Source organism: Eulemur rufifrons, chromosome 18 (assembly GCF_041146395.1).
Source record: "Eulemur rufifrons isolate Redbay chromosome 18, OSU_ERuf_1, whole genome shotgun sequence".
In the NCBI taxonomy this organism is placed as follows: Eukaryota; Metazoa; Chordata; class Mammalia; order Primates; family Lemuridae; genus Eulemur; species Eulemur rufifrons.
The window spans coordinates 63,750,642-63,822,730 of NC_091000.1; the positions used below are offsets into that span (position 1 = coordinate 63,750,642).

At 37.5% G+C, this 72,089-nt stretch overlaps 1 protein-coding gene across 3 annotated transcripts; it reads left to right on the plus strand.

Annotated features, from left to right (window-relative positions):
- The first annotated feature begins 8,141 nt into the window (after nt 1–8,141).
- On the plus strand, nt 8,142–48,409 carry BLOC1S5 (biogenesis of lysosomal organelles complex 1 subunit 5). 3 transcript variants are annotated; one of them, XR_011236046.1, is made up of 6 exons: nt 8,142–8,273; nt 11,126–11,208; nt 26,605–26,734; nt 38,255–38,313; nt 46,503–46,982; nt 48,106–48,149. XR_011236046.1 is itself a non-coding variant. In XM_069493193.1 (6 exons), the coding sequence occupies exons 1-6, from the start codon at nt 8,162–8,164 to the stop codon at nt 48,263–48,265; spliced, it is 678 nt and encodes a 225-aa protein (XP_069349294.1). In that variant the 5' UTR covers nt 8,142–8,161; the 3' UTR covers nt 48,266–48,409. The 3 variants fall into 3 exon arrangements, 2 of the variants coding, with proteins under 2 accessions (XP_069349294.1, XP_069349295.1); XM_069493193.1 differs by having other exon boundaries at nt 46,503–46,636; nt 48,106–48,409; XM_069493194.1 differs by having other exon boundaries at nt 46,503–48,164.
- The last annotated feature ends 23,680 nt before the right edge of the window (nt 48,410–72,089 follow it).

Consider the following 72,089-nt stretch of genomic DNA (forward strand, 5'->3'; position numbering starts at 1 on the left):
TCTTTCTTTCCATAATTAGATAATCTGCTACTACCTATTACCAGGGCACTAAATTTCAAATTCTCCACACACCTGAATATATCTGGCCATCTTAATTTTAGTCTTGATTTATTGGAGCTGAATTACATTCCTAACTCTTCCTGGAGCACTGGGTGAATTTTATTGCAAAAGCGATGGGGAGAAAGTTACCGTCATATATCTCTCTTGCTGGGCAGAGCATTTAGATACACAAGGGACCCCACACCCCACTGCTCCATGTCTTGTATGCTGGATTTATAACACTGAAGCTCAGCTCTAGGGTTACATACAGGCATATCAGAGATGAGATGGGGAATTTGATTTTGCCATAATGATTACTTGTTGCTGGAGACCACATTCCTGCAGGCTCTGCCTTTATTCCCAACACTGCTGGCGAATAAAACTAATTCCAACTGCTGCCTAATCTAGCAAAACTCATCTTTCACTTAAGGGAGAGAGGCCAAAAGAAGGTAGACAGGAAGTCAGGAGGATTTGAGATGTTGGCCATTTTCGCTATCATGTCTCAAGGATTTCTGCTTCCATTATTGTGATTCCTTTGGGAATATTTTAATCTTTTAAACTCATGTTTCTTTGTGGGGGGAATGAAAGCATTGCATCTTTTCCAGCCCGGCGAGTTAATTTGATGGCTCATTCGTACTGTCTCGAATCTTCCACTTCAAAGAGGCCAGGTCCCTAGGGCTAGCCAATTGTATTATGAATCCTGCAGATTTGGCTTGCTGTTCCTGGTGAGTGTCATCTGTCCTCACAGTCTTGCAGTGGATAATTTTTGTCCTCCTTAACATCATCTGCTTGAGAAATTTGTGCCTGGCAGGCCTGTCTGTCCAAGTTAAGCTTGAAATACAATAGCCATACAACTAATTTGACAAGGCATAGCTCTAAACAATAAGGCCGCAGGCTTGCTTTGACCAAGATGAGAAACTTCCAACCACCTGATTACAAATTCCAAAGCTGCTTTGGTGCTGTCCATGAAATAGCCTGTTCACGTAATGTAAGTTATCTTTCCTCCACAGTCCCATTTTTCTTGACCCTCTGCAACACACACACACACCTTGTCTTAAATGCTCTCAGAGATTTTTAACTCTTAGACCAGCCTCATGAGGTTTCCAGTTCCTCACTGTTTTCACCACTCGACTTGAGCCCTGACTTGGATAAAAGAACTTTATGGTCAACTCTCTTTCCAGATGCTTAGGGTATGAGTAACAGATGTTTGCACCAAAGCAGTGGTTCTCAGACTTTAGCATGCATAGGAATGACCTGGGGCTTCTTCAAACACAGATTTCTGGGCTCCGACTTGAGTTTCTGATTCAGGAGGTCTGGGGTGAGGCTTTAGAATTTTTATTCCTAAGAAATCCCCAAGTAATTCTAATGCTGCTGATGTGGTAACCATGCTATAAGAACCACTATACTACACAGGTCCAAAGCTTAGGTACCAGTCAGACATAAAGCTAGCTGCATGCATACAAGAACTCATGCTTTTGTCTATTTGCATAGCTGAGTCCAATTTTCTGAAGGTGTGATCAGTGTGGCGCCGGAGGCTTTCCGCGTTCTGATGGGTCGGCTCTGTCACAGGAGCAGTTTCTCCCATAGAAGCTCTTGCGGTAAAGCCCTGCGTGTTCTCCGATGATGTAGGTGCTCCAGAAGCAGCTCTAAGGAGAAGTAGCAGGATTTGGTACAGGAAGATTCAGTAATGGACTGGAAAGTTGCTACCACCTAGAAGACCACTGATGCTAACACACAGCGTGCTACTTCACACCAAACTGACTCCCATGCCATAAACATATCTAGAACTTTATGAGATTAATATGCAGTAATAGTATCTTATCCAAAAAGACCACGTCATGTTTTCTCCTCTCTTGCCCTCATCAGTTTTTGCATTTTTAATATTTTAACCCTCTTTGAAAATAGTTTAGACAGAAAGGGATAAGAAATAATGCCAACAGAATGTGTTTTAGAGGAAATGTCATGAAGTGGATTTGATGGAAAGTAAAATAAATTTAGGATTCTCCCCAAACCCCACCTGTGCCAATTATGCTTATCCTTGATAGGCATATACTAAGGAATGAATTTTAATTTTGTTCTTAATATGCACATAATTAAGTACCCATTTTATTTTCTAATTTTCACAAGATTCAATATGGGATTACAGCAAATAATTTCGCCTGAAGTCATAACTTTACTTCTACCAAATTGACAATATCTCCATGATTTAGATTCTTGACTCTCAAAAAGCATAATAATTGGAAAAATCCCTTTATAATTCCATGAATATATTTGTATATGATACTGATTCTCTGAAAGATGGTCTTGTATAGAATGTTATGATGTGAGAACGGATATTCTTAAAAACATGAAAGTACTTACTGTATGATTCCATTTCTATAATATTTTTGAAGTGACAAAATTTTAGAAATGGAGGACAGATTATAGTTGCCAGGAGCAGGGCAGAAGGTAGGTGTGGTTGTAAACAGGCACCTTAACAAGATCCTTATGGCATCAGAACTGTTCAGTGTCTTAACTGTGGTGATGGAAGCATACATGTGTGATAAAATTGTATAAGACTGGCTGGGTGTGGTGGCTCACGCCTGTAACCCTAGCACTCACTCTGGGAGGCCGAGGCAGGAGTATCACTTGAGGTCAGGAGTTAAAGACCAGCCTGAGCAAGAGCAAGACCCCATCTCTACTAAAAATAAAAAGAAATTAGCTGGACAACTAAAAATAGAAAAAAAATTAGCTGGGCATGGTGGCACAGGCCTATACTCCCAGTGAGGCAGGAGGATCACTTGAGCCCAGGAGTTTGAGGTTACTGTGAGCTAGGCTGATGCCACAGCACTGTAGCCCGGGCAACAGAGCGAGGCTCTGTCTAAAAAAAAAAAAAAAAAAAAAAAAGAAAGAAAGAAAATTGTATAAAACTAAACACACACACAATGAGTACAAGGAAATGGGGCAAAATCTGAATAAGACTGGTGGATTGTGTCAATGTCAATATCCTGGTTGTGATATTAACATTTCCAAAATGTGACCATTGGGGGAAAGAAAGTAGGCAAAGTGTACAAGAAAACTGCATTATTTCTTATAACTGCATGAGAATCAACAATTATCTCAATAAAAATTTCATTTAAAAAATATTCAAAAAATCTCATTAATCCAGAGGCAATAGGAGATAATACAAGACCTTTAGGGAGATAATATAGAGTCCTACGGGTTAAAGACCAAGGACACACTCACAACAGCTGAATGTACCAGGCAGGATAGACAGCACGGCTGATGTTCCTTCTTGGACTTTCTCCTACCTGTCTAAGGTGCAGTTTAGAGATTTCTGCAAAGGGGAAGAAGGAAACAGAGGCATACCCTGGACCCGACTATCCCAGAGAATAAATACAACTCAATAGTGTACAGAACAATATAATCAAATGACTTGAACACATATTCACAGGCTACCTGCAACAGATTGCAGAAAAGTGGCTGTGTACTTATTTAATGTTATCTACTCTGGTGGACTGTGTGCTCCATGAGGGAAGGAAAAGACTGGATCAGTCTTGTTCACTATTGTATCTCAGCTCCTAGCACTGTGCTGGAAACATAGCAGCTGCTCAATATGTATTTGTCAATTTTTTTTTTTTTAAGATAGGATCTCACTCTGTCTCCTGGGCTAGAGTACAGTGGCATCATCATAGCTCACTGTAGCCTTAAACTCCTGGGTTCGAGCAATTCTCCTGCCTCAGCCTCCTGAGTAGTTGGGACTACAGGCATGCACCACCACATCCAGCTAATTTTTCCTATTTTTAGTAGAGATGGGGTCTTACTCTTGCTCAGGCTGGTCTCAAACTCCTGGCCTCAAACGATCTTCCCACCTCAGCCTTCCAAAGTTCTGGGATTACAGGCATAAGCCACCATGCCTGGCTAATTTTTTCTATTTTTGGTAGAGATGGGTCTTGCTCTGGCTCAGGCTGATCTCAAACTCCTGACCTCAAGTGATCCTCCCACCTTGGCCTCCCAGAGTGCTAGGATTACAGGTGTGAGCCACCACACCCAGTCTGAATAATTTTTTTTTTAATGAAAATACTGAAAAGCCCATATCGCCTGTTAAAGTTAATGTGTCTTCTCTCTTCCTTCTTTCCAAATTTCTCTTCCCTACTCTCTCCTCATCCACCACCTACATATAAACATGTAAACAGAGACATACATGGAAACAGTTGGTTCTGCCATATGCAAGTCAGACATTTAACCTCTTCGTGCCTCAGCCTCCTTATCTGTAAAACGAGGACAGTAAAAATACCTACTTCAAAGGATTGCCAAGAGGATTAAATGAATTCATATCTGTAGAGCACTTACAACCTTACCTGGCATGCAGCAAGTGCAGTTCTGACACTGACTATTGGGAGTTAGAACAGACTTCAGAGGTTAAAGGCATGGTCCTCTACAAGACTTATCTTCAGACACCAGCCACAAGCTCTGGGGTTCCCAGGCCAACTGCTCTTCTGACTGTCTAAAAATTCAGAGGTTCCCACTTTTTCTCTCAGGTTTGATAATTCACTAGAATGACTCATAGAACTCAGAAAGGTCCTATACTTATAATCACAGTTTTATTATAAAACATACACATCAGGCCCAGCCAAATGAGATGCATAGGGTGAAGTCTAGGAAGATTTCAAATTCGGAGTTTACATGTCCTTGGGAATGTGTCACTCTCCTGGCACTTTGATGTATGATTACCAACCAGGAAGCTCACCTGAGCTTCAGTGTCCAGAGTTTTTACTGGGGTTCCATTTTGTGGGCATGGCTGACTAAATCATTGGCCATGTGGTTGAGCTCAATCTCCAGTCCCCTCTTCTCCCCACAGCTTGGGCCAATTCTGTGGCTGAAAGCCTAAGCCCTCTAATCACATGGTTGGTCTTTCTAGCCTGGCCAGCTCCCATCCTGAAAACATCTAGGGATCCTCTGTGAGTCCCCTCGTCAGCATTAACTCAGGCATATTCCCAGAGGCCCACCATGAATGACAAAGACACTCCTATCACATGGGAAATTCCTAGGATTTAGAGGCTAGCTCCCAGGAACCGGGGACAAAGGCCAAATTCTTTGCTATACAGCATGATATTTACTGAATTGAACAGGCAGAGGGAGCAAGAAAAGAATTCTAGGAAAGAGGGTGTTTAAAAAGAAAGAGGCAGGAATATGTCCAGCACATCATGGCACAGTAGGGAGACCCGCCCTCTGCAGATAATTACCTTTGCTATCCAGTAGTCCCCTCTTAGGTGGGTTTTGCTTTCTGTGGTTTCAGTCACATGCAGTACAGTACAATAAGATATTTTGAGAGAGAGAACACATTCACATAACTTTTATTACAGTAAATTGTTATAATTATTCTGTTTTATTATAGTTACTGTTAATCTCTTACCATGCCTTATTTATAAATTAAACTTTATCATAGGAACGTATACATAGGAAAAGACATAGTACATGCAGGGTTCAGTACTATCTGTGGTTTCAAGTATCCACTGGGGGCCTTGGAATGTATCCGTTGCGGATGAGGGACAGCTATAATGGAATGCACAGAGTTGAGTCAAATAACCAGGGCTCTTACCACGGTACTGCTATTCACTAATTGTGGTTCCATCTTGTTGGAACATATGAATCATTATAAACCATCTGAAATACTTTCTATGAGAGGTGGGCATGATTTAAACACACACATATAGGGATCAAAACAGCAAAGATTTGTATTATTTCTCACAATACTGTGGGTTGATTTGGCAGTTTCTGGCTCCATGTAGTGGTGTTGGCTCTACATGCAATTCACATGACTACATGCAGCTGGCCAATGGCTGGGCTGAAAGATCCAGGACGGTCTCCCTCATATGTCTGGGGGCCTGGGTGCTGATTGCTAGGGTGGCTCAGTTCTTACCCATGAAGCCTCTCTCTACACATGATGTCTCATCTTTCAGTGCTTCTCTGTGCAATGGCCTCTCTCTAGGAGGACAGCCTGGGTTTCCTGACAAGAGAGCAAAGCTGAAGCTGCCAGGTCTCTTAAAGCCCAGAACAGGCACAGCATTTTTTCCACCAGGTTGGTCAAAGCAAGTCACAACACCAGCACAGTTTCAAGCAGAGGGGAACTACTCTAGCACTTGATGGGTAGACCAGCATGTTGCATGTGTGTACAGGGAGGAGAGGAATCATTGCAGCCATCTTTGGAGACCCTACCATATTCTCTGACCCTCAGTTTCCTCAACTGAAAATGGGACTTTATCTACCTCAACTACATTAATGAGAAGATTAAGCGACATATACTATGTGATGTGTGATAGCATTTTATAAATTTTAAAGTACTAAACAAGTGGAAGATAGTTTAGTGGCGGGTGATGAAGGTAGATTAGAAGAATGGGAGCTGAATATATGGTGCTTTTTGGAAGTTTACCAGAGGGAGGGGAAACAAAGAAAGAAAGAATATACAGTGCTTTAAAAGCAGATAGAGGAGCTTATTGTAATAAAATTTTTTTGAGCATTTTTTATGTGCCAGGCACTGAAGTAATTGCATTGCAACTCTATAAGATGGATATTTTATTGCCATTTTACAGAAAAGTAATGGCAGATAAGTGGCAGGGCCAGAATTAGAATTCAGTTCTGTTTCCAAAGTCTTAACTACTGCAGCCAGAGTTTCTTTTATCACTTATATCACAATCAACTGGCAAATATTGAGGCAGAACTCAGAATCTGCATTTTTAAAACAGCCACGTTAACGTAGGAGAACCATTGAACCTCATTGTTCTATAGTGAACCTTCCCAGATTTTCCATAGTTCAAGGACACTAAGACAGGCTTAGAGGAAATTTTTTCTTCCAGGGGCAGAAGAAAGGCTTTAGTAAGGAAAATGCCTAGAAGTGGGGGGAATAACAATGAGCTTTAAAAAGACGCTTTCTAGAGATTGATGCTAAAATTAGGGAAATGAAAGTAAAACCAGAAACTTTAGAAGCCAGACCCAACTATTTGCCATTAACCAAGTTTACAGTTTGTTAATTAATTCATTTTATGCTGCTTTGCCTTTGGGCTTATTTCCTCTGCTAGGAAATGATTTCCAAATTCCTTCTTCGCCCCCACCCACTGGACATTTCCAGTCTGAGGATAAACATTTGCCTCCTCTGGGAAGCCTTCCCTGACCCCCTCACTCCTAGGAGTCTCACGTGTGGGTTGCACCTTTCTCCATCCTATCATTCATCGGCCTTTACGGTAAAGGTTGGTTTCTATTCCTTCTTCAGCATTAGACTGTGAGACCCTCGAGGGTAAAGACTGTTACGGAACAGAGGAAGGAGAAAGGGAGAGATTAGACATGATTCTTAAAAAGAATCACTGGGTGAACATAGGAGGTGAAGGAGCCACTACAAAGTTGCACATTGTTCTCTGAAAAGCAGGAAGGCTTGTAGAAAATACAAGATGAAGATTATGGAGTTTATCAAACGGCAGCAGTTAGATACATAACACCCTTTGGTTGTCTCTTCATGACTACACCAATTCAAAACGGCCTAGCAAACCCGTCCCTTCCATAATTACATATATGTTATCTTAGTCCATATAACAAATAGTTGAAATTTTGTAAATACAAACACCAGAACAGATATTTTTTCTTCCCATGGGCACGAGTAGGTCTCATAAGTAATTTGGGCAAGTTATTTAACCCTGTTACTTCATTCGTTAGAAAGAGATGATAAAACTGTCGCGGCAAGTTGCTATGATGACCAAATTTGACAATGCATGTCAAAATGCTTTATAAAATACTGGTGGCAGGTAGCAATATATTTATATTTATTCTCTTAATATTACTCCTCGACTGCACCCCAGCCCTCCCCCCGACTTCTCTAAACCACAAATTAGGGAGGAATAACGGAGTTCAGTTCTAACTTGCAGACCCCTTCCTAGTCCAGTAGCATCTGCCCTAATCCAGCATGGCATCATTAGCTTCGTGCAGTTCACACCCCTGGTTACACTACAGGCGTCTTTCCGGAACTGCCTGCTCGGTAGATTCCACTTCTCCGACGCCCTATGATGACGCAAAACACCAGGCGCGCGTTGAAAGCGGGCAGCCCAGGTTTGCGCAGGCGCAACGCGGCCGCGGGTGGGCGGAACTGGTCGGGATGAGTGGCGGAGGGACAGAGACCCCTGTGGGTTGTGAGACCGCTCAGGGCGGCGGCAGCAAGAAGAGAGACTCGCTGGGGACAGCGGGCTCAGCGCACCTCATTATCAAGGGTACGGAGTGGCAGGGCTGTGGTCCTTGGTGGCTCCCAGCGTAGCCCCACCTCCCAGGCTGCGCCCTCTGACCCGGGCCGCGCCCCAGGCCGACATCCAGCTCTGGGCCGGCGCGCGCGCGTTTGTGCGGGGTGGGGGAGTCGTGTGGGTCCTCGCCTATTTACCCGGCTGAAAGCTTCACAGTAACAAGCAGCCAACCCAACTCCTCTTGCTCCCCCGCTTTCCTCTGTCGCAGTCCTGAGCCATCAGGTCCGCCTCCTGGCCCCTCCCCAAGCCCTCGACCCCGGGCGCAGAGCTGCTTTGGACAGCCTCACGACCGACTTGTAATGCAAAGGGCAAGGGAGTTTGGAGTCGTGAAAGTAGTCGCTTAGGTGCTGTGTGACTTCGGGTCATCCGCTTTACCCACTTTCCGACCCTGTCTGCTCCTGGATTATGCGAGGAGTAAAGGAGAGAACACTTGGGAAAGCGCCCTAAAACACTGTAGAGCGACTTACACGTGTAGAGGTGTCCATTCGCCCTGTGAGCTTTGAGGTGGGAGAAGGTTACAACCTGGATTCTCACAGAACCTGCATTATGTTTGATTCCCAAAGCTCATAACTACCCCGTTTCCTGCGGGAAGAACTTTGCCAGTTAGATGCTGCACTTTCTCGTTGGCCGTCCTCCGGTAACCCTGAACTTAACCTGTCAGTTCCACCATTCTCAGTGTGGAAGCCCTTTTATGACTCCAGAGTCCTTCAACACTTCCCAGGGAATGGCATCCTTTGGCTGCTGCTTGTTTCATTTTAATCTTATCTGTCAGATTTATAGGCAGCCCCAGCATAGCTGCCTGTGGCTATTTTAAAGTTTATATTTCAGGTTGTCTCTTAAGTCTAATTAAGAGTGCGGGAGTGTTGCATGAGTATTCGTGCTAAATTAGAATTATTTATGTGTGCAATCTTAGTGAAGTGCTACGTTAATTTTTTAAATTGTGGTAAAATAAACGTTACAAAATTTGTTTCCATATGAAGGGTACAGTTCAGTGGCTTTAAGTACATTCACATTCTTGTGCTACCATCACCACCATCCAGTTATAGAAGTCTTCATCTTGCAAAACTGAAAATTCTGTGTCCATTAAACATTAACTCCCCATTCCCTCTCCCCTAAACTCTAGCAACCACCATTCTACTTTGGTCTCTCTGAATTTGACTAGTCTAGGCATTTCATATAAGTGGAATCATACATTATTTGTCCTTTTGTGACTGGCTTTTTTCACTTAGCAAAATATCCTCAGTGTGTATGCATGTTGTAGCATGTGACAGAATTTTCATCCTTTTTAAGACAATAATATTCCATTGTATGTATTTACCACATTTTGTTTATATGTTCATCTGTCAATGGGCACTGGAGTTACTTTCAAGTTTTAGCTATTGTGAATAATGCTGCTGTGAACTTGGGTGTACAAATATCTTTTCAAGTACCTGCTTTCAGTCTTTTTGGGTATATACCCAGAAGTGGGATTGCTGGATCATATGATAATTCTGTTTTTAATTTTTTTAGAAATTGCCATACTGTTTTCCATATTGGCTACACCAGTTTACATTCCCACTAACAGTGAACATGGGTTCAAAATTCTCCACATCCTCACCAACACTTATTTTCTTTCTTTGGTAGTAGCCATCCTAATGGGTGTGAGATGGTGTCTCACTGTGGTTTTATTTGCATTTTCCTAATGGTTAGTGATGTTATGCATCTTTCTGTATGCTTATTGGCCATTTCTGTATCTTCTTTAGAGAAATGTCTTTTCAAGTCCTTTGTTCATTTCTTAACCCAGTTTTTTTGTTGTGGAGTTGTAGTTCTTTATATATACCAGACATATAAAGTGCTTATATATAGTGCTTACATTTTTTTCTACTCAGCATACTTTGCAAGACATGTCCTAATAAAATTCAATAAAATAGAGAATTGGAATCTGCCCCATTGTATGTCTGCAAAAATTAAAAATTTGGGGAACAGATTACCAATGAATGAACATGAATAATATACATTCTTACTTGGAAATTTAGTTTCTCCAAGAATTTTGAGGTTTACATCTTAAACTATGTAGTTGTTACTGAGAAGAGTTAATAGGCTGACTCACCAAAACAGTTAAAATTCAGAACTTTTTTTCCTAATTATGACTTTTTCAGACCTATGAAAAAATGAAGACTTACAATGAACACTCAACACCCTCCTTAATACATAAATCATTAAAAGCCCCACTGTGTACCTTGCTTTGATTGCATTCAGTACCCTCCCTCCTCTCTAAAGGTAATCACTATCCTGAATTTGATGTTTATCATGCTTATGCATTTCTTTTTAGTTTTATTTTTTTCTGTATGTGTCCCAAAAGGAAGTATCATTTTGCGTATTTTTAAAGTTCATATAAATGGCTTTAATCCTAAAACTTGCTTCTTTGTTCAACATTTGTGGGATTTATCCATCTTAATAAGTGTAACTCTGGTATATTCATTTTTACTTGCTGACTTATATCACTGTATAAGTATGTTTAAATTGTTTACTTTTTTTCTTTTGATATATCTATGCTGTAGTAAACATTTATAAATGCAATATTCATTTGTACAAGGGTTTTTCTAGCTTACATACCTAGGCATGACATTACTAGGTATACGTCTTCAACTTTATTGAATATTTCCAAATTGCTCTCAAAAGTAGTAATTTACACACCCACTGGCAATGGATGAGACTTCCTCTTAATCCATAGTCTAAACTGGATTTTAACCTTCATGTATTTGTGGGGAAGCGGAAGAATAAAACAAGCTAGAGATTATGCCATTTAGCATGGATTAATCCTGAATTTCATTTTATTTTTATAGACCTTGGAGAAATTCATTCAAGGCTTTTGGATCACAGACCAGTTATTCAAGGTGAAACTCGTTATTTTGTAAAAGAATTTGAAGTGAGTATTTAAAACTTATTTTGTAAAAATAGTTCCCCATTTGTTAACGTATTAATATGGAGAAGGGAAATTCCCTTGTTTTAAAATCTGATTTCAGTTCATGTGACAAAGTAAAAATTATGACGATATAAAAATGCTTAGTTCTTTTCCTTCCTTTTTTTTTTTTTTTTTTGAGACAGGGTCTTGCTATGTTGCCCAGGCTAATCTTGAACTCTTGGGCTCATGCGATCCTCCTGCATAGCTAGGACTACATGTGTGCATGCCCAGCTTAAAAGTGCTTGTTTTTAATTTGATGAGTACAAGACTAGACAGCAGAAGACTTGGGTTCATGTTCTGGTGCCTACTCTGGGGTATTTAATGTCAATTGCAGTTTCTTTAAATCTATAAAATGAGATACAGTGAAAAAAAGAGATTGTAGAGATTGATGGATCTGAGCGTTCCAGACCCATTTTCTGTATTTTTTTCTCAATTGAGGCATCAGCGTTCACTCAAGCACTCAAGTTAAAGCTTGAGAATGGTCCTTGGCTATTCTTTCCCCCTAGGGCCCACATTCAGTGGCCAAATCTTCTAGATGTTACCTCATAAATTTCCATTACTTCTGATAGGTATGCCTGCTTTATCAACCCACTCAAATCCAGTTTTCCGCCTGCTGCCAGAGTGATCTAACATTATTTCACTTTTTAAAACCCTTTGATAATATTTACTTTGTACAGGATAAGTCCAACACCCTCTATGACCTGGCCCCTACCTTTCTAGTCGTACCACCCACCACTCTTCAGCAGCAGTACTGATGCACCAACAGGCCATCCTATTTCATATTACTGTAGTTTTGCCCGTGTATAATTGGTTCATTGTACATTAAATAGTAACTTTGCAAGCTACTGTTGGGTAGATGGTAAATGGTGTTACACAATTTCATGGTTCTGTGTAAGTTGGAGTTCTATTTTCAAATGAGGCTCTGACCAAGGAGGATGTCTAAACCTGCCCAAAGGCGGGAACCTTTTAATAAACGCTTTAAACTACCGAAAGCCTGTGGTACAGAGCACTCAGGATAGAGGGACAGAGCTGTAGCATTAGACAACTATTTCTGGGTTCAACAGACTCTATAATTCAAAAACTATATAGTACTTCATGGGGTCGTTGTGAAGATTAAAGATGTGTATCTTAGGATATTGTCTGGTACCCAGGAATTAGCTATTTAGTTAGCTATTTTCACCATCATCATCATGATCATCATTATTTATTGTTTCTATTGTGGAATAAGAATTTTGTGGAACACACAGAAAATTACCCACAGACTATCCCTAATCATTCTGTGTAAAGATTATTACCAATTCCACAGGGAGAATAAAGTGGATATTTCTATACAAACTTGCTTTGAGGTCCTTTACAGTGTGTTGCATAAATATGTTTTAAAAATTGTATTGAATGTTCCATATTTAGAGTGTGGATTTAATTATTCTCAAATATGGGAGTTATATTTGATTCTTCTTTTTTCCTTCACTCCAGCAACCAGACTATCAGCAAGTCTACCTGCGAAACATATCTTAAATCTTTCTGCTATGCTTCTTGCCACTACCCTGACCCTAACGCAGCCCACCATCATGCCTCCGCTGGACACCCGCGGTGGGCTCCTACCTGGTCTCCTTACTTTCAGTCTTATCTCCATGAAATAATTTTTCCCATACAGTAGCCAACTGACCTGTACATCTGATCACGCCCTTGCTCAACCCCCTTCCCCACTGCTTCTCTTCACACCTGCAGTACACTCCAGCTCCTTAGCTGTACTTAAAAATCCTTTGTGATCTCTGACTCCTACTTTCAGACTTTATTGTACACAACTCTATTTACTGTGCTTCAGTCATACTTTCTTTTCTTTAACACAGCGTGATTGTTCTACATCAGCAATTCTGTCTTCCTAAAATGCTCCTTTTCCCATTTTTTTACATAGCTTGATCTTTTTTGTTTGCATTGCAGGTTAAATATCATCTCTGGCCCTTTAATCCAAAGCAGTCACTGAGGCACCCTATCATGTCACCCTAATTTACTTCTCTATATAGCATTATATTTGTTTTCTAATGCTATGTAACAAATTACCACAAATTTAACAATGTAAAGCAGCTTTAACAGCTGAAAATGTAACAGTTTAAAACAGCTCAGAGTCCTGTAGGTCAGAAGTCTGGGTACAGCAGGGCTGGGATCTCAGCACGGGGTCTCACAAGGTTAACATCAAGGCGTTGGCCAGACTGCATTCTCATTTGGGGCCCAGGGTCCTCTTCCTCACTCATGTGATGATGGCAGGACTCCTTGCTGTAGGGGCCACTCTCAGCTCCTGGAGGCCACCCACATTCCTTGCCACTTGGCTACTTTCATCTTCAAAGCCAGGAATGAAGAGGCTCCCTCACCTCGAATTCCTTTCACACTTCAAATCTCCCTTGCTGAGAGGAGCCCAGTCTCTGTTCAGGACTTACCTGATAAGGATAATCGCCCTTTCTTAAAGTCACCTGGTTTGAGACCTTAATTACATCCATCGAATTTCTTCACAGCAGCACCTAGACTAGGGTTGGATTAACTGGGAGAAGGTGTGTGTACACTAGGAGTGGGGGACACTGGGGGCTATTTAGAATTCTGTCTGCCGTAGCACTTATAATTACCTGCTATTTTTCCTGTTATTTATTACCTTCCTTCCTTCTTTAGAATATCTTATTAGCTTGTTTTACAAGGCTTAGTTTTATCTTTAAAATGGGAACAATATATACTCTAGAGTTTTTTAAGTATTAATGAGGATTAAATGATACATCATTTTTTAAATCCCTGGTATATAGGTGTTAGACAAATTTTGGTGACTGTTATTGTTAAGAGAAAGATGTTAGCAAGTACAATCAACTAAAAATGTATTAATTAGGAATTTCTAATAATTTGAGTTTGGGTTCAATTTTTGTTATCTTTAGGGAAAATAGGGATTAGCTAATCAAATAGCATAAACATTATCTTAGGAAAATATTTACTAAAGAATAAAATTTCACACTGGATAGGATAGATATAAGCTTGTTATATAAAGTCAAACAAAATGTGTTGAGCACTTATTTTGTGTAAGGCATAATAATGCTGGGAACTAATGACATCCTGGTGAATAAGACAGACGTAGCTGCACCCTTCAGGAAGCAAGGCGTTCTTATATTGCCTTGAGGAGTGGTCTCTGAAGGACTCAAGGATATTTTGTCAGCTAAGTTAGAGATGTTTTCCAGAAAAGTACTTGATTCAGTCTCTTCGCACGATGCCCTCCCCAACTGGTCTTCCCGAGGATTTAGTGTAGCACAGAAACTTTCCTGTACATCAGGTTCAACTACCTTTTTTCTTACAGTAGATTCTAACATTTTCACTCAAATTAGACGGAAAAAGCTGAAAGCACTTTAGAGACTTTAGAGCCCAGACAATAATGTCCTATATTTAAAAACAGTCATCTTTGCCCACCCAGCGTGGCATGGCTATACAGGAAGGAGCAGGGAAGCAGAGCTTCTTGGAAATTTCATCTTTTGTGTACCATTTAAATGTAGTTCACTTTCAGAAAAACTGGCTAGCATTTAAAACTAAAGTTGTTCATATATTTAAAAGATTTAATGTATGTGGCAACAATGATCTTTATATAAAATTTTATTTGGAAAAGAAGGGAATAAGTGCCACATGGTGGCAGCATTACTTAAATTATTAGAGTACTGTTAGGTTATTTTAAGCTTTCTTTTTGTTTTCATGAGTGTTTAAGGCGAGTTGACTTTCTCCAACTTTATAAAAATTTTCCTCCCTTGATTCCAATGAACATTATGAACAGAGATTCACAAGGATCTCACTTTTCAGCTGGAGTACCTCGAGTGAATATTAATGTAGTATCAGTGGGTAAAGGCCTTGTCCTCTGTGCCATTATCTTTCCTACAGAGGAGATGTCGTGGCCTTTCTCTTGCGGAGCAGAGCGGAGACCCACATTAGTCACTAAGTGTTTATGAAGTGCTTGTAGAGTGTATGTCCTATATAAGTTCTTACTTAGTTTTTAGCAAACTTCTTTCAGTGCTTTATTGCATAGTCATTTAACTGTGGTATATCAGTAAGGAGTGTGTTCAGTGACTGGCGATAAATCTGAAAATTAGTGGCTTTAACAAGTACTTATTTTTCTATCACTATACCCAGAGTCCAGATTAGACAGCCCAGGGTTGGTATGGTGGCTCCACGATGACAGCTTTCTCTTCCAACTCTACCTTCTGTCTCTCTGGGATGTTGCCCTTATCCTTCTGCTTACAAGGTAGCTTTTGGCACTTCAGCTATTTCCTCTGCATTTTACGTAGCAAAGGGGAAGGCAGGTGGGAAAGAGCTAGCAGTCTCTGCTGTGGGCACATTACCACTCCAGATAAAATTTGGGTGTTGATAGCAAGAAAGAAGAGAATGGATACAGAAGTATCCCTCACACCAGATATGTAAAAATAAATAAGAAACAGTCCCTACCTCCAGAAAGTTTACAGTCTAGGAAGAAGAAAGACACCTAAGCAAAGACTTATAATGGTGTAATTATTATGTTAAAATAAGCACAAAGTACCTCAGGGCTCAGGGGAGGAAATAGAAACAACTCCCAACGGAGCCCTGAGGAAAATTTTCATAGAAGGGATGATGTTTGGGCTGAGAAAGAAAAATAGATGTTACAAAAATTGGAGGAAATGTGGGTTATAATTAGAGGCAAAAAAAAAAAAGCGTTCAATAAGTACAGTAATTACAGGAGTTGGGAGGGATTGTGTTAAGGAATTCCAATGTGGGTTAAACTGACAAAGCGAAAATTCCTTAAAAGGCAGCACTAACTAGAATATTCACCTCACATCCTGATCTTGTGTTTTTAAACTGTCAGATTATTAAATATCAGGATAAAACATCATATTATTAGAGTATCTGTCACATATAGCATGTGATGAATGTGTGTGTATACAGTATGATTTTAAATCTTGTGGGACTGGCCAGTTTTGTGATTAAAAGAAAATTTAAATTATTATATCTCTCATTTCCTCTCTAATACTGTTACTGCCCAACCAGGTTCATTACCCACTGCTCAAGAGGAAGCCAATACACTGAGACAGCAGGGGTTACAGTGGAGGAAGAGTTTTTAATATCGCAGGGAGTCATGTGAGAAGATGGGGCCAGGGTTTGTAAAGATAGTTTGGCAGGCAAAGGGCCAGAAAATTGGGTCTGCTGATTGGCTAGGTATGAACTCACAGGGTTGGGAAGCAGAAATCATCTTCTTGCTGAGTCAGTTCCTAGGTAGAGGATCCCAAGACCAGTTGAGTCAGTTCCATGGTGTGGGCCACTGGTCTGGTTGGGTCAGTTGGTCCACTGAAATGCAGTGTCTGGAAGATATCTCAAAGATCAGCCTTAGGTTTCACAAGGGTGATGTTATCTATGGGAGCAATGAAGAAAGCTGAGAATCTTTATGACCATCATTATGTGACTACTGAATAGTAAGCAATTATAAGAAAGCAAGCTAGGGAACAATAGCTGGTTATATGTATATTGTAACTATGTCTATACGTTTGCAGAGTTGAAACCCTTACCACAGTTCCCACTGTATGGTCTATTATTAATTTTATAGAGGGCAGTTTCAATACTATTAAATTACATCTTTAGTGTAAATATTACAGTAACTAGAGTAATAATATTATTAATAGTTGCTGGCACTTTAAGTGCTTAGTGCCAGGCACCGTTTTAGCATAGTACATGAACATTTGTTATTAATTTCAAATCAAGAGAAATTAACCATATACGTAATTTCATTTAGTGTTACACGTCAGAAACCAAGCTTTATTAATGCTGAGCTTTGTTACGAAATTTTTCACCCCAGAAACAATATACATATATAACAAATGTTAGTTTATATTCTTCCTTTTGTAAGAGTTGTTAACAGTACCCCTCAGTTAAAAATATCAGCATAAGGCCAGTGGTGGTGGCTCACACTTGTGATCCTAGCACTTTGGGAGGCCAAGGTGGGAGGATTGCTTGAGGCCAGGAGTTCAAGATCAGCCTGGGCAATAGCAAGACCTGTCTCTACAAAAAATAAAAAGTTAGCTGGTCATGGTGGTGCATGCCTATAGTACCAGCTACTCAGGAAGCTGAGGCAAGAGGCTTTAGCCCAGAAGTTTGAGGTTGCAGTGAGCTATGATGATGCCACTGTACTCTAGCCTGGGCAACAGAGCGAGACCCTGTCTCAAAAAGGAAAATATATCAATGTAAAAACTAGTACATACCAAATGCCAAGTTTAAGGGAAGAGACTATTTATAACACTCTATCGGCCGGGCGCGGTGGCTCACGCCTGTAATCCTAGCACTCTGGGAGGCCGAGGCGGGTGGATCGCTCGAGGTCAGGAGTTCGAGACCAGCCTGAGCAAGAGCGAGACCCCGTCTCTACTAAAAATAGAAAGACATTATATGGACAACTAAAAATCTATACAGAAAAAATTAGCCGGGCATAGTGGCGCATGCCTGTGGTCCCAGCTACTCGGGAGGCTGAGGCAGTAGGATCGCTTAAGCCCAGGAGTTTGAGGTTGCTGTGAGCTAAGCTGACGCCACGGCACTCACTCTAGCCTGGGCAACAAAGTGAGACTCTGTCTCAACAAAAAAAAAAAAAAAAAAAAAAAAAAAACACTCTATCTTGTGTAACACTATCACAGTGTCTATTTGTTTTTTGAAGTAATTGTAATTCATGGGCTTTTATAGAGACGTGGCAATTAATTCACTTACTACAATGTCTGACTTCCAGTTTGCCTGCTACAATGAAAAAGCCCTTTAAATAAGTGGTTCTTCGCTTTGGTAGATCATGGACTCTTTTGAGAATTTTTTCACCCAAAAAAATGTATAAAGGACAAATGTATTCAATTTGCCTACAATTTCAAGAGGATCCTGGAACCCCAAACCCTATCTGTGAACCCCAGAGTGAGAACCTGTCCTCTGAATGGAGCTGCAGAGCTTCTCTCTCTGTTCTTGGTTGTCTTTGTCATTGAACCGAAAGACCATTCTTTTGCATGTTAATAAGTTAGTCTGTCATAAAGAATGAAATATTTTCCCCTACTCTTGGTTCTTCCAAATTCCAATGCCGTCTAGAGAAGATGGCAGCAGATGTAGCATAGTTTTTTTGTGTGTTTGTTTTTCACTCCTTGAATCTGTCTAAAAACAGAGCAATTAGGATAGCAAAACCAAGCAACATCTATAATAAAACCAGGTGACAGGGTATCCCCAAAATACCAAATGACCAACAGCTAAAAGGGTTCTGTGGTATCAGAACTGCCAGAGGAAGTGGCAGGAGGTAGAGGGACTTACAAAGGCCTTGAGTGCTAGAAAACTTCAAAATTCCTGTTCAGTATATTTGGGAAGCTTGATGGGTGTCTCAGTCTTGTTTTGCGATGCTGTGACACAATACTTGAAACTGAATAATTTATAATAAACAGAAATTTATTTGGCTTACAGTTCTGGAGACTGGGACATCCAAGATTGAGGGGCTGCATCTGGCGAGGTCCTTCTTGCTGCATTATTCCGTGGTAGAAGATGGAAGGCAAGGGGTAGGGGGCCAAAGCTCTGAGATAACTGCAATAATCCGTTTGTGAGGACAGAGCCCTTGTGGCCTAATCACTTCTCATTAGGCCCCACCTCCCAACACTGTTACATTGGGGATTATGTTTCCAACATGTGAGTTTTGTAAGATGCATTTAAACCATAGCAATGGGCCGTTCTGGGAACAGTAGTAGAAGCTGGGAGGGAACTTCACAGGCTCCAATTTACAAGTGAGTGCTCAGGGGGCATAGGAAAGTCTGATGGTGCTAAAGCAGTCTGGGAGTTTGAAACTCACAAACTGAAAGGCTCTTCCAGGATAATGCTGTGCACTGTGGTGAAACTATGGGAAACTGAATATTTTGTGAAACAGCAAAAAGAGAGTTCTACAACTTCAAAGGTAGTAAGGCTATCTTGACTACCCCACCCCTTCCTTCTAAAAATAGTGGAAAACTAAACATAAAATTGAGCAAGAGTCAATTCTCATACAAATTTATTAGAGGATAAAGAGCAGAATAATGTCCCTTAAAGAAATAAAGTAAGAAGGATATGACCACAAAAATAAAAATAAAAGCTATCACCTAATAATTTAAACTGAACTTAAGAAGCATAAGAAAATTATAGAAACAATCAAGGAACAATATAAGTCAGAATTAGAAAAACTCAGAAATGATTGGATAAAATGGAAATAGAAAAAATAAAAGGTGAATATGAAAGAATTCAGGAAAAAATTTTTAAAATTATTTCAGAGATTAAACTAGAAGAACCACAAGTGAATGAACAAATGGATAGTCTTTAGGTGTAATTAAAAATGAAAATTGAAATGAAAAGTTGAAATATGTGTGAAAATGAGCCCCTAGGGAAGAAAACCAAAGCAATGTAATGAACATAGAATATAAATATAAAAACTAGAATTCAAGAAAACACTTCTGAAATAAAAATACTACTGAAATTTTATTGAAGGGCTCACTATATTTAGGGAAAATTAACCCAGAAGACAACATAGAGAGAGTTTCCAATAAATCTATTTTATAGGAAAAAAAAATTCTTCAGACAACCAGACAAAATGGCTAAGTCTTTATAAGGGGAAGAAAATATGATTGTTAACAGATTTATCTGTCTCCTGCCAGAAGAGTAACAACGAAGTAACAGCCAGGGATTTTATATCTAGCCAAACTGACCCTCCCACTATTAGGGTCATGCAAGGACGGTAGGAATATTGTTCAAATGAGCCTTTCCTGATGAATCTATTACACAATACTTTGGAGATATCATGAGTTTGATTCCAGACCATTGCAATATAGCAAATACCACAATGAAGTAAGTCACACAAGTTTTTTGGTTTCCCAGTGCATATCAAAGTTATGTTTATACTATACTGTAGTCTATTAAGTGCACAATAGCATTATGTCTAAAAACAGAACGTACATGCCTTAATTAAAAAGTACTTTTTTTGCTAAAAATGCTAACAATTATCTGAGCCTTCAGCAAGTTTTAATCTTTTTGCTGATGGAGGGTCTTACCTTGCTGTTGGTGACTGCTGACTGATCAGGGTGGTGGTTGCTAAAGGCTGAGGTGGCTGTGGCAATTTCTTAAAATAAGACAGCAATGAAGGCTGTCACATTGATTGACTCTTCCTTTCATGAACGATTTCTCTGTAGCATGGGATGCTGTTTGTTGGCATTTTACCCACAGTGGAACTTCTTTCAAAACTGGAGCCAATCCTCTCAGACCCTGCCACTGCTTTAGCAACTCAGTTTATGTAGTATTCTAAATCCTTTGTTGTCATTTTAACAGTGTTCACTGCATCTTCACCAGGAGCAGATTCCATCTCAAGGAACTGCTTTCTTTGTTCTGTAAGAAGTAACTCCTCATTCATTCAAGTTTTATCACGAGATTGCAGCAATTCAGTCACATCTTCAGGCTCCACTTCTAATTCAGGTTCTCTTGCTATTTCCACCTCGTCTGCATTGGCTTCCTCCTCTGAAGTCTTGAACCCCTGGAGTTATCCATGAGGGTAGGAATCAGCTTCTTCCAAACTCCTGTTAATGTTGATATTTTGACCTTCTCTCATGAATCATGAATGTTCTTAGTGTCATCTAGAGTGGTGAATCCTTTCCAGAAGATTTTCAATCTACTTTGCCCAGATCCATCAGAGGAATCACTGTGGCAGCTAAAGCCCTACAAAATGTATTTCTTAATAAGACTTGAAAGTCAAAATTATTCCTTGATCAATGGGCTACACAATGGATGTTGTGTTAACAGGCATGAAAACAACATGAATCTCTTTGTACGTTTCTGTCAGAGCTCTTGGGTGGCCAGGCACATTGTCAAAAGAGCAGTAATATTTTGAAAGGAATCTTTTTTTCTGAGCAGTAGGTCTTAACACTGGGCTTAAAGTATTCCATAAACCATGCTGTAAACAGATGTGCTGTCATCAGGCTTTGTTCCATCTCTAGTGCACAGGCATAGTATATTTAGCATAATTCTTAATGACCCTAGGATTTTTTGAATGGCAAATAAGCATTGGTTTCAACTTCAAGTTACCGGATGCATTAGCCCCTAACCAGGAAATCAGCCTGCCCTTTGAAGCTTTGAAGTCAGGCATTGACTTCTCTTTTCTAGCTTTCAAAGTCCTAGATGGCATCTTCTTCCAATAAAAGGCTGTTACACCTACATTGAAAATCTGTTGTTTAGTGTAGCCACCTTCATTAATGATCTTAGTTAGATATTCTGGATAACTTGCTGCAGCTTCTTCATTAGCACTTGCTGCTTCACCTTGCACTTTGATGTTATGGAGACAGCTTCTTTCCTAAATATGAACCAACCTCTGCTAGCTTCCAGTTTTTCTTCTGCAGCTTCCTCACCTTTCTCAGGCTTCATAGAATGAAAGAAAGTTAGGTCCTTGCTCTGTGTTGGGCTTTGGCTTAAGGCTGGTTATAGCAGTTTGGATCTTCTAGCCAGACCACTCGAACTTTTTCTATATCAGCAATAAGGCTGTTTTGCATTCTTATAATTTATGTGTTCACTGGAGTAGCACTTTTAAGTTCCTTCAAGAACTTTTGCTTTGCATGCTCAACCTGGTTAACTGGTACAAGAGGCCTAGCTTTTTGCCTATCTCAACTTTTGACACACCTTCCTCACTAAGCTTACTCATTTCTAGCTTTTGATTTAAAATGAGAGATAGGTGACTCATCCTTTCACTTTAACACTTAGACACCATTGTAGGGTTACTAATGGGCCTAATTTTAGTACTGTTATATCTCAGGGAATAGAGGAGTCCCAAGCAGAGGGAGAGAGATGGGGGAATGGCTGGTCAGTATAGCAGTCAGAACACATATCACATTTATTAAGTTTGCTGTCTTATATAGGCATGGTTGGTGGCACCCCACAAACAATATTTTCATTTGATGTTACTATTTGTAACACCAAAGGTGACTGATCTCAGATCACTATAAGAGATATAATAACGAAAAAGATTGAGATATTTGTGAGAATTATCAAAATGTGACATAGAGACACAAAGTGTACACATGTTCATAAAAAAATGGTATTGATAGACTTGCTCGACAAAGGGCTTCAACAAAGCTTCAATTTGTTAAAAACACAGTATCCGTGGACTGTAATATAATGAGATATGCTTGTATTCACTTACACATATATATGTGTGTCTGTAGTTGTACACATATACATTTATATATGCATATGTATGTATATCCTTATGCTCAAAACAATGGTTGGAAAAATTGTTAAAAATAATTACCTAAAGGGAAAGCAATTGAGGCAAAAGCACAAAGGATAGGAACAAAACCTAGACTTCTTTGAATATATTTTGTTTTACATATGTAGCTTTGGAGCCATGTAAGTATTTTACATAATTTAAAACAATTTAATTTTACTCCTAAACATCAAGTAAAAGCTAAGGAAGCAAACCTGTGTTTCTGGATGATGACATTGCTACTCAGAAATTGTTCCAAGTGACTTTAAAACATAGTAATTTGATTGAACATTCCTAGTGGAATATATATTCAAAATTAAAAATAACACTTTAATTTGTTTTCAGTAATCATTTTGTTGATGCTAGTATTGGTATTGTTATTTGATTGAATCAGTGATTTATAAAATAAGTGATTATGTTGGTGTTTTAAGAACTGGAAAGAAACAGATAAAACAGAGGATGGTAATTAAAAATTCCATAGTCCTGAGTTTGAATTTGGCTATCAGTGTGAACTCAAGATGTATCTTTTCTCTTTAAAAAATACATATTTCCTAGCCTTGTCCACTGAAAGGTTAGAAATAATGACCAGCCCAATAGCGGTGAGCAGCCCTAGTGCTCAGTCTCTGAATTCCATTTCTAAATCCTAGTAGTGGTTAGATACCTTCTGATTCCACGTCTAGAGCAGGAAGTGTAAAGGATGAATCTGGAACATCAGGTCATGCTGGAAAACGAAGAAGCGGCTAAAAATTACTGGAGTTTTATCTGAAGCATTCCAGAACCAGCTTGAATAGGCACCCACTGGACAAAGCTAGGACAATCTGAGTACCAATGAAAAGAAATACTGTAATGGACTGAAAATTTTTAAATATGTTTGAATCTAGGAGTCATAGGGATGTGTACAAACAAACAAGAAAAAACTTTCTAATCACCTTTAGAGAATGAATACTAGGCAACCAACTCATTTTTGAAACTGGGAAATAAGTGTTTTATTTTGCCTTTCGTACGTGAACGTTCCTCAGAGAAACCAAATAGCTGACGAGGAGCAGTTTCTCTTCATAGAAGTATTCCTGCTAATTGATGAAGACAGAACACTACCAACATCCTGTTAAAGAGTATACAACCCACCTCCAAAAAATTCTTGCAAACGAAAACAAAACTCTTAATCTGATCAAGCCTTTAGTTCTAAGGACTAATTTACAGGAAAAAGAAGAGACAGAGGAGTATGTTAAATTACACCATAGGGATTCATTCAGCAAAAATCAGACTGGGAAACTCTACAGAACAAATGACTCACTTTTTTCAACAAATTGCAAGGAAAAAAATAGAGGGGAAATCTATTGATTAAAAAGGACTTAAACATATTGACCAATTGCAATGTATAAATCTTATTTAGATTTTGGTTCAAATATGTTGGGGGATAAAAGGGCATTTGTAAGACATTTGAGAGAATGTGAACACTACCTTTATATTTAACGTCATTAAAAAATTATTGTTGACTGTGTGTGTGAATGTGTGAGAGAACAGTTGGTCTTATTGGTTTTTTTTAATGAGAACTATTGTCTTGTAAAGATATTAATATATGTTGAAATATTTATAGTTGAAATGATATACTATCTAGGATTTGCTTCAAAATAATCTAGGAGGAATATATGGGGCATTATAGAGGGAACAAAGTCAGTCATCAGTTGAGAATTGTTGATGCTTGGTGATTAGTACATGAGGGCTCATTATATTATTCTCTCTCAACTTTTACATTTTTAATTTGTTACAGTGGAAAAATTAGAAAAAGTAAGAAAGTCACTACAGCTGCTACATTAGAATGACTCAAAACATAACAAAAACCCCAGTAATATAACTAACTTATTATTTTCTTACAATCAAGTTTACTACCCTTTTTTAAGTAAGCTTTTTGTTTTGTGTTAATTTTAGAGTTGCAGAAAAATTGCTAAGAGAGTTCCCATATACCCTTCACCCAATTTCTCCCATTATTAATGTCTTAGATTATCATGTTACATTTGTAAAATCTAAGAAACTGACATTGGTACATTACTGTTAATGAAACACCAGACTTTATTTGATTTCACCAGTTTTTCCACTAAAGTCCTCTTGCTGTTCCAAGATCTCATCCAGGGTACGACATTGCATTTAATTATCATGTCACCCTAGTTTTCTTGGATCTGTGACAGGTTCTCAGTCTTTGTTTTTCATGGCCTTTATAGTCTCGAGTAGTAGTCAGGTATCCTATAGAACTGCTGTCCCCAACCCCTGGGCTAGGGCCTGTTAAGAACCAAGCTGGGCATCACTGCCTGAGCTGCGCCCCACCCTGTCTGTTCATAGAAAAATTGTCTTTAATGAAACTTAGCAACTGCGCTGCACAGCAGGAGGTGAGTGGCCAGCAAGCAAAGCTTCTATATTTACGGCCAACCCCCCTGCTGCCCTCCACCTCTCTGTGGAAAAATTGTCTTCCATGAAACCAGTCCCTGGTACCAAAAAGGTTGAGGACCTCTGCTATAGAATGTCTCCCAATCTGGATTTGTTTTTTGTTTTTCTTGTGATTAGACTGGAGTTAATGGGTATTGGGGAAGAATACACACAGAGGTAAAGTACCTTCTCATCACATTACTTCAAGGCATACATATTATAACATGACACCACTAACAACATGAACCTTCATGGCTTAGTTGAAGTAGCGTTTGCTAGGATTCTCCCCTATAATGTTAATATTTTTCCCTTTGCCTGTTCTATTTTTTAGAAGCGAGTCACTAAGTCTAGCCCACCTTCAAGTTGGGCAGGGAGGGTGGTTAAGCTCTACTTTCTGGAAGGGAGATATGTAGGGGGTTTCTAAGACCACCTGCAGGTTCAGTGATTCACTAGAGAAACTCACAGAACTCCACATAGGGTCATACTCACGGCTAAGCTTTATTATGGTAAAAGGATACAGAACAAAATCAGCAAAGGGAAAAGGTGCCGGGGGAGAGTCTGGAGGAAACCAGGCAGAAGCTTCCAAGAGTCCTCTCCCAGTGGAGTCACACAGGATGCCCTTAACTCCCCAGCAACCAGTTGTGTCAATACATATAAAATGTAATCTATCAGGGAAGCTTGCCTGAGCCTAGGAGTCCACGGTTTTTACTGGGGACTGGTCAAGCAGGCATCCTCTGCCTAGCATGTACCAAACTTCCAGACTTCCAGAAGGAAAGAGGTGTTTAGCATTAACCACACTATTTGTACAAACCATTTAGCACAGTGAGCTACTTTTATAATTTACAGAAAGTTTTATACCATTGTAGGGAACTATTTACTAGTCAAGTTTCTAGCCTCTAGCCAGGGCCAACCTTGCAAGCAGGCCTCTCTGAAGATAGCAATCACAGGCCTTTGATGGTAATTCTTTTCTGCATAGGGAAATATCTACATATCATTACTTTTACCAGCCATTTTTATTTTGAGGAAAAAAAAAAGAATCAGATAAAAATAGTGCATAGGCAGGGTATGTTAGCTCACGTCTATAATCCTAGCACTTTGGGAGGCCAAGGCAGGAGGATCATTTGAGGTCAGGAGTTCAAGACCATCCTGAGCAAGAGCTAGACTCATCTCTACAAAAAAATAGAAAAATTAGCCGGGCATGGTGGCACGTGCCTATAGTCCCAGGAGTTTGAGATTGGAGTGAGCTATGGTGACACCACTGTACTCTAGCCTGGGTGACAGAGTGAGACCCTGTCTCAAAAAAAAAAAAAAGCACATAATAATAGAAGCTATATGATAGTAAGAATGACAAAATGAAACTTAAAATCAGATCCAGGGTATCTAATTTCTTTATAATGGAATGTGTGGCAATCTAGACCATTTTTCTTATTCTTTTAGTATTTCTCTTGCCCATTTTTAAACATTGCTATAAAAATATTACACATATTGCAACTTTTGGAGTGTTTCATAATTTTAAAAAATGCCTCCAGGTTGTAAGGCATTTATTGCCAAATAATTAGAAGAAGGCTGTGTAAATTTCAGTAGTAAGTAATAACATAACAACCAAAACCTAGGTGGAGATCCGAGAAAGTAATTACTAAGATTTAAGACGCAATATGTATTAGTCATTTACTTTCTTTTAATAGGAAAAACGTGGCCTTCGAGAAATGCGAGTTCTTGAAAATTTGAAGAATATGGTCCATGAAACAAATGAACATACTCTTCCCAAATGTAGAGAAACAATGCAGGACAACTTAAGCCAAGTTCTCCAGAGATGTAAGCCAGCGATCTTTTTATTATTGCTTTTCATTTCAAATGAGTGCTACGTCAAAATGTATTTTCTTGAGTATTATGGTGGGAGCTGGAGAAGGAGAGTTAACCTGTATATATGAGAGGGAAGCCCAGTCACAGAGAAAGTGGTTGTCTAGTGATTAATGTATGTTGCCATTGTTGTTAAGAGCATTAATCTCCAAAGCAAGATGTGTGCTTCTGCAGTACACAAAACAATCCTTTTAGTATGTGAGAAATTTTTTAAATGTTTTACCTTTTTTCAGAAAAAATTTATCTGTAAGAAAAAAATTTGATGGCCAGGAATTTGGAGGATATGAAATGAACTTCTTTTTTAAATAGACTACTAGAAGTTTTAGCTTTTTTAAAAAAAAAAATCTTTTCATAAATGTATTTTATCATTTTTCATTAAGGAAAATATTTTAATGGGGAGAGATCATTGATCAAAAGGAATATATATTAATATTCTTTAATATCAAACTATAACATAAAAGTTTGATTAGTAACTGCTTTTAAAATTAGAAGTATATAAGAAACTCAAGGCTTCTTCTTATCTGTATTGACAAGAATCAGCTTGTCCAAGGAAGGTTAATGATGAATTAACTAGAGTGCACAATGGAAGCATATCTTTTGGGGTGTAAAAAACCAAAACTGACCTGTAATGAATGGCCAGTGAAGGAAAGCAGCAGAGAGACCTTGGTAAATAAATGACCTTGGTAAACAAGCCTTTGTGTCCAAGTCCAAGTTGTGCACTCTTGTGTACTCTAATTCTAAAAGGAAGTTGGAAAGGATAGCTCTCCCAAGATCACATTTGGTTTCTTTGAGTGGAACAGCAGAAAGTCTAAAATTGACTTTAGACTTTTTCATTTTACTACAAACATGCCCTTGTTTGTTCATGTTGTCACGTCCTTAACCCTGACAAATGTTCTAGGTATTATGCTAAAGGGAAAACTCCAGTTATTATCAATAAGAATGTTTATGTATGTGTTTAGACATGCTTATCAATTCCCTTTTTCATACATTGAGTATATAAAAGTAAAGTGTATAAAACTCAGTGAAAAACTATGAACAGTTATTTTGACTTGTTTCATTCTTGGGGTAAAGTTATTTCTGATGTGAGGAGTAGCCTCTTAAAAGTATAGTCTTCCTAGTGAAATAGAAAATATTGCTGGTAATTGGGAATCCACATTGTAAATGTATTTTCTTGAATGTCAGAATTAAAATACACAAAATACAAAATAATTAAGGTTTTGACATCCATGGACTACTTTGGGTCTTATTTTTAGCTTTAGAAACAAAGCATTGGCTTTTGGAGCAGTTTTCTTGCTAGAAATAGTGAAAGTTTCTTCAGTAGGTTTCAACATAAGTATTTTCTGATACCTATTATGCAGAATGTCACAAGTATAATGGAGATAATTATCTGCCTTTAAAACTGATATAGTTTTAAAAATTAGCCTGAGCTCAGCTGTCTTTCCTGGCAAATTTCATGTTTAAAAACTTAACATTTTGAATCATGTGCTGACTTGTTTATTTTCACTACTAATTGATAAAGGAGTGGTACAAAATGTTAAGCATTTTTTATATACTCATTGGCCATTTGTATGTCTTCCATCGAGAAATGTCTATTGAGATCTTTTGTCTGTTTTTTAATCGGATTATTTGGATTTTTGCTATTGTGTTGTTTGAGCTTATGTATTCTGGTTGTTAATTCTTTCAGATCGGTAGCTTGCAAATATTTTCTCTCATTCTGTGGGTTGTCGCTTCACTTTGTTGATTGTTTCCTTTGCTGTGCAGAAGCTTTTTAGCTTGATGTAATCCCAATTGTCTATTTTTGCTATGGTTGCTTGTGCTTTTGAGGTCTTACTCAAAAAGTCTTTACTCCAATGTCTTGGAGCATTTGCCCAGTGTTCTCTTCTAGTAGTTTTATAGTTTCAGGTTTTAGATTTAAGTCTTTAATCTACTTTGAGTTGATTTTTGTATATTGTGAAAGATAGGGTCTAGTTTCATTTTTCTGCATATGGTTATCCAGTTTTCCCAGCATCATTTATTGAAGAGACTGTCCTTTCCCTGTTGCATGTTTTTGGCACTTGTGTTGCAAATGAGTTGGCTTTAAATGTGTGGATTTATATCTGGGTTCCCTATTCTGTTTCATTGGTCTATGTGTCTGTTTTTTTGCCAGTACCATATTTTGTTGTGAATTTTGAAGTCAGATAGTCTTTTTGCTCAGAATTTCTTGGGGTCTTTTATGGTTCCACATAAATTTTAGGATTTTTTTTTTTTTCTATTTCCACGGGGAATGTCATTGGTATTTTAATAGGGATTGCATTGAATCTGTAAATTACTTAAAGTAATATTGTCATTTTAACAATATTAATTCTTCTTGTCTATGAGCATGGAACTTCTTTTATTGATTTGTGTCCTCTTGAATTTTTTGATCAGTGTTTTATAATTTTCCTTGTATAATTCTTTCACTTCTTTGGCTAAACTGATACCTAGGTATTTTATATTCTTTGTAGCTATTGTAAGTGGGATTACTTTCTTGATTTCTTTTTCAGATTGTTCATTGTTGGTGTATATAAATGCTACTGATTTTTGTATGTTGGTTTTGTATCAAGCAGCTTTATTGAATTGTTTATCAGTTTTTGTAGTTTTTGGTAGAGTCTTTAGATTTTTCTAAGTATAAGATTGTGTCATCTATGAACAAGTCTAACTTGACTTCTTTCTTTCCAATTTAGATGCTCTTTATTTCTTTCTCTCACCTAATTGCTCTGGCCAGGACTTCCAGTATTATGTTGAATAAAAGTAGTGAAAGTGGACTTCCTTGTCTTGTTCTAGATCTTAGTGGAAAGGCTTTCAACTTTTCTCCGTTGAGTATGGTGTTAGCTGTGAGTTGGGCATACATGGCTTTTATTATTTTGAGATCTGTTTCTTCTGTACTGAGTTTTTTGAGAGTTTTTATCAAAAAGAGATGTTGAATTTTATCAAATGCTTTTTCAGCATCTATTGAAATAGGATCATATGGTTTTTGTTCTTAGGTCTATCAATGTGATATATTTATTGATTTGTGTATGGTGAACCATCCTTGCAACCCTGGGATGAATCCCACTTGATTATGGTGAATAATCTTTTTAATGTGTTGTTGAATTCTATTTTTAGTATTCTGTTCAGGAATTTTGCATCTATATACATCGATAATATTGGTCTGTAGTTTTCTTTTTTTATCGTGTCTTTGATTTTGATAGCAGGGTAATGCTGGCCTCGTAGAATGAGTTTGGAAGTATTCCCTCTTCGTCAATTTTTTTGAGGAGTTTGAGCAGAATTGGTGTTAATTCTTTTCTAAATATTTGGAAGAATTCATCAGTGAAGCCACAAAGTCCTAGGCTTTTTTTTGATGGGAGACTTTTTATTATGGCTTCAATCCTGTTACTCATTATTAATTTGTTGAGGTTTTCTATTTCTTCATGGTTCAATCTTGGTAGGTTTTGTGTGTCTAGCAATTTATCCATTTCTTTTAGGTTGTCTAATTTGTTGGTGTGTAGTTCATAATAGTCTGTAATAATTCTTTGTATTTCTGTGGTCTCAATTGTTATGTCACCTTTGTCATTTCTGATTTTATTTGAATCTTCTCTCTTTTTTTCTTAGTCTAGCTAAAGATTTGTTGATTTTATTTATCTTTTCAGAAAACTAGCTTTTCATTTCACTGATCATCTATGGGTTTTTTTCTATTTCATTTTAGTCTCAACTTCATTTATTTTTGCTCTGCTCTTTTTTATTTCTTTCCTTCTACTAATTTTGAGTTTGGTTTGTTCTTGCTTTTCTAGTTCCTTGAGGTGCATTGTTAGGTTGTTGGTTTTAAGTCTTTCTACCTTCTTGACATAGACATTTACTGCTATAAACTTCCCTCTTAGCAGTGCTTTTGCCAGAGCCCATGGATTTTGGTATGTGGTATTTCCAGTTTCATTTGTTTCAAGAAATTTTTTAATTTGCTCTTAATTTCTTCCTTGACCCATTGGTTATTCAGGAACATGTTTAATTTCCATGTGTTTTTGTAGTTGATGAGATTCCTCTTGTTATTGATTTCTGGTTTTATTTCATTGTGGTCAGAAAAGATACTTGATATGATTTCTGGTTTTTTGAAATTGTTGAGACTTGTTTTGTGGCTTCTTTGGAGAATGTTACATGTGCTGATGAAATGAATGTGTATTTTGCAGTAGTTGGGTGAAATGTTCTATAAATGTCAATTAGGCTTATTTGGTTTAGTGTGTAGTTTAACTTCAGTGTTTCTTTGTTGATGGTATGTTTGGGTGATCTATTACTGAGAGTGAGGTGTTGAAGTCCTTTACTATTGCACTGTAGTCTATCTCTCCCTTTAGATCTATTAATGTTTGCTTTATATAGTTGGGAGCGCCAATGTTGGCTACGTAGATATTTATAATTCTTACAGCCTCTTGCTGAATTGACCCCATTATCATTATATAGTGACCTTCTTTGTCTTTTTACACAGTTTTTGATTTGTAGTCTATTTTATCTGATATAAATTTAGCCACTCCTCTTTTTTGGTTTCCAGTTGCATGGAATATCTTTTTCCACCCCTTCATTTTCAGTCTGTGTGTGTCTTTATAGGTGAGGTAGGTTTCTTATAGATTGGGTCTTGTTTCTTTATCCATTTAGCCACTCTGTGCCTTTTAATTTGAGAATTGAGTCCATTTGCCTTCAGTATTATTATTGATAAGTAAGAACTTACTGCCATTTTGTTGCTTGTTTATTGCCTCCTGCCCTGTATGGTTTCTATTGGGAAGTCTGTTGCCAGACAAACTGGAGTTCCTTTATATGTTATTTACTTCCTTTCTCTTGCTGCTTTTAGGATCCTGTCTTCTTTTGAGAGTTTGATTATTATATGCCTTAGGGTAGTCTTATTTGGGTCAAATCTGTTTGCTGTTCTTTGACCTTCCTATCTCTGGATATATTTATATCTTTCTCAAGTTTTGGAATGTTTTGTGTCGGTTTTTTTGTTTTGTTTTGTTTTTTTGAATAAATTTTCTACCCCTTGCTCTTGTTCATCTTGAACATCAATAATTCTTAGATTTGGTCTTGAGGTAATTTTCTGTATCACGGAGATAATCTTCGTTTCTTTTTATTCTTTCCTTTTTTCTCTTCTGTGTATTTTCAAAGAGCCTATCTTTGAGCTCACTGATTCTTTCCTCTGCTGGATCCGTTCTGCTGTTGAGAGCTTTTAGTGATTTTTTTTTAGTTCAGCAAATGTATTCATTAGTTCTAGGGTTTCTGTTTAATTTTATTATTATTTCAATTTCTTTGTTAAATTTCCCTGATAAATTTCTGAATTGCTTTTCTGTGTTATCCTGGAGATCACTGAGTTTCCTTAAACTCAGAATTCCTATTTTGAATTCTTAGAGAGTTCACATATCACTACCTTCTTAGGGTCAGTTCCTCTATTTTTGCTTTGTCCATAGGAGGCGAGGTCATGGGTCTCTGTCTGCTGTTGTTTCTTGTGAATGTATGTCTGTGTCTTTGCATTGAAGGGTTATTTATTCCAGTTTTATCTATCTGGCTTGTTTTGGTTTTTATTGGATAAATTTGCTTAGAGATTCTTTGTAATTTACTTGATTTTCTTTTGTGTTCTACTAGGTCACTGCCTCCTTTTCAACAGTAGATAAGATCTTAAGCCCAAATTTTCCTTGGTTCTAGTAAACAGAGTACTACCCATCCTGAGTTGGGGAGGTCTCGAGAGGGTATTCCAGTAGTATGGGAAGGCTGTCTAGGAGTATGTGCCCAGAGGACCTGTGGAATGAACCTCCTACAGCATGCTGCTGCTGAACATCCACTCTGATATGGCATCTCCTTTGACTGAGTTACAGAGCAGAGTTTCCAGGGCTGGGAATGGTAGTTCTACTTACCCCCTTTGTCTCCAGCTGTCCTCAGGGATATTTCTCCCTTTTGGTACTCCCAATGCTTCCCAGCGGTTGAAGTAGGGATAGATTTCCTGCCAGGGAACCCAAGATAGTGGAAAAGTTGGTTGTCTACCTCAATCTCAGTTTTTCCAGTGTAGAGACCAGGAGTTGGGGAAGTTTTCCACACACTTGATGCTGGGTGGATTGAGGGGAGAGGCATCATGGATATGGAAGTTCAATTCTCTTACTGTCTGCTCATAGTTTTTTCACTTCTCCGTGTCCCTCAGACCTCATGGTCATATTTCAGTCCTGGAATATTACTGATGATAATCTCAGCACTGTATATATATATTTTTTATTTTCCGTGGGAAGAGTGAAGCAAGCTTGCTTCTACACCATCATTTTGGAACCAGAAGTCCTGAAATTATTTACTTATGTATGTATTTGAGGTTTCACATAGACACCATAATAGAATGAATTTGTTTCTCTTTTATGTGAGGAAAACCAGGATATGGTTAACTGTGTATGTATCACAATAACTATGTATGTGGTACTAATCTACTTAAATAATTTTTTGGTTAAGAGAAAAGCATTTGATAAATTCTTTTTTTTAATTTCAGGATATTATGGGGGTACAAACATTTTGGTTACATGTTATGATTTTGCCACACCCAAACCATGATTTGAGGCATGCTCTTTCCCCCAACAACGCTCACCATGTCCATTAGTTGTGCATTTACCCACCCCCAACCCCCCAATCCCCAAAGAATATTACTACTATGTGAGCACCTTAGTGTTGATCAGTTAGTGCTAATTTGATGGCGAGTACATGTGGTGCCTATTCTTCCATTCTTGTGATACCTCACTTCAGAGGATGGGCTCAAGCTGTATCCAGGAAAATATAAGAGGTGCTAGATCACCGTCGTTTTTTATAATTGAGTAGTATTCCATTGTATACATATAGCATATTTTATTAATCCACTCATGGATTGATGGGGACTTGGGTTGTTTCCACATCCTTGCAATAGTGAATTGTGCTGCCATAAACATTCGAGTGCAGATGTCTTTATTATAGAATGCCTTTTGTTCCTTTGGGTAGATGCCTAATAGTGCTATTGCTGGATCAAATGGTATTTCTATTTTTAGCTCTTTGAGGTATCTCCAAATTCTTTTCCACAGAGGTTGCACTAGTTTGCAGTCCCACCAGCAGTGTAAGAGTATTCCTATCTCTCCACATCCTCGCCAGCATTTGTTGCTTTGGGAGTTTTTGATAAAGGCCAATCTCACTGGGGTTAGGTGATATCTCGTTGTGGTTTTGATTTACATTTCCCTAATGATTAGAGATGTTGAGCATTTTTTTAAATATATTTGTTGGCCATTATTCTGTCTTCTTTTGAAAAGTTTCTGTCCATGTCTTTTGCCCATTTACTGATGGGGTTGTTTGATTTTTTCTTGTTGATTTTCTTGAGTTCTAGATAGATTCTTGTTATCAGTCCTTTATTGGATGTGTAGAGAGCAAATATTTTCTCCCATTCTGTAGGCTGTCTGTTCGCTCTAATGATAGTTTCCTTGACTGTGCAAAAGCTTTTTAATTTGATCAGGTCCCATTTATTTATTTTTGTTGCTGCTGTGATTGCTTTGGGTGTCTTCTTCATAAATCCTTTGCCTAGGCTGATGTCTGAAAGAATCTTCCCTACATTTTCTTCTAGGATTCTTAAGGTTTCATGCCTTAGATTTAAGTCTGTTATCCATCTTGAATTGATTTTTATAAGAGGTGAGAGGTGGGGATCGAGTTTCAATCTTCTGCATATAGTTATCCTATTTTCCCAGCACCATTTATTGAAAAGAGATTCTTTTCCCCAATGTATATTTTTGTCTGCTTTGTCAAAGACTAGACAATGTGCAGATGGTTTTATCTCTGGATTCTCAGTCCTGTTCCAAAGGTCTATATCTCTGTTCTTGTGCCGCTACCATGCAGTTTCAGTTACTATAGACTTGTAGTACAGCTTGAAGTCTGGTAGACTGATACCTCCCAGTTTGTTCTTTTTGCTTAAGATCGCTTTGGCTATATGAGGTCTTTTCTGGTTCCATACAAAGCGTAGAATTATTTTTTCTAGATCTGTAAAGAATGATGATGGTACTTTGATAGGGATTGCATCAATTCTGTAGATCACTTTAGGTAGTATGGACATTTTAACAATGTTGATTCTGCCAATCCATGAGCAAGGTGAATTTTTCTATCTGTTTACAACTTCTACAATTTCTTTTCTCAGTGTTTCATAGTTCTCCCTGTATATGTCTCTCACCTCTTTCGTTAAATATATTCCTAGATATTTAATTTTCTTTGAGGCTATTATAAAAGGTACTGTGTTTTGATTTGAATTTTGGCTTGACTGTTATTGGTATATATGAATGCCTTTGATTTGTGTGTATTGATTTTATATCCTGAGACTTTACTGAATTCATTTATCAGTTCCAGGAGTCTCTTGGTTTGAATCCTTGGGGTTTTCTAGATATAATACCATATCATCAGCAAAGAGTGAGAGTTTGATCTCACATTTGGTAAATTCTTTTTTTTTTTTTTTTTTTTGAGACAGAGTCTCACTCTGTTGCCCAGGCTAGAGTGAGTGCCGTGGCATCAGCCTGGCTCACAGCAACCTCAAACTCCTGAGCTCAAGCAATCCTCCTGTCTCAGCCTCCCGAGTAGCTGGGACTACAGGCATGCACCACCATGCCCGGCTAATTTTTTTCTATATATATTTTTAGCTGTCCATATAATTTCTTTCTATTTTTAGTAGAGATGGGGTCTCGCTCTTGCTCAGGCTGGTCTCGAACTCCTGAGCTCAAACGATCCACCCACCTCGGCCTCCCAGAGTGCTAGGATTACAGGCGTGAGCCACCGCGCCCGGCCTGGTAAATTCTTAACTTTAAATCAGTATAGTCTCCTAAAACACTGAGACAACAGAGGAAATTGCTTCATACTGAACTAGGTATAACCAATAAGTGGTATGGATATGATAGGAAGGTTCAAAGAAATGGGCCTTTTCCTCTTGGTCTCATTGATTGTTTACAAAGGGAATGTTTGGTATAGTCAGGCGATTTTCTCAGATTTTAGAAAAGCAGATTTCATAAATTCAGAAAGTAAACCTTTTCTATTGTGTGGCTGAAGGGTTAAAAAGTGAGTTATTTCATAGAGACTGAAATTTTAAAAATGGATGTTCCGTCTAAACATAAACACAATGCTGACGTGGAACAAAAGTGTGCCTTTGTCAAATGTGTTCTAGTTAAATTTTTAAAGGATGTAACAAGTGACAAAATAAGTGACATAATCCTGTAACTCTTCTTTTAGATTAAGCACAGAGTGATCTGAGAATGATGAAGCACCTAAAGACTACAAAATGGATTTTTAACTTATGTTCACAGAGCCCGGGGAGGGGGAGGGGAACTGACCCAGGAAACGATAACACCACTGCTTGGGAAAGGTGATGTAATATTAATATGCCACCAAAAGAAGGCAGATCTAATCAAATCCTATTTTGTTTTGTTGTAATCTTTTCTTTTAGAAAAAACAATGATTAGGAACCTAATTTTCAATACTTAAATATTATCTTTGATATAACTAAAATTAATGGTTACGGATAAAAATAATACTTTTTGAAAACAAAATCCTTCTTTTTTAGCATATTCCCACAGGGAGAGGCCTAACATTTTTCTGAAAAAGAAATCACAGTCCCTGCCCTGTTGTGGAACTTGTGACCTAGTTGGGTCCGGATTGGGGTGGGGTAGGAAGGCGTAATTGTAAAACAATTAGACAAACCTCCAGTTAAGCGAATGCAAGATAAAGTGGTAGGATATACACATACCTGATGAAGGAATTTCAAATAAGGGAAAATCCGTATAGGGAAAGTACTAATCTGGGAGGGCTTTATGAAGGTAGTAAAACCTTGAACTGAGCTTTTGAAATAAAACATTTTAAGTAGAGGAAAGAAGTGAGGAAAGCACTTTCAGTAGGGATAGTACAGTAAATAGAATCATAGTAACAGTGACTATTTGCTTACTATGTGTGAAGAACTACTCTAAATGGTTTTTATTATTAATATTTAAATTTTTACTTTTAAGCATACTATCTACTGTGTTATCTCATTTAGTTTTTATGTCAATTCTGAAGTCCTGTTGTTAGTTTTTATACTCATTTTTATGTTTATTTTTTTTTGAGACAAGGACTCACTCTGTCACCCAGACTGGAGTGCAGTGGTGCTATCATAGCTCACTGCAGCCTCAAATTCCTGGGCTCAAGGGAGCCTCCCATCTCAGCCTCCCAAACAGCTATAGGCATGCACCACCATGCCCAGTTAATTTCTTTTTATTTTTTGTAGAGACGAGGTCTCTCTATATTGTCCAAGCTGATCTCAAACTCCGGGGCTCAAGCAATCCTCCTATCTTGGCCTCCCAAATTGCTAGGATTACAGGCATGAGCCACTATGCCCAGCCTGTTATGCTCCATTTACAAATAAGAAACTAAGGTACTGAGAGGTTAGGAGTAGCAACTAGAACAGTGCCTCACTCATAGCAAATGCTCAACAACTACTTGACGAATGAATGAGTGGTAGTCATGCCCAAGATCAGTCACACGACTAAGTGCTCAAGCCTAGATTTGACTAAGGCTGACTCTTAACCTAGACACTAAATGTCTTTATTTGGATGAGGTGAGAACATTTATGAACAAAAATAAAACATTGGATAGATGACAAAGTTTGAACAACTGAAGAATTAAAACTAGTTTCATCGATGAAATTATAAAAGAGACAATAGAGTATTGAAGGTAAGAACCTTGTCTTTAGAGTCAGAAAGATCTGATTTGAAATCCATTTTCTTGTACTTAGTAGTTCTGTGACCTCTGTGAGTAACAACTTCACTTCTCTGTGCCTCAGTTTTGTCATCTGTACAGTGGAATAGTAATCATTTCTTAGTAGAAATGTGGGATTAAGAGGGGAGTAAAACATGTGAAGTTATCAGCACAGGTCTTGGCACATAGTAAATATTAATGCTATTACTAGCAGTTTGGGTTCTTAAGAAAGGAAAATGACTTAATGGAAATGGTCCAGAGAAATTTAAATTTTGCAGCAGCACCCAGAAGGAATTAGAAGACAAGAGATCAAAGGCCAGAAGAATAGTAGTTGTTGAAGCAATCTAGACATCAAGTATTACCTGCAAGAGAGTAGTAGTATGAATGAGAAAGCAGGGAGTCGGGGGTTAATGACTCAGAGAGACAATGTAAAGGCATAATCACAATATAATAATAAATTTATCGGGCATTTCATATCTTTTTAGAGAACTCTGAGGTGATTGTTGACAACCTGTCATTGGAGTTAATACTTAAATGCCCTTTGGCTTGCAGCTCAAAGCCTAAGAATTATGGTTGTGATATATTGAATATAGTGGCAAAACTTACTTGTCCCTTTTGGCTGCCCCACCACCACCACCAAAATAATATTAGTTTTTTGAGATGTAAAACAATCCAGGTATTCTCTACACCCCAGGTAAGTCTGTCCTCGAACAAGGGCTGCTGATTGAAAACCCATTGTCTGTTTTATTTCAGTGCAAGCAGCTAATGATTCAGTCTGTAGACTACAACAGAGGGAGCAGGAACGAAAAAAGGTAAAAAATAGATCATTTAGATAATGGGGTATATAACTCCTGCATGTTTATTATCATTATATGATATTATTAGCAAGTACTTTTAATCAGAAAATTCTCTGAATGTATTTTCTTTTATGCAATGAATTATAAAGATTCAAAAATGGCTAATTCATTGAAGATGTGCTGAGGAGGTGTGGTTACATGGTCACTCCATCAATATTTTTATACTTGAAATTGCATAACTCTTTTTTCCTTTTCAACATTTCCATCATTTCCATGAAAGTAGTATTTGTCTCATGGAGGAGAAAGAAAATAAGAAAATAGGGACTTTTACATGTATCAATAAATACCCACCAGATTGGAAATATAAACCTTAACTTTGAGCCTGAAATATTGAGTGTATTATCTGTGTTTCTTCTTGAAAAGGAAGCATTCATGACTGTGGGTGGGTTATTTAATAAGTAGTCATAGGAGTATGTGAATCGCTTGCTGGGCAGTGCTTTGCTTATTGGAATTATATCTTAATTGAATTCAGATGTGGAAAAACAGCATAAGAATTTAAGTTCCTGTGATAATTTGGTGTTTTCACTTACAATTTTCATGAAGTATTTTTTGTAACTTATTCATTGCTCTAAACTAACAACGATACATACATCTTACATTTATTAAGAAATGTTGAAAATACTAAGTCACTCTGAAAATAATGCCCTTTTGCATGTGTATGTATTGACAAATGTTACTGTCTCCATTTCTCTGGAATGTATTGTGGTTAATCCACAATAATAGTTTAATGTGTCACTGTATAAAAATATAACGGAATGAACCTTCCCAGAGTTTCAGTATCTACACCCTCTGCTCAACTCTAGATGTTGATATAAAGTTTGAAAATTCAGCAGTTTGATGGTTTAAGCTTTTCTGAAAGGACTTGACATTTAAGACAGGTGGGAAGTCTGCCGAAGGGTAGTCGCAGGATCCAGCAGGTCAGGTCAGGAAGCAGGAGCATTGCTGAGCGCAGGGATGGAACGGCGAGGCAGAGCCAGGATCAGGAAGGTTTGTGTCGGGACATGGTGCTTGCACAGTGTGCGGAGAGTGCTGGAAGGGCAGGCAGGTGTGTGGGCATAAGTGGGCCACGCTGGGCTAGACAACAGATTTTTTTTTTTTTTTTAATCCTTTACTTTGCTAGGTACCACTAGAGATGATAGATTTTAATTAGTTAAGTTTAAGGCATTTCCAGGCCAGGCGCGGTGGCTCACGCCTGTAATCCTAGCACTCTGGGAGGCTGAGGCGGGTGGATCGCTTGAGGTCAGGAGTTCGAGACCAGCCTGAGCAAGAGCGAGACCCTGTCTCTACTAAAAATAGAAAGAAATTATCTGGCCAACTAAAAATATATATATAGAAAAAATTAGCCAGGCATGGTGGTGCATGCCTGTAGTCCTAGCTACTCAGGAGGCTGAGGCAGGAGGATCGCTTAAGCTGAGGAGTTTGAGGTTACTGTGAGCTAGGCTGACTCCACGGCACTCACTCTAGCCTGGGCAACAGAGCGAGATTCTGTCTTTAAAAAAAAAAAGTTTAAGGCATTTCCTACACTCAAGGAGCTAGAAGTCTAGGAGTCCCAACCACTAACACAAATATAATGTCGGATAAAGTAAGAGCTGTGATCAAGTTACAGAGAACTTTGTGAGATCTTGACAAAGGAGTAATTTCTTAGGAAGATGGTGGCATTCAAGCCTGACCTTGATTGGTAAGTAAGAATTCAATTGCTAGAAGATAGGAAGAAAAATATTGTAGGGTAAGGACTACAGTGAAAGCAAAGGCAAAAGATGTGAAAAGTCAGTAGTCTCGTGGAGCTGGTGTGTAGAGCATCTAAATGGATATTTTTGGAGATGATTGTGGAGGATGTTGAATGCTACATTAAACAGTTTGTTGTTGGGGGCACCAGGAGCATTCGCTTTTGAGAGGCAGAATAACTATCTGATAGAACACCGGATGTACGTTAATACATGCAATTCTCTTGGCTTTCAAAATAAAAGTTAAGAAGTATTCCATTGCTGCACGTTGCCTCTCTGACATGTTGCTTCATAGTTTAAGCAAATACAGGTGAGTATGCACTCACACGTTAATTGTTCTGTCTTTCTAATACATTGTCAAAGCAGTTATAATTCTGATAAATGATAATTCTTGTTATTCTTGAGAGAATGGACCTAAAATTAAATGATAATTGGAATAGTTTCTCTTGTCACTGAGCACTATTTTCACATGTAGTATATTAGCCATATGTATAATAGGAAATTGACCAGATTGGGTAAAAAAAAAGAAAATACCTGGTTTCTTCTGTTTCTAGTGGTTGGTTCCCTTTATTAATTAGCTGTATGCCTTTGGACAAATGCGTGAGCCTCAAGCTCCTCATCTACAAAATAAATACCTATTCTTTTACCTGATAGATTGATGGAGTAAATTGCATTATAAAATTATTGTGAAATGGCTTTGCAAATTGTTTATCACTACCCCAATGTGAGACAATAATTTTTCCCCTGCCAGCTGTTGAAGAGGCAGGCAGTGACCACATGAATAAGAGTCCTGCTGTAGTCTGTTAGAGTTGGTGAAGCACTTGAGAAACCTTCCCATTCATGATTTTCTAAATTAAAAGGTATTGTGCCGTGGTTTAAAAAAAAAAAAAAAAAATGGCCTCAAGAAATAAGAATATTTTAGTCTGAAGTACATTTCTTATAGGTATTATGTCTTAGAGTGTTATTAAACTAATTTTTATGGAATACATATTAAAAGTTAGTATTTTAGAATATACAAGAATTGGTTTGGAGTCTATGAGACTTACATGTGTAAGTCTCCCTGACTTTCTTTTCTCAAGATAATTTAATAAAAGTAACCAGCTTAAAGTCTTAAACAAATGTATTTCTCAGAGAAAAGTAAAAATTCTTTACATTCTTACCAGAATAAACTTTTAATCTTAAGTCTTTATTTCTTTTCTTTCTTTCTTTCTTTTTTTTAACAGCTTACCTAATTAGCAGAACATTTGAAGTACAGATCTTTAAAGTTTTTCTTTTTTCTTTTTTTTTACTGCCATGTCTAGCTTTTTCTGAAACTTTGACATGGTAGAGATTTTAGACTACATATATATAATTTGTAAAGGTAAAGTTTAATTTTTCATTTAGCAAATATATATTAATACAAAGCAAACTGACCTCTCACTGCATTTTACAACCTAATGTTAATTGTTGCCTTTGGTTATACTGTTGGCTACATTTTGTATATTCGAATGGCTCTCAAAACAAAGAAGGATGGGAGTAGTAATGTAATAAAATAGACTATTATCATTAATCATTAATTCTTTCATGTCAAGACAATTTGTGGAATTCTGTAGGAAGTAAATTGATAAACGTCATTCATCTAAATCACATTTCCCACAATTGATATCTAAAAGTACATTCAGAAGAACAATAAATGCACATTCCCCAGTTATTTGACATGTCTTGAAAACTACCACTAATATAAAGTTGCATTTTGGGCGCTAGCTATAAGAATAGTGAAATGAAATACAATTGGCTTATAAAATTCACTGGCTCTCAAAAGTATGCCATCAACGAAGATGAGATGGTTAATAATATCTGTCAATTTAAATATAGACTCATGCACAAGTGTCAACTTTTGAACCCCTGTTTAACAGACTAGAGACAGTAATGAAGTAAATATGAGTGCTTTTGATTCGTCTTGTCTACAAATATTTATTACATTTAGTTTTCTTCCTTTATGATTTTTTTCATGAGGGCAATGGGATCATGTGGTTTATACATTGTTCTTGATAGAGTTTGAAAATGTAGAATAACATATCAGTACATATTCTACTTAAAATAATTTTTACAGTTGTTATACTGACATTGCTTGCCAAAGTAAATATAATAGTTTTTCCTATGTCTGCATAAGGCATATGTAAAATTAATGGCACATATATTACTGACAGATGTTCCAAAAGACCTTTTAGACATGGATTATTCAAAAATTTTCCTTAGACCAGGGTTTTTCAACCTCAGCACTATTGACATTTTGGACCCAGTAATTCCTTGTCGTGGGGACTATCCTGTGCATTGTAGGATAGATACAGCAGCATCTTAGGCTCTATCCACTAGTTGCCAGTAGCACCTCCCTCTCCAACCCATGTTATAATGACCAGAAACCTCCTGCGGGGGGAGACGGGTGTCAAAATCATGCCCCCTCCCAGATGAAAATCACTGACTTAGACTAATATATGCAAAAATGTGGTCTTATTATATATTCCAGAGTTCATTTATAGACCTTGTTCTAGACATAATTCAGCTTCAGGATTGGTTTCTATTTAAATTTCTCTCTAATGGAAGATATATATATATGTCTCAGGTTATTATTACTATTACTTTCTCTGTTGTAACTTATTCTATACATTTTACTAAGTATAAAGAGACAGCATTGTTACAGCCAACTACTTTTGGTGCACAGTTGTAACTCATTACTAAACTTTCTCTTCATTTTCTTTTAAAGTTGGCATTTTCTGAGTTTTTCCTGAAAACAAATGTGTGCATTTATTTAAGAATGCAAGTGATTTCATTTAAGAAGAACCCTCTGAAATTTGATTTAAAAATTTTTTTATTATAATAAAATATATATAACATAAAATTTACCTTCTTAACCATTTTTAAATGTATATTCACTGGCGTTAAGTACATTCACATTTTTGTACAACCATCATCCATCTTCAGAACTCTTTCATCTTGTATAATAAAACTGAAACCCTGTACCCAATAAACAGTTACTCCCCATTCCCTTCTCTCCCCACTCCTGGCAACCACCCTTCTACTTCCTGTCTCTATGAATTTGGCTACTCTGTGTACTACATAGAGTGCTCTACTACAATGTGTCACATAAGTGGACTCATACACTATTTGTCTTTTTGTTGCTGGCTTATTTCTTCAATATACTGTCCTCAGCATTCATCCATGTGTGGCATATGTCAGAGTTTCCTCCCTTTTTAAGGCTGAATAATATTCCATTTTATGTGTATACCACATTTTGTGTATCCATTCCTCTGTGAACACTTGGGTTACTTCCACCTTTTGGCTATTGTGAATAACACTGCTATGAACATGGGTGTACAAATATCTATTCAGTTTCCTGCTTTTAATTCTTTTGGGTATATACCCAGTAATGGAATTACTGGATCATACGGTAATTCTATGTTTAATTTTTTTAGGAACCACCACTGTTGTTCCATATAGCCAGATTTGCAACAAAGCCAAGGTTTTTATCTTCTTTAAGCATAGTGCTTTTATTATTTTAACTACTTTGGATGAAAATCTTAAAAAATATAATCCATACTTTTATTTTTTTAATTTATTAAATGGTACAGGTTAACTTTCTGTAAGAATTAGACATTATTAGCACCACGCTCTAAGCAACTGAGCTAACCGGCCATGGTAGAATTATACATTATTGAGAATATCAAATTTTATATTGAGAGAGAGAGAGAGAGATTGTTTGTGTGTCTATTCCAAACGCCCTCAGATACTATGTATTTTTGTATCTTTCTATCTCCTCCTTTGCTGTAAGGCTGATGCCTGTCATTTCTTCTCCAGTTCTTTATCAGCCTTTTCTTCTTTTAATTTGTTATTTTTAATATTGTGTAGTCATAGAAACCAGTTAACTAAACTGGTTAAAGTTGTGTGTAATGTAGGTCAAATAAGTTCAGAATCAGAAGAACTTTTCATAAATACTATGCAATGCTTGTAAATGGACTTTGTAGTATCACTTTTTTTGATGGCTTAAAGTTCTTACCACATAGTTTTTAACTAAGTTTCAGGTAGATGTTATTTCCAGGTAGCTGAGTTTTATTTATCTATGAATACTACAGTATTGTCAACGCATGAATGTGTAAGCAGCCTCCCCCTCCTTCTTTCTTTCCTATTAATAATTGTTGTGAAGAATACAAGAATGCATAGCAATTATTATTATGAAAGGTGGGAGACTAAGAAAAGATAAAGTGGGATGATTTTGAGGGTATCTTGATAAGGCAAGACTAGATTTTCATCTGGCTTGGGGAGTTATCAGCTTTCATCTTATTTTCACCTGGACTATGAAGCCAATGGTTAATAGTGGGCACATCAAGGAGGAATGAATTGAATATACAAATGGGAGGCAAAGCCTATTGCTTTTATTTGAGTTGTCTGTATTGTTTGAATTATTACAGGAATCTGTTGCTAAAATTAAAGAACAAAAACTGAAATGGCAGGAGGAAAAAATATAGAGGGATCTGCCTTCGAGATACCTTGCTTATGATTTGTATAATAATTTTTACTTTTTATTAAGGACCTCAGGCAGAGCTAAGAAATTGACATGTATTACCTCTCATCTTCTTTAAAAAAATGAATAAATAACATCTGAGCATGTGTGTTTAGTTTTCTTTGTGTTTATTAAAAATAAAGCTAAAGCAAGATACAGTTTTGATCAAGTTTATTTGCATTTTTTTCTCTTTTTTAGTCTGACTGTGGCTTTTTCTCTTAGACTATTGACAATTTTTACAAAAGTTCCATCAAGAGTTTAAGAAACTCTTCATGCATCTTTTGGAGTATTACAATTCATAACGCTGAAAAGTTGAAAAGTAATGTGTTGAATTTTGTTTAACCTATTTCCCAGATTTACTGGATGAACAAACTCCTCCCTAACCTTCTCCCCCTACCATTGTAATACCTATTCAGATCCCAAGTATCTGGGGGACAGATTTTATGAGAATATTTGACTGTAACTCAAGCTTCAGATTGACTTCAGCAACTTTTCAGTTGAAAAGTCTTGGTGCTGAGGAACTTCCCATCAGCTTGGCAGAAAAGCTTTTGTAAGAGCTTGTTTTTGTTTTGTAAAAGAGACTTGTAACTACATATGTAAAACTTCCTCTGGAAAGATCTAATTTGCACTCTGACAGAAAAGGCCTAGGTGGAGTTGTTAGAGGCAAGTTCCAATCTACAACCCAGCTATTAGGGTGAGTGACCAAGGAGAATAAAGAAGTGCCCTTAAGGCTGAATTTCTTTGTAAAATGAGAATAACATAATCTTATAAAGAAGGGTTCTTAGAAGTAGATAAGCTATGCAAAACAAATAGCATAAATAGGCATTTCCTAGGTACTTGGAGCTTGTTGGTTTATCCACCCCTTCATCCTGCTTGTCATCATGACCCAGATGAGAGAGAAAATAGCACAGCAAGGACATCATGGATCACCTGAAAACACGGTTACCATCTTTTTCCTAGCATATGAGTTACCCGTATCTGCGTATATTGGGTGTCCCTTTCTCATTAGACCTCTGGAATTAATACAGTAGAATTAGAAATGACTTTGGGTGCTTTGTAGGTTTTTATGGTTTGCATCTGTCACAGTTTTTGTTTGTTTGTTTAGTAGGACTCAGTCTGTATCAAAACTTAACTGCTAAAGGCATGCATGTAGAATAGTTGAAGTAGAGATATAAAGTTTTTTTTTTTCATACTCTTTTTCTATTTAGCTCTTTGTTGTACATGTTCAAAGTTAATAGAAATTATACTTTGGGGAGAAAACTAAATGTATGCCTTTTTTATTGGTACAGTGTTTCATCTGTATTATGGTGATGTTGATAAGAAAAAATCTTTTCATCCTTATATGGAAATATTAAGGAACATCTCAAGAAGAACTTAGATATTTGACACAGGTATTTTAGGTGTTCGTTTGCTTCAAGGATTAGATCTGAATCAGAGATTTCTTGAGTTCTCGTCTGGTGACTAATAATCCATGATTTTTTTAATGTATCTAAAAATATATCCTGTAAGATAGGCATTTTAATTTCTTATAATAATCATTCTTTTAGCATATATTCCTTAAAATTGATTTAAAAATCTGTAATTAAAGGGAATTTGCGGAGAAATAGAGGTATAAAAGTTACTTGGATTGTGTTTGATTTTTGTCATTTAAAGATACTAGACACTTTTGAAATTTCAGAAATGTGAGTATCCTTGTTCAATTGTAGTAAAAGAAGCCTTAGATGTTTCTAGTATGTCATATTCTTGTTGGACGTTAAAACTATAATGCAGTTTTATCATTGTGTCTTACCAGCTGATTGTTATAGGAACCAAATCTCAAGAGATAAAGTTATGAAATAATTGTCTGGAAAATCCCATGTGACTTTCAAATTTTCTTTTCTCAGATTCATAATGACCATTTAATAGCTAGTGAGAAACAGCATGTACTCCAGTGGGAGGATTTCATGAAGGAACAACCCACCAGAAGGGCGGAAGTGGATGAAGAGCACAGAAAAGCCATGGAGAGGCTTAAAGAACAGTACGCTGAGATGGAGAAGGACCTAGCGAAATTTTCAGCCTTTTAAGAATTTGAACCACAACCATGACAAACTAATGAGAAAACATTTGCCTCCTCCCTAAAAAATATTCCCACCAAACCATTTAGCCTCTGCTTTAATCTTATTATATTCAATGGCACTCATATCGGAAGAAAGAAACTTCTGCTGGAGTTCTGATTAAATGTTTAATAGAAGAAGAGTGCTACATCTTTCCAGTTTTAAGTGCCTATATATGATTATTTGAATGGGGAGGTGTAAGAGGAAATGGGATAAATATACTTTTTATTAACCAGGATTGATCTTTTCCATTGCTTAGCTCAGAGAACTGTAAGTATAGATTTTAGAGAGAAAGATAATTTAATTCTTTGTTATACAGGGTTAATATTAGTGTATTACTGTGGCTGTAGGCAGGTATAAAAGCCGCCTGTCATAGCCTCCTTGGCTACTGGCAGAATGTGTAAAGTGTTATTGCATGAGTAATGTAGACAAAAAACAGTTGTCCTTGGAGCAGAAATCACATTTAAGAGAGGTGAAAGTGAAAACATTGTCTCTACTATGGCCAAGATGGCCATTTTGATCTTTGAATTGCCTCTTGTGGGAGGTTGCAGATGATTTTGCAGGGCATCGTAATGCCGTGTGCTGCACTGGATGACAAGACAATGCGTGAAGTTTTGTGGCCTTCCAGCCCTTAACGTTTTCAGCTTTTAAAACATGTTTAGAAAGAAAAGCTTACCAAAAACATATTTGGACTTTTCATTTTTCCAAGAACTGTAATCTTGCCCATAGTATTTACCTCATTTTTGTGTCTGTTTTGCTGTGAGTAAGCTTTATAAGATAAATAATGTCTATACATGTTTCAACTGTTTAATTAGTAATCAACAAAATCTTGCCAGGGAGTCCCTCTGGAAACATATAAGATTCTGGCTCTGAGTGAACCAGAAGTGTTTGCCCACATGGCAAATGATCCATGTTAAATGTAAATCCTTTTTAGTGTTAATGTCTGTTCTCATAAGCAGGTATATTATGATGAAACGTGTACCGATTCTGTCATCACTGTGATCTTTAAAAATCTGCATTTAGTAATCTAATTGAAGAACTAAGTTGATTTTTTTTATTTGCCATAAACCAAGCAAAAGTAAATGCAATAATTTCAAGAGATTTATGGTAAGAGAATTTGAGGTATGGATAAATCTTTCAAGTATTTTTTATTGCTCCTTAGTAAAGAAAGGCACAGGAAAGAAAATATCCAACTCTCTTGTGTTATCTCAGTGTTGCAACTGCAGAAAATTGACAATGCTTGCCTGTGTAAATTTATGGCTTATTGTCAAAGCTTCATTCTTGGCTGCATGTTGAAAATGTGATTAAAGTTAATAGAGGAGATGAAATAAGTATTTGAGATTTCTTTCAGTAACATTGAACTTCTGCCAACTTTCTCTGTCCGCTACTGTAGGCTTGACAGGCTCATCAATCATCCACTGGTACCTGGACTAGAAAGAGCACTTGCTGACACCAAGGCATGTTGGAATTTTCTTAATTCTCTTTCAGTGGATGGAAAAACAAATACTTCCAAAAATATCCCACACATGAAAAGGGAAGGGAACCCTAAATGAAAATTCCCTTTGTACCATAGACACTTTTTGAAGTGCAATTAATTGCCAACACACCATTGAACAGATGTTGTAACCAAGAAATCAAGTTTGTGTGTGGCGGGGTGGGGGTGGGGGGGAATAAGCTCTTAACTGTGGCTACCCAACTTGTGCAGCGGGTTTTCTGATAGTTTTTGTTCATCTCATGTGAGTAATAAATACTTTACCTTACAAGTTTGTGTATATAAGTATATAAGGGACTTCCTAAACCAAAATGAATTGATGGGCTTTTTGAGCAATAAACATTAAGATACTCAATCCTTTCTTTGTAACTTGGTTGGCTATTCAATATAGCTTCTAAAAGAGTCTGTTTATTTACCTTCCTTTTGATAGTTTTAGTAGTGAATACTTTTGCTTCTATTTCCCAGTTTCCTAATCATTTTGGATATGTGTTTTATTACTATATAAAAGTTAATTTTAATAATTACATAATTTGCAACATTTCTGCTATGTTTGTGCTGTTGAGCAGAGATACTATGGGTTCTATGTAGCTCACAGGATTGTTGTAATCAAATGAAATTTTTTGTAATTTTAAAACACTGGCAATATTTAAGTTCTAAATATTTTCTATTTTTCATTGTGATTTCTTTTTTGACTTATATATGTGTGAGGGGTTTTTTTTTTTTTTCCGTTTCCTAGCATGCAGATTTTTAAATTCTGCATTTGATTCCTGCTTGAATTGAATTGTGGTCAGAGAAAAGGTACATATGAGACTGATCTGTTGAGATTTGCTTTATGACCTATTAATAGAATATCAATTGTTGTAAATGTTTCATGAGTGCTTGACAAGTATGTATACTTTTTAGTTATTGGGTGTCCAATTAATAACCAAAGTTATTAATGGTGTCATTCAAATTCTTTCTCTTTTACTGTTCTTTTTTTTCTTCTACTTGATCTCTCAGATTCTGAGCTGTATTAAAATTTCCTGTTCTAGTGGATTTGGTAATTTCTCCCTATAATTCTGTCAATTTTTGTTTTATATATTTTGAAGTTTTATTAGGTACATACAAGTTTAGAATTATCTTCCAAGTTTAGAATTGAATCTGATACTCATATTTCTGTTTCTAGTAATGTTTGTATTTCTTTTTTAAAAAATTTCAAAATGTTTAAGGGGGTAAAAAATGTTTTTGATACATGGATATCTTTTATAATGCTTAAGCTGAGGCTTTTAGTGTAGCCATCACCTGAATAGTGTTAACTGTACCTAATAGGTAGCTTTTTACTCCTCCCCTCCTTCCCCTACCCCTTCTTGATTTCTGGTGACCTTTACATCTCTTTGTGCCTATGTGTGCCCATTGATTAGCTCCCAGTTATTAGTGAGTACATGTGGTGTTTGTTTTTCCATTCCTGAGGTACTGGTCTGCAGTTCCATCCAAGTTGCTGCAAAAGACATTCTTTTTTATGGCTGAATAGTACTCCACAGTATGTATTCACCACATTTTCTTAATCCACTCATGAACTGATGGGCACATGGGTTGATTCCACATCTTTGCAGTTGTGAATTGTGCTGCAATAAGCATTTGAGTGCGGGTGCTTTTTGATACAATGACTTCTTTTCCTTTGGGTAGGTACCCAGTAGTGGGATTACTAGATTGAATGGTAAGTCTACATTGATTTCTTTGAGGAATCTCCATATTGTTTTCCATAGAGGTTGTACTAATTTGTAGTCCCACCAACAGTGTATAAGCGTTCTTTTCACTCTGTGTCCACATCAGTATCTATTGTTTTTGGCTTTTTAATAATGGCCATTCTAACAGGAGTAAGAAAATACCTCATTGTGGTTTTAATTTTCATTTCCCTGATGATTAGTGATGTTGCACAATTCTTCATATGCTTTTTGGCCATTTGTCTATCTTCTTTTGAAAAAAATCTGTTTATTTTATGTTGCTTTAAAATTGATGGGTTTTTTAATATATGTATATATTTATGTAGGCCACACCAGCTTGTAAGATTTGTATGGTATATTTTTTTTATCCTTTTGTTAGACCTTTCTGTTATGTTTGAGATATGCCTCTTAAAGATTGTAACGAGATTTTTTTATCTGATTATTTTTTAACTAGAGAGTTTAATCATTTACATTTGTCAAAATTACTAATATTAGGGTTTATTCATACCATCTTATTTTGTGCTTTTTGTTCCACCTTTTCTGTTTCTTCTGCCCTTGTTTTCTTGCCTTTATTTTGATTGAGTTTTGTTTTGCTTTTCCATCTACTTCTACTAGTTTAAAAGTTAGAGTCAATTTCTATCTTTTAGTGTTTATTAGGAAGTTTAACTTGCATAGTTAACAAAATCTAGAGTTAATATCATTACTGTCTTCTTAAACATCAGAGACTTTTGAGCAAAGTCTGATTTCTTCTCCTTAACTTGGAAATTACTATCTGGAATTTCAGTTCTATTTTGGTTTAACTCCAAAAGTAGTTATTTTGTACAGTCAATGTTTGTTTAGATTTACCTAGAAGTTTACCATTTTCTTATCCTTGAAAGTTTGCTGAGTATATAATTCTAGGTTGGCAGTTACTCTCAGTATTTAATATTCTTCCACGTCCTTTTGCTTCCTTTGTTGTTTCTGAAAGAATGATGATAGTACAATCTGATCAGTACTCCTTTGTAGTTAATCTGTCTTCTCTCTCAGTCATGTTTAAGATCTTTATCTTTGGTGTTCTGCAATCAGATTTTGCTATATTACAATGTGTTTAGCTGTTCATTCTTTTCATTATCCTGTTGGGATTCATTTGAGCTTCCTGAGAATTAGTACCTTTAAGGAATTCTGAAAAAATTTCAGCTTTTATCTCTTTGAATATCGTATCTTCCCCATTCTCTCTATTCTCTCCTTCAGGAAATCAAATTAGACTTATATTTTACCGTCTCCCTCTCTTCTCCATATCTTTTAATCTTTGTTTCATATTTTCCATCTCTTTGTCTCTATGTATTCTGGATACTGTCTAAATCTGCTTTATTATCTATTTCATTAATTCTGTCTTTGTCCCCAACCCATTTAACCCAACTATTGAGTTATTAATTACAGTTATTATATATTTTTCATTTCCAGAAGTGCTGTTTGGTTCTGTCTCAAACTTTCCTGGTCATTTAGAGTAGTCCCATTATCCTCTCTTTTCCTTTTCTTTAAACATATTATTTTATATGTGGTAATTTCAATATTTTTCTTTTTTGTGGATCTGAATCTACAGTTTGTTGTTTATGCTGAAACCACAAGACTATGGTGACTTGTTTTCTTATGTAATCAGTGTTTTCTAATGTGATCAGTGATTTTTCTTATTGTGAGTTCATATTCCTCTGAACTTTATTTTTGGAAATTTTTTTATTTAAAGTCTATTCCTGCAGGGAAGATTTTTTTTTTTCCTACCACGAATTTGTTTCTTGAAAGACTACAAACCCTGAACTACTTCAAAATCAGCTTTTGCTTTTGGGTTCCCTGCCTCTCCCTCTCCTGCTCCCTAGTGCTTGCACGTGTGTGTGTGCATGTATACACACACTCATGAAGTGTGAATTTCAGCACCAAACACATGTGGTTCTTGGGCTGTGATGAGGCATTCCCAGAGGAGACTTTTTTCCTGCCTTTATAGCTCTACTTGGAATAAAGAAGAAGGATAAGTTTAGGTGTTTTCCTAGTTCACCTACTGAAGCGGTGCCCTCTGGGGATTTACTAGACCTAGTGCTCATCTAGCTCAGTGCCTGTTACAGACTAAATTGTGTCCCCCAAATTCATACGCTGAAGCCCTAACCCAAATGTGACTGTATGTGGAGATAGGAGCTGTAAGGAGGTAATTAACACTAAATGAAGTCATAGGGTGGAGTCCTAATCTGATAGGACTAGTGTCCTTAGAAGAAGAGAAAGAGACACCAGAGCTCACTCTCTCTTTCTGTGCACACAGAGAAAAAGTCATATGAGGCCACAGCAAGAAGACAACCACCTCAAAACAGGAAGAGGGGACTCACCAGGAACCACTTTTTTCAGCATCATGATCTTAGACATCTTGCCTCCAGATCTATAAGAAAATAAATTTCTGTTGTTTAAGCCACCCAGCCTGTGGTATTTTGTTCTGGCAGCTGGAGAAGACTGAGACTGTCATGGCTTTGATTCCTATCCTTCAGGTGGGCATGTCTCCTTACACTGGGGCCTTTCTGGGCTCCAGGAATGAGAACGCGTTAGGACAATTACCAGTTCCAGAGCTAAATTGCCCTGCAGAATTTCACCATCTCCTGAACTGCCTTCAGTTATTTTCATTAATTTGCCATGAATTCAGCCATGAATAAAAATAAAGTTTAGATATTTTTTTCTAGCATTTTTGGTGTTCAGTAGCAAGAGAGATTCCTAGCTACATATAGAAATATAGACAAGTATATGGTGATTTTATTTAATAAAAATGTCTCCAAAAAAGAACATGTCCATATTCTAGTATAGAAGATGATACCTTTTTTCAATTATTGTACCAAATATTTTCTATTAGATTATTTATTATCCATGAACTAATAAAATTGTTTCTATTACTTCTATTGGATTATTTTTTTTTTTTTTTTTACTATTCATGAGCTAAGGAAGGCAAATAAGAATTGAGTAGTCTTGTTCTGAACCTGCGTAACTCTTATCTGAATATTTAGTTTTGGATTTTTTTTTTTTTAGGACACTATTGTGGTTTGTGAAAATGTCTCAGGCTACTGAGACATGTAGATATAGGGGTGAAATCTGTGTTACTTAACCCATTAGTGCCATGAAAATCATAAGGAGTCACAAATGCCTCCAAGATGTATAGTGAATTCTCTTCTTTGCTCCTGTAATACATTGGCTTTCTATCTGAACATTTCCATTTACTGTTTCAACAGTTTCCTAATGTACATGTGTTTAGATGTCTTGGGTTCTGGTTTCTATTGCAAATTAAAAGGTACAGGGTTTTATTGCCTTGGAATTTAGTGTAATGACTGCCTTTCCTGATATTGTACCGTGGAGGCTCTTTTTTGCCATTTGGGGCTGTAAGTCTATATCTCAGGATGAAAAATACCACAAAAATATTTTAAACATTAATTCAGTCAGAATATTTGAAGCTTCCATTGTAGAAGATATATTTCCTAGTAGTTCATTCTTAGTCTTTCATAAAGGTTTTATAATTATTTCATTTTCAACTCCAATAAAATGAATATTAATATTTTATTGGTATAATTCAAGTTCATACAATAAATGGAGAAGGGAAGTCAGTCACATCACTTACTGCCTGCTCTTCCTCATTCTGCTCATTTTTGAATTTTAACTGCTGAAAACAGTACTTTCTTGGGAATGGTCTGGCAAGAACAGTAAAATAGTATTGCTTCTGATATTTCCATGTTTATGTTTCATAAGCCCCAAGGTTCAAATTATCTTTGAAAAAATAGTGAAGTAAAATCAATTTAGGGTAAGTTAACACAATACTCATATTTGTATAACATAGCTTACAGTGTACTTATAAGTGCCTTATATGTAATTTAATCTTATTTCATTCTTACAATTAAAAAATACCCATTTTGTTCTTTTAAAGAAAGAACAAAACAGCAAAATATAGGGAATATAATGTTTTGCCTACCTGATGTTGACTTAGCAGCAACACATCAGATAGACTAAATAACACTTTGTGGTTTTTTAAAAATTCCATAAGTGAAAATCCATAGTAAAGATAGATCCAAAAATTTTTCTGTATAATTACATATATTTGTAAAAAATTTCATGTACTACAAATGTTAATAAGTCAACATGTAAAATTCTGCTATTAAATATTCTAAATTATTAAAGCTATTTACTGTTGTTCTACCATTCACTAAGTGGTCAGGCTGTGCCACAAGATAGAATATAACATGAGGTGATGGTTTTGTCGATTAGCCTGATCACTACACATCCATCACTCCACAGTGTGTACATGTATCAGTATATCACATTGTACCCCATAAACATATACAATTATTATTTGTCAGTTAAAAAATTAAGGGATATAAGTGTGGCCAAGGCTAAAGGGCAGATAAGTGCCACCCCAAGAAGAGACCAGTGCATGATTCAAGGTCACCTAGAGCAGGCAACACCAGGCTCAAATGGTGCAGCATTTACTGGCAGCCAAGAGAGGAGAGTGTGCACAAGCCCTTAGCAATGCATTGGTTCCCCATGGCCAGCGGATCCACTCTGCAGCCAATATGTTGCAGTACATTATTTTTTAAAAAATTGAATGAGGATAGGTACATGCCATCATTCCTTGGAGTAATGGTTTTCCCCCTTAAATTTAAAATAAGAAAAATTTGGTTGAGACCAGGCAGGCCTGAAAAGTTAGCCTCTGGGGAAAATATCATCATCATTGTGCCTGTGAAATTTGTCTATAAGATAAATCAATGTTTGATTTTGTTAAGCTAGATTGTGCTTAAAAGTTTCTCTGCATAGATCTGATTCTTAACTTTGAAATTGCCCATATTGCTAACATTACAGTTCTTCAGCGGAAATATTTTGTAAATGTCAGGATTTAATATAATACTTTCCTGTAAAATAGAATTTGTAGGGAATTTGAAAAGAAAGCCACAAGTTAATTCACTTTTTTTAAAAAACTTCATGTCATCTGAAATGCTTAAGCAGCTGTTTTAGAAATGTGTGTTTTTAAAGAAAATAGTTCATAAAATTACAGTAAGATCATTGTCACGAAATAAAAATCTCATATGATCAATTATATATCATATAAATCTATTTTTAAAATTATATACATCAAATAATTTATTAAAATGGAAAAAAACAATATGTATTTTTATTAAGGAAAATTTTGACACTGAAGAATCTGTCCTTCACTTAAAATCTGAAATTTATAGCTAAACACCAGCAGATGTCACTGTGATAACAGATTTTTTTTTTTTTTTTTCCGCCTCTAAACAGTTTTTTGTAGATAAATGCATACCATCTATGGACAGAGATGTGTAAGAAATAATAAATTTAAAGTATATAACTGAATAAAAATACCAAAATGTAGGAAAGCATGTACGGTATTCCTGGTTGGTTAGGAGTGCTTATGAGAATTGCATTTTTCCTAATTTTATTCATGTCTTAAACATATAAATTCTTTCATTATGTAATTGATGTGGGAGTTTTATTAGCAATAAAAGTACAGTAAAAAAATTTCCCAGTAATTTTTTTGACTTTATATTGAAATGTAGAACAGTGCACAAATCACAAAGTTACAGCTTATATAACCAAAACCAAATCAAGAAACAGAACATTCCCAATAATGTTTTTACATGGATTTTGCAAAACCCTTGGTCCTTTCCTCTAAATTAAATTAGAGTTACAATTTTTAAATGCATGTTTACAGACATAAAAATATAGTAATTGGTGGAAAACTGTAATAGAAATTAAACAGCTATTTGTCAGAGTATTTTTTCCCCTCCTAGCATGGAAGCCAAAGTAGAATTTAATAAACATTTATTCATTGGAGCATTGTGTTGTGTCAGGCTTATATTCCAGAAGAAATATAGTCAAACGTAGCGCTCTGTCCTAAAGGAATTTATAATCGAGTTGTACACATGTAATGATAAAAAACCAAGACCATAATATTATGACAAAGACCATGATATAGTAAGCAGGCAGTATATGATTAAAATAAGTGAATCCCAAGTAGGAACTATGCTTGTGAGTTGTGGTCAGAGAATCATTTGTAATAAAGATAAAACTTTAATTCAGTAGGCTTTAGATCATAAAAAAGATGGCAAAGTATTTCCAGCTCAGTTTATTTCAATAAACACTTATGGAGCACCTATGTTCCAAGCACTTTATACTCCTAGATAGATACTAGGGTTAAAAAGGTGACTAAAGCTTGGTTTCTCCCTTTATCAAACACACTCCTGGCCAATGCAAACAATAATTGGTAGACTTTGATGTTGAAGCAGTGGTGGGGAAGACAGAAAATTGAAAACCACCCTGGGTTGAGAGTCAGAAGACCTACGTTTTAGTCATGCTTCTGTCATTAAATTTGAGAGACTTTAAACATATCCACTTAGATGGTTTTCACATCATTTCCAACTTTAATAATCTGTGCTTATCCTGTAGGTAATGGGACTATTAGAGTAAGTGGCATGATGAACGTGTCACAGGAAGGTAACTGTGGACTCAGATGTATGACTGATAAATTGAGGAAATTACTAGCCTGCGCATGGATTTTTTTCAGAATACAGCTGAAAACAGCAATTCCTACTCTAGACAGGGCAGGGATAGAGATGAAGATCTCGGTTTGGAATTGAAGATTATGGGCATTTTTAACATCCATATATAGATATGGCTATGGACTGTTTATATTATGACAATTACTTGCATGGCTTCGGGTTTAGATAATCTACTCTATTTCCCATTTATGTATAGTCATAATTGTTGGCCCAAGTGACTGAATTTTTCCTTTTGAGAACACCATTACTGTAAATTAGAAAATCAAGAAAGTTATTAAAAGGTCTTCTCTTTGTCTTTTAGATAAATATTTTGCTTTTATATAATTAATGAGAAAATACAACTGGGTTTTATTAAGCAGCTATCCCTATGTAAGGATTCCCCATTTCCTTTGCCAGAAGATTAAATTGTTCAAGGACAAAGAATGTTTTATGCTCTTTTATATCCCATGCTTGGGACATGTACAGACCATGTATTAAAAAAGGGAAGTTCCATATTATAAGGCTGACTGTGAGTTTGATTAAGGAAGATTTGAGTTATCCTTGGTGTTTACATTACATTTGTGTTTTACACTGATTGCATATGAAGAAATACATAAATACCAGGTTAATATGTTCCTTTATCTTTATTCTACACCATCAGGTTTCCAAATAGTCTGTCATACCTAGTTTATAATATTTGCTTTTTCTCTCTGAAAAGCTCTTAAGGTAGGCTATGTACTGCAAAAGTAGGAACTTGAAATCTTACCTCTTTGGAAAAAGCACAAGTACCCCCAATTAACAAATTTTTTTCTAAAACTTCACTTAGGTCATCTGTTTGGAACTTGGAATAAATCTCTCAGTAGAAACTGTGATGTGCCTGGTGACGAGGCTTTTAGCTGGCCCACAAAGACTATCAGTCTCAAAATATTATTCTACCAGTAGTATGTAATGCTGTAAGCTAATAATCTGCCACTATATTTGATGATTTTTTTTTTTTTTTGAGATATGTATCCAGAGCCTTAACATGTGGGACCTGGGATGTACGTACCTGTTTGGCGGCGGCTCTGAAAGTAATATTGCCCGGTAGGAGCTGGGGAAGCAGAATCTCTTCGTTCCCTATCCCTGAGGGAGGCTTCCACGGTTTAGAAACAAATCCTTCTGTAGCCCCAGTCCCAGGCTCCCACCAGTCTACTTCCCTTCCTGTTGTTGTACTGCCTTAAAACAGTTCATTCTTCGTCTCAGTTTCAGAAAAAGTCTCACAGTTTCCCTCTTACGTGGTGCGGAAGAGATTTTGTGGTTTTTAGGTAGATTTGTTGACAACAAGGAGAAGCAGATGAGAAGAGAAGCACCTCTCCCCACCACCGCCCCCCCCCCCGCCCCCGCAACACATTTTTAAGTGTACTTAGGTGACACTGATGGTTCTTTAAACCTATCACTGGATAAAGGTATCTCCATGCAGATTCAATGAGTTTCCATAACATTTTGTCCTTGGTTCTCGTAGCATGGGGTATTCCGTGAGGTGATTAAGTTGGCTGTGAGGTTGCTGCCTACAGGCTCACACTGGGCTGGAGAAATGACAGGTGAGAGTGGAGAGCAGCCCCAGGATTTATTTTTATTTCTTCCTTTCTTTCTTGCCCCAACTTGTCCTGCTATCAGATTCTTTGAAGTGAGTTGGGATCCCACTTGGAGATCCCAGGTCCCAGTGGCATCTGCAATCATGAGAGTATAGCAGAACACCCTCCTCTCTTCTGTATCTGATACATGTATGTGTCTCTTGTGTCATTGTTGGGTTTATGATCTTAAAATCTCATGTAGGTATCCTAAGGCCACAGAGTAAGACCATCCTTGAGCCCTGAAATAAGTAGACATTACTAATGTTAATCACCTGAGAAGGTGGTGAAGTCTTAGAGACGACCCAGGTGGGTGTGAGACTGCCCCCCACCCCCCGACCATTCTTCTCTTCTCCCTCTCCCTCCACAGTGGGTGGAATCACAGATAGTCTCTGCCACATGGAGAGAGACTGTAAGTTGGGGAGCCATCTTTGTGGCAGTGCCTGGACCAAAGGCGCATGAGTTATGCTTTGTAAACCAGACTTTATGTTGTGGCTATTTCCATTTTGTAACCCCCAACTCCTCAGTGAAACTTCGTTTAAATGTTTCAACATTATCTCAGCTGTGTAAAAGGAATTAAGAAAGGCACTGTCCCTCAGCATCAAACATGCTGTGTGGTAGTGACAGGAAGCGATCTCTTAAGGAGAAGGCGGATGTCATACCTATGAGGTCTAGTTACCGCTCTCCATGCGGAGATGTATCTCCATGTCCCACCTAGGAGCATCTAGATTGCATTTTAATGAAGAAAAGGGAAAGTTCCCTTTTTAAGTGATAGAGAAAGCAAAATTCCAGGCTGTAGCAACTAAAAAGCCCTAACACTCACAGTTGCTGTGGCCAACTGACTGGTTGAGCCAAGCCTACACAACCATTTGCATGCTACCTCGCATCTTAAAAACAAAACAAAAAACACAGAAGAAATGTGTACAGAATGCATGTTTTAAACATTTGTTATAGTCAAACTAATTTTATTTTCTATTTTCACTTTTTCAGAAGATGAAGAGATAAAAATTGGGGATTATGCAAAAATCATTAACATATTACAGATATGTTTTAACTGCTACCTAAGCCCAAGAGGCCCTCCCTAAACTGCACATTTGCCCTTCGGCTGCTGCTTCATTTATCTGCTCATGTTTATAGCAGGATGCCTGGAAGGAGTGGCCAACCTGTTCTCCCTTGAACCCTTTCCAGCCCACTCTGAAACCACTCTTGTCAAGGTCACCGGCAACTTCCACCAAAGCAAATCCAATGACTGGTCCTGAGTTTTCGTGTTATTCTGCCTTAGTGGTTGACACAATTGATTACTCTCTCCTTCCAGAAACACTTTCTTCACTTGGCTTTCTGACTGCCAGCTATTCCTGGCTTGCCTTCTACCTCTCCAACCTCTGCTATTCATATGGCTCAAGGTCAGACCTCCAAATATTCTCTTCCCTAGAGGTACTTCCCTATAGCCAGTCCTGGACCTTTATCAACTCCCCAGTTTATGTCTCCATCCCTGACTTTATCCCTTGTATACTTGACTACCTGACTAACATCTCCACTGAGACATCTAATAGGCACCTCAAACTTCACCATCTAAACACAACTCTCGGTGCCCCTTCCTCCCAACCTGCCCTTCCCCACTCTCCCCCATCTCAGTACACAGCACCTCTGCCTGCTCAGTTGCTCGGATCAATACCTCAGCATCATGGTTGATTCTTCCACATCTAATCTATCAGCTAGCCAGGTTGGCTCTGCCTTCATAATATATCCCAAATATAGCTGCAGTTCAACCAGCCCCACTGCTACAATTTTGTCTAAGCCACTATCATCTTTTACCTAGACTAGTACCTCTTAACCAGTCCTTCCTTTCGCTCTCGCTGCCCACACCCCCACCGTCCATTTTCCACACAGCAGCCGTGTATCTTCTAGAAAGCATGAACCAGATCGTGTCATTCTCCTACTTAAAACCCTCTAATGACTTCCTCTCCCTCATAATAAAATCTAAACTCCTTGCCATGGCCTCTGAGGACCTGTGTATCTCATTTCTCACCTCTACCCCGTGCACCTTGCTTAGCTTCATCTAGCCACGCTGGCTTTCTTGCTGATCTTCAAACATCCCAAAGTTCATTTCCATTTGGGATCCTCTGCCTGGCATGCTGTCCCCCCAGAGCCTGTCAAGACTCCCTTTCTCACTTCCGTTAGCTCTCTGTTCAAACATCACCTCCTCACAGAGGCTTCCTTGACCACTAAGTCTGAAATAGTGTTGTCCCATTGTTATTTAATATTTCCCCCACTAGAATTTAAGCTTTATGAGGTCAGGTACTTTGTTTTCCTTATCCATTCTGTACTCTCAGTGCCTGGCATATAGGACTTATTGATTGGACAGATGGATGGTTGGATGAATGTATAGATGGATAGATGTGTGTAGTTTAGTACTCTTTTCACCTGGGTGTCTTCATACCTGATTTTTTTTTAAATGTAACATGAAAGAACTGAAGCATTTTTCAATAGCCTAACTGTACATTTGATAATGCATTTTAAAATACATGCTCAAACTGTTGCATAACACTGCTAGGTATAGATATTGCTAGGCATAGATATTCCATAGAAAGTTTCCCTTTTATTGAAGTAGCATTTCATATGGCACCATAGCATACTGTTCAAGAGAAAAATAAAACCACCTTACAGTAGCTATTGGAAACTAATGAATCATGATAGAACTATAGTTTCTATTAAAATTATTTGGACTCTAATTAGAAAACTTTCAGTACTTCTCATTTCATTGGCAAAACATCCAAGTAATACCCTCTGTTAAGAGAAGATAGGATCATTGTATGGTATAACTGAGTCAGACAAAAGTTTCTAAGAACTGTAAGAGATGATACAGCAGAGAGGACAAGAGTGTTCATTATGAATTCAAATTCCAGTTCTGCTCCTTATTAGCTGGGTGACCATGGGCAAGTTATTTAACCTCTCTATGCCTCAGTTTCCTCATCTGTAAAATAGGGATGATAAAAGGACCAATACTTAACCTCATAAGTTTGTTTTGAGGATTAAATGAATTATATAAGTAATATATTTTAAATGGAGCCTCACATGTGAGTGCTATATTTAATATTTGCTTTATAAAAATATTATTGTCACTATTATCATTATCACCATTGATTCTAGTTGTCCATTTGGGAATTTACTCTGTGTAGTCCATCCACAAAAAGGGTGATAGGTCATGATCATAAGAAGTTTTAAGCTTCTTAAAGTGAAGTCCGTGACAGTTCCCCCTGGAGCACTTAGTTGGATTAGACTTCTTTCTATGGTCTTAAAATACATATTAAAGCCAAAGAAATACTAGTTTTGTAAATCCTTAGATGGCACACCCATACAGCTGGTACCACAAATGATGTCACATTTCAGGAAGATCAGCTAATATATTCCATGGAATCAAAGGTATTTCTCAGGATGAAATGTGTTTTACTTCTAGTTCCCATGCTGGTCTTTGAATCAGACCCAAATTATAGAAAGGTGTAGCCTTTCAAATAGGTCTCTGCTGAACCCATTTCAATAGCACTTAATTTATCCAAATTATTTATTACCACATTTAGTAATTTTGGTGAAGCTTTCATTTCTCAAAACAAATTTTGCTTACACCCTTTCAAAGGAATGTTATTGGTATGTGAGTAGGTTGTCTGGGGCCAGCCTCTTATCTAGAGACCAGATTCAAAAAGTCTGAGTTCAGCGAAGTGATTTAGACTGCATGCTTTTGTTTTGTTTTGTTTTAATATTCATGTATGGATCTTGCTAAAACACATTGCTGCCCTCATCTAGGAACAATGCCACACACATCATTTCCTGAAATAATGGAGTTGGAAGGCAATTATCTACTCACAAAACAGGCTGAAACAACAGTTCCTGATATTCTTCTCAAATACTTTAACTTCCCAAGGAATCCGGAAAAAATAATTCCATGAGACAGTGTTGTGAATGAAGGTATGACATTCCAGTTTCCTTCACTGGAATCCAGTGACCAGAGGTAATAAATTATTAACCACTTGGCCTTACTGAGAAGGGTTCTGGTCGTGGTGAGTTGTTTGTCTTTGGTTAATGAACAATGTACTGCCTTATAGCCTCTTGTGATTTGATAGCTCTGTGTTCCTTTTCTGTCCACTTTTGGGACCACCCAGAGATTACGTGCAGTTTTTGAACTATACTTATTTTATGACATTGCTTTCCTTTTACTCCTAAAGAGAATTTGGGAATTCTGTTTCACACTTTCCAGATAAGAAATGTAAACTTTCTGGAAAGAATGAATATCCATTTTAGCAAAATCTGTTTTATAGTATTTTCAGGGTTTTTGAACCCTGTGGCTCCTAAGGTGGATTGGTAGATATTTCTATTAAGAGCTGTCTTTGTGATCCTTAACAATGTAAATATCACTAATGTAGCCTTAGGGTATCCATAGCAAAAAATAACAAGAAGATTGCTAATATTTAGACATTGCTTTCTGGAATTCTCATCTGAAGGGAAACTGGTATCCGTATTTCATCAGGGATACACACACGGGTTTTTCTCTTGATATGCTGTGGAAAAATTAGGGACAGTCACCTGGACATTGAGCCTGTGCAATGCTAACTATAAAGCTATTTGGGGCCGGGCGCGGTGGCTCACGCCTGTAATCCTAGCACTCTGGGAGGCCGAGGTGGGCGGATCGTTTGAGCTCAGAAGTTCGAGACCAGCCTGAGCAAGAGCGAGACCCCATCTCTACTAAAAATAGAAAGAAATTATATGGACAGCTAAAAATATATATAGAAAAAATTAGCCGGGCATGGTGGTGCATGCCTGTAGTCCCAGCTACTCGGGAGGCTGAGACAGGAGGATCCCTTGAGCTCAGGAGTTTGAGGTTGCTGTGAGCTAGGCTGATGCCACGGCACTCACTCTAGCCTGGGCAACAGAGTGAGACTCTGTCTCAAAAAAAAAAAAAAAAAAAAAAAAAAGCTATTTGGAAACTTCCACAATGGCCTGTTTTAAATTTTATCTGAATGTTTGATTTTGACTTTGTGTTGACATATCCTCCTGCCTGAATAAAAGGTATAATATATTGTGTGTAAGTGTCACAGGAAGGAACAATGACAGAATGAAGAGAAAGTTGAGATACTGCAACATTACCTAGGGAGGTTGTATAGGCCTGAGGTCCCCAACCCCTGGGCCTCAGACCAGTACCAGTCCGTGGCCTGTTAGGAATTGCACAACAGCAGAAGGTGAGCAGCGGGTGATCAAGCGAAGCTTCATCTGTATTAACAGCTGCTCCCCATCGCCTGCATCACTGCCTGAGCTCCGCCCCATCCGTGGAAAAATTGTCTTCCATGAAACTGGTCCCTGGTGCCAAAAGATTGGGAACTGCTGGTGTAGGCTGCCTCCGGAAGTTTTTCACTGAAAGACTATTCTCAGTCTGGCCTGTTCGGGTAGTCATAAATCCTCTCTCTGGAAGCTTAGATAGTCATGCAGTGTCTTTTCATTCTGCATCAAAATCAACTTGTTTCATTTTCTCAAATGAAATATGTAACTTTTAGAAGTGTAGTGTGAAATTAGCATTTAAATTGCTTATTGCTGAGTGTTTCAAAAATTGGCCAATTCCTTGTAAATTATGGAAATAGCTACACTGAGATTTTTCTTCCTTGAAGATGATAATCTTTCCATGTCGCCTGGCCCTCGCCTGCTGAACAGTCTGCGTGGCCACACGTCCACGTTGAAGAAGTCCTTGAGCCTTGACATTGTCTCCTTTTGACTCCCACTTGCTCTTTTCAAGCCAAAAGACTCAAATTGAGAAAATGTAGGTGGAAATGGGTCGATTTGTTTTACTAAAAAGGTAATAGGTTAAATTAAGAACTTCTGAAGAGTCAGTGACAAATGCTAAAAGCAAAAGTGGGGTGTGTGCTACCATGCACTAATAGGTAGAAAGTGGGACTTGTGCATTCTGGGGTCTGATGAAAGTGGTCTGGGTGGACGAGGGCCAGGCACAGGTCTTGGCACTTCGTTCATCCTGTGGAATGTGCTGGGGCCAGGTTTCAGCGGTCTAGGCCTAGTTTAAGAACTTGAGAATGAACTGTGTGTGGAGTCCTAAATCAGTTGTCGTCCTTGTTTGGCTTTAGTTTATATCAGTGGAATCACTTTTGGCTCTCTTATCTTGGCTCATTCCCAGGACTGGCTTAACACAATAGTTCGCCAGCTCTTTAAATTTCAGTAACCTCACTAGCCTTTATAACTGCTTCAGAGGGAAATCACCAGCCATGAATAATCAACTCGCCTAGGAAGTCCTAATGGTCTGCTGTATGTACTTAAGGGTGGTTGCTGTTAAATGTTTTCTAGTATGGACATTATTTATTGGTAATATAGAAGTTTGGTAAGATACAGTATAGCTTTTTAAGCAAATGTCAAGAGTCTGTTAGCCTTCAACAACCAGGTATATCATCAGCTTACACAGGTAGGAAAGTTAAATTAGAGTGTGTTTGAATTTTTAATTCATTGTTACTTATGCTGGGTAAATGGTAGATTATAAATCTGTATTTACTGTGTACCTTTTTGTAAGCATTTTAAAATATGCAATGAAATTGTCCTAAAGCAAGATCTGTCTTAGACTGCATCCAGGGGGCTGCATTGCTAAGCCAGTCAACATTTATCTAGTTCTTACCGTGGACTTGGTTAAGTGCAGGGGATATAAATGAACTATAATATGTGATTACTGCCCTGTAAAAAACTTTAGGTGAGAAAGCTAAGGCTAACTTAAATGAAATAGTTGGAAAGCAATTTAAAACTACATTTTAGAACTCTTGGATTTTACGGAGGAAATCACTATCAGCTGAAATAGGTCAATCCATCTTCCAAAGAGGTTTCATGGAAGAGGCAGGATATACAAGATGAGTGGAATGTAATTGGGCAGAAAAGTGACCGAAACATTTATGGAGCCTCTTTTGAATGCCAAACTCTTTGATGGTAGCTTCATATGTATAATCTCATTAATCCTGCTGAGTAGACATTTATATCCCTGTTTATATGTGAGAATATGAAGGATTGGAGAGGTTAAGTAGCTTGCTCAAGTTTATACAACTAGTGAGTTGCTCTTAAGTATGGTTCAGACAATTGGCTCTGAATTCCTGGCAGTTTTGGACTTGAATCCTCTACTGACTGGCTGTGTTTCATGTCTTTGTGTTTCAATTTTTTTCATCTGTAAAATGGGGAACATAATAATGCTCTTACCTCACAGGTATAGTGTGACGAATAAACTATTTAATGAGTTAAAGAACTTAGCATAGTTTCTGACATACTGTAACCACTCAATAAATGTTTAACAGCATATAGAGAAACAGATAAAAAGCGTTCGACTGAGAGTTGCAGCTACATCTTGCCTGACTCCAGAGTTTGCATTCTTTGTATTATGTCACCCTGTGGAGGGAGCAGGTAGAAAATTCAAGAGAGAAGAATAAGAACAAGCATTTTGTCTGCTGAAGAAAGGTGAAGTCTCCTCCATGCCTGAAGTAGGCTTGAGTTGGCCAAGTAATGAAAAGGTCATTGGATAAAGCAGATGGAAGCTAATTATGTAGGACCTTGAAGCAAGGACTTCAGACCAGATGCCACAGAGACCAGGAAAGGCAGCTAGTTCACAGACGGAGAGTGGCGTGATAAGAGCGTTGCTCTAGGTGGTACATGGCGTGAGGCTGCGGGTGCTGGAAATTTGCTTGGGAGGCTGCCAAGTAGAGTGTTAGGTAATGTGGTCCTGTGCTGGGGGGGAAAGAACAAAAAGTCAAGAGAAAGGACACACGTGGGAGGATGCTGGCACTGGCCATGCCACCGCACACAGCTGCTGGTGCCCGGATGCTGCCCCCCTGCTAAGAGACCCTGCCCCATTACTAATGCCACACCGCCACAGTTTCTCTGCTACAGACTGTAAACACACTAGAGCTGAAATCAACTTTAACTAGAAATGATTCTGCCTTGATTAAAAGAAAAGATATTCTAAATAAGTCACAAAATAAAATGAATGAGAAAAATATAGTATAAGTCATAAAATAAAATGGATGAGAAAAATAGAGCATACCATGGAGTCTCTTAAGGTATGAGTTTCCAGCCTTAGCAAGTCTCAGATACTGTTTTAGCGCATGCAATTTACTAAAGATACAGCAAATTTGCTACATATGTCAAAATTCTTGACATTACTGATTTTATATTCCATTTCCCCATCCCCACTTTTTACATCTTTACCCAGTGATATCTTTCTAATTTGAATGCAAAAATTCCCAGGGTTTTTTTCGTAGCAATATAGACTAGCGTGCTCTACCTGCTAGCTCATATAATTATCTACAAAGCTTAATATCTGAACATAAAAAGCCAAGTGGTATCTGTTAGCTGAACATGAGACACCAACTGGCATCTATTAGCTAAATGGTTTCTGAGCAAATCCTTTGGGTATTAAACTAGAAGCTGTCACCTGTAGGTCTTGCTAACTTATCAGAAGAGCTTGAGTCTGACAAATTGCTAATTATTGTTGTATGTTCGGCTAGTAGCTCAAGTTGAAGCATTCAAGAATTGCAATAGTAATAGTAATAATTTTATCATTAGTTAGGAAAGAGTGTATCATGATGATTAAGATATGGAATTGGAAACTGACAGTCAGGTGGTCCAATCCTGACCTTACTCTGCACTCGCTGTATAAACTCAGCATACTCGTTACCCTCTCTAAGCTTCAGTTTCCTCATTTGGTTTCCAAAAGGGCTAGATGGGATAATATTTATGAAGCATTTAGAACAGTATCTGGTACTTTACATAATGTTTGGTAAGTGTTAATACTTCATCATTGTATTATACACTATGGTTTACAAAAAAACTTGCTCACATATTTATTTTCTTTGAACCTGTCAGTCCCATGAAGTGCTGGGGAAAGTGGTGTTATTTTTATCTGAAGGTAAGAACTGAAGTTCATAGAAAGGTTCAGTAACTTAACTAAAGTTAATTAGCAGCAAATCCAAGACTCAAAATCTGGTGGTCTTTCCTCTAAATTTCTAAACTGCACATATCAAAAACAAGACGGTGACAAGGACTGACTTTTTTTTTTTTTTTTTTTTTTTTTTTTTTAGACAGAGTCTCACTCTGTTGCCCGGGCTAGAGTGAGTGCCGTGGCATCAGCCTAGCTCACAGCAACCTCAAACTCCTGGGCTTAAGCGATCCTACTGCCTCAGCCTCCCGAGTAGCTGGGACTACAGGCATGCGCCACCATGCCCGGCTAATTTTTTGTATATATATATTTTAGTTGTCCATATAATTTCTTTCTATTTTTAGTAGAGACGGGGTCTCGCTCTTGCTCAGGCTGGTCTCGAACTCCTGACCTCGAGCGATCCACCCGCCTCGGCCTCCCAGAGTGCTAGGATTACAGGCGTGAGCCACCACGCCCGGCCAGGACTGACTTTTATACATTTAGGAGACGGTTTCTGATAGCAGTAGCTTTCCATTGCCAGTCCATGGACCGTGATCCAACATGACAGAGTTTCCTGTCTGTGTCACTCAGATACTTGGGCTGGGTGGTAAAATGAGGGGCAATGTAGTGAGTTTTAGATAAAGTTAAATTTATCCACCCTAAAGAACTGCCTTTTACTCTCAGGTTATAGCTTTCCTACTTTTTGGTGTCAAAATAATCTTATGAAATGATGACAGAACATGTTAGCTATTTTTTTCTTAATGTCTCTACTTGGTGTAATAGAACTTTGGCACAACCACTTTGAATCACAGATTTTGTGTTAGAAATTTTTCTAGTCCAGAATTTGAGAATCACTGCTCTAGAATGATTTCATTATTTTACATATTAATAGATTAAGTATACAATGTTATTCAATTTATATGCATTAAGCCATGAAACCATAAAATCATTTGAATTTTTATCCAATTTTTAATTCTCTCTCTTTCATATAGATCACTGGTTCTTATCTTCTTTTTTTTGGCAGCAGTCACAGACCATTCTGGCAATCTGATGAAAACTGTAGGTTCCTCTACCCACCTCAACCCTCCAAAACACATCCTGGTTACAAACCCAGTTCACAAATTTGGTGGTAGTGAAGCCTGGGGACCTGTAGGTGGCTCTAGTTGGTTTGTTTTGTAACCTGTTTTGCTGGATTTTTTGCATCTTGCTTATTTTGCCTATTAGGTTTTAGGGCTGATACAGATGAGATTGGTGTTACAAAAGATGAAGTAGAAGGCTCAGTGTCAGGACCCAATGTTTATTTAGAGGTTGCTGTACCTTGTGTGGTTTTTAAGGCAGAACTGGCATATGATAGAAGATTGTAAAATATTATTAGAAGATACTGTATTAAGAAGGGCGTTGGGAGCAAGGACTCCTACATACTGCTGGTGAGAGTTTAAATTAATGTAACCTGTTTGGAGAGCAATCTGGAAATATCTATCAGCATTTGAAATGCACATACGTGCATTTGTATGTTAAGGTGTGTGCAAAGATCATGGTTGGAACTTTTCATATGAGCAAAATACTAGAAACAACATAAATATCCATCAATATAGAACTGGCTAAATCAGTTGTGGTACATTCAAACTGGAATACTCTTCAGCCATGAAAAAGGTTGAGGTGGTAATGTGATAAACATGATAATATGGAATGATCTCCAAGACATGTTGTTATGTGAAAAAGCAAGATGCAGTGTGAAAGGAGGAAATACACACATACGCAGTTTGGATATCTCTGGCGTGTACAGTGGCAGCCGATACCGATGACTGCCCCAGTAGGGGCTAGAGAACCACGGGTTTCCAGGTCTGCGATGGGAGGAATGCTTACTTTTCCTTTTTCTATTTATTGTAATACCTAAATATTTTTAATCAGGTCCTTGCATTACTTACTCAATTTAAAAAGAGCTGGTATGTTCTCAGTCATATGTGAGAGCCAAATATTAAAAATAATTAATCTCGTGGAGACAGAGAGTAGAATGATGGTTACCAGAGACTGGGAAGGGTAGCGGGGGGTGGGGAGGAATGGGGATAAAGTGGGGATGGTTAATGGGTGCAAAAATATAATTAGTCAGATAGAATGAACAATATTTTTCAAAAACAGCTAGTTAAAAAAGTTAATTTTTAAAGTTACTGTGCAATATGAGAAAAAGAGGTTAGAGGATATTTATATTAAATTGTCTAACTGAAAGGGGATGAAGCAAAATGAACAGAATTTTTTTTTTCCTTTTTTTCTTTCTTTCTTCTTTTTTTTTTTTTTTTTTTTTGCCCCATTCTGTAGTGTTGAGAACAAGGGGGCACCTGATGGAGTTAAGAACTGGTAAATGCATAAATCAAAGGAAATAGCTTTTCGTACATGCATGTATCTAGTCTAAGGAATTTACCACCACAGGCAGTCATAGAGTCACATACTGTGGCTGGATTTTTTTTTTTTTTTTTTGGCAGTCTGGTCACTATGACCAGTCAAAACATTTGTAGTTATGCGAGAAATGATAAGGATAATCAAATCTGATGGTGCAGGATGGAAGCTGATTATTGCAAAGGAAGGAATTTCTCCCCAACTTCCCTTCTTTTTTGGCTTCTCCCAGTGCCTCAGAATAACATTACACAATTAGCTAGGTCTGCTTTGAAGAGTTGACGGTACTTCCTCTGAGTCATTAGGTATTATCCACGTCCAAGGGGAGGATTCCAGACCGGCCAGAGCAGCAAAGCCCATAATTTTTTTTTTGCACCCAGAGAGCAATGGCCCCTTCAGTTCCACGTTCAGCATTTTGGCAGGACAGCCCTCCTGCCGCTGTGCTGCTCCTGCCCTTCCACGTTCAAAGGGAGATAATGGATTTCAGTTCTTCTCCTGGTGAGCTGGCACCGTCATGTAAACAACAAACCCTAGATTATTGAGGGACTGAATAGATGTTCAGGAAATAATTCATGCTTTTTTCTCTTTCTCTTTCCTTCTTTGGCTCTAAATAGTAATGAATCCCTCCACCAGGGGGTAGACAGAAGACATAAAAGAAACCAGCATTTACCAATCTCATTTAGGCCCCAGTAACTGGTTTTACATTGTTATAGGTCTCATTCGTTCACATGACCCAAGAAATACTGCACGCATGTACTTCTGTCTTACGTTTTAAGGTCAAGAGTAGGATGTGTCAAAGTGACTGGGATTTGAGCCAGTAAATGGAGTGTAGAATAGCATACTATGACAACATGAGCAAGACAAGCTGCACTGACTGAAATCCACTACCGAGTGGCTCCATCCTATTCCTCCCATGTGACTAGGTCAAGGGAAACGCTTTTTTTTCTTCGAGTGAGGGTCTCACTTTGTCACCCAGGCTGGAGTGCAGTGGCCTCATCATAGCTCACAGCAGCCTCAAACTCCTGGGCTCAAGCCATCCTGCCTCAGCCTCCTGAGTTGCTGGGACTACAGGTGCATGCCACCATGCCTGGCTGAAGGCAACACTTTTTAAGTGTCCAATCACATGATTAAGAGGACCTTCTTTTTTTAAAGGACCTTTCCCATATTATGGAAGCCAGTAGCAGACAGACAGGGCATGTTTATGTGCATGTATGCTTGTGCAGAGTGAATGCCCTTCCCTTTTCCAGTGTTGCGCTTTGGAGGCTCTTTTCTGTCAACCACCAGCTGGATGACACTGAGACAACACAGGTAGTGATCATCTGGTGGCTACACACAGGGGCATAGCACCCTGCATGCCCACAAACAAGATTCAAAACAGTCAAGCACCCTAACACCCCAAGTGCCAGGATATTTGTTTGCATCATTTTTGTTTAGCTAAATGACATATTGAAAAGTTCCAACTGAATTTTTAAAAATATCTCTTTATATTTAATTATAATTTTTAATATTTCCTCTTTTTCGCTGTTCAAACCCACTGGCACCACATACAATCTTAACTTTCAAGCTTTTTTAGGGGACCCATTTCTCTGCCAGCATTGTCCAATAGGACTTTCTGCAGTGGTGGAAATGTCCCATGTTTGTGCTTTCCAAGATGGCAGCTACTAGCCACACGTGACTGTTGAGCACTTGGAATGTCGCTAGTGTGACTGAGGAACTGAATGTTCAGTGTGATTTGATTTTAATTTAAACAACAATGCCATCTGAACTTTAGCATTCCTTACATCCTCAGCCTTTTTTGACTTTAGCATCCTAGCCAACATTCAGAAGTGACACAACCATTTTCTTCCTTCCTGGACAGAGCATTGGCTCCCTTTATTGCCATTAAGATCTTTATAAGCAATAATAAGACATCATTTTGCTGTTTTCACACTATTTTAGGAAAAGTGACACAGGCCTGTCACTATGCAAAGGCTACAGTTGTTACTCAGATCCTGTCATGGGGCCTGTGTCACCCACTGTTCATACCTAATACCCCAATGGCAACCTCAATCTGCAACAGTAGTGAGAGTTTTTTCTCTAAATAATATAACCCATAATTTTTATACAATAATAAAAATGTTAAAATCTAATTTTTGCACAGCCAAGAATAACATGGGGTACTAGGAAATTCCATCAGTAAGCCAAGCAACTTCTTGGCAACAGGGATTACGTCTTTTATCTATTTCCTTAGTTCTAGCATAAATTTTAATAAGTGCTTCTCAAATGAGAGAATTAGTATGTGAATGGATGAATAAATGTGTCTCAGAAGTGATGCTAGTAACAACATTGAAAAAGTCTCTCATTACAGCTCCTAGCACCCTAGTAGGTATCTTTATTAGCAGGTTGTTATGGAAACACACAATATAAGAAATAATGTTTTACACTTATGGAATAACTAAAATAAAAACACTGAAAACTCACGCATGACTAGTTTGAGTACTCCGTAGAATACATGGTACTCTGTGTTTATAAAGTATCTGGGTTCAGGGGAAAAAAATTCTATTTTCCACAAAATTTTTACTTCTATGTGCATTTATTTATGACTGTTAATGTTATCTCTTCCTGGCCATGCCTTTCACCTTGCCCTACATTTACCTTACACCGACAGACATGTGGCAGAGACAGCTGCCTCCCTCCCCTGGCTCCTGCCTACTTTTAC

What these genes read in the sequence shown, in the direction of transcription:
- BLOC1S5 (XM_069493193.1), top strand. Translation starts at nt 8,162, where the DNA reads ATGAGTGGCGGAGGGACAGAGACCCCTGTGGGTTGTGAGACCGCTCAG. An exon ending in AGCGCACCTCATTATCAAGG is followed by an intron (nt 8,274 to 11,125) that starts GTACGGAGTGGC and finishes TTATTTTTATAG; the next exon opens with ACCTTGGAGAAATTCATTCA. An exon ending in ATGGAGAGGCTTAAAGAACA is followed by an intron (nt 46,637 to 48,105) that starts GTACGCTGAGAT and finishes CCGCTACTGTAG; the next exon opens with GCTTGACAGGCTCATCAATC.